A 72089-nucleotide genomic window follows, 5' to 3' on the forward strand; every position below is an offset into this window, starting at 1 on the left:
TGACCCAGTCGCTGTGGTGTTCGTCCACGAAGTGGCGGAGATAATTAGTCAGGATTTGGTTAATGCGCTCCACTTGCCCATTGGACTGAGGGTGGTAGGCAGAAGAAAAGTCCAATTCTACATCCATCATCTTGCAGACTGCTCTCCAGAACCGAGCGGTGAACTGGACCCCTCTGTCGGACACGATATGGAGAGGCAAGCCATGAAGCCGGAAGATGTGTTGGATGAAGTAGTCAGCAAGAACCGGAGCGGACGGTAGCCCGGAGAGTGGTGTGAAGTGGGCCATCTTGGAGAACCGGTCCACTACCACCCAGATGACTGTGCAGCCAGACGACTTTGGCAGGTCCGTGATGAAATCCATGCCGATATGTTGCCATGGAGCGGATGGTATCGGTAAAGGCAGCAAAGGGCCCGCCGGAGGGGTCTTCGGGACCTTGTTTCGGGCACAGGAGGAACAGGATGAACAAAAGTCCTGGACGTCTCGACGTAGCCCTGGCCACCAGTAATATCGGGATATCAATTGCAGAGATTTCTTTTGACCCACGTGACCTGCTATTCTGGAAGAGTGTCCCCACCGGAGTACGCGTTCTCTATCGACCTCAGCAACAAACGTCTTGCCGGGAGGAAGGTGATGCATGCCGACTGGAGCCGCCATTAGTTTGGAAGGTTCAATGATGTGCCGAGGTTCATCCTCCTGGTCCTCTGACAGGAATGATCGAGATAGCGCATCGGCTTTTAGGTTCTTCTCGGCTGGACGGAAATGCAGAACGAAATCAAAGCGGGCGAAGAATAATGACCATCGGGCCTGTCGAGGGTTTAGCCTGCGGGCTGTCTGAAGATATGCCAGACTCTTGTGGTCAGTATAGATGGTAACTGGATGCAATGTCCCTTCCAGCAGGTATCGCCATTCCTCCAGAGCCAGCTTGACTGCCAGCAACTCACGGTCTCCGATTGAGTAGTTTCGTTCTGCTGGGGAGAAAGCCTTAGAAAAGAAGCCACAGGTTACAGTCTTACCCTCTGACGTTTTCTGTGTAAGGACCGCACCGGCTCCGGATGAGGAGGCATCTACCTCAAGGATAAACGGCTGGGTAATGTCGGGTCTGTGTAAGGCTGGAGCAGAAGCAAAGGCACGTTTAAGGGACAGGAACGATTCATCAGCTTCCGGTGTCCATTTCTTTGGGTTCTCCCCTTTGCGAGTGAGAGAGGATATGGGGCGCACCAGAGATGAGAAATGTGGAATGAATTGCCGGTAATAGTTGGCGAATCCCAGGAATCGCTGGATAGCCTTCAACCCTTCCAGACGGGGCCATTTCAGTACGGCTGAAACCTTGTCAGGATCCATCTTCAGGCCGGTATCCGAGACTATGTGGCCAAGGAAGGGTAACGAGGTCAGCTCAAACAGGCACTTCTCGAGTTTGGCGTAAAGGCGATTCTCTCTCAATCTCCGCAGGACCAGACGGACATGTCTTCGATGGGTATGCAAGTCCGGAGAGAAGATAAGGATGTCATCTAAATACACAACTACGCAGGTGTAGAGAAGATCACGGAAGACGTCGTTCACAAACTCCTGGAAGACCGCCGGTGCGTTACTGAGCCCGAAGGGCATCACTCGGTATTCATAGTGCCCGTCACGAGTGTTGAACGCGGTCTTCCATTCGTCTCCCGACCGAATGCGAACCAGATTGTACGCACCCCGGAGATCTAATTTGGAAAAGATCTTGGCACCTCGGAAACGGTCAAATAGTTCCGGTATAAGGGGTAGTGGATACCTGTTTTTCACCGTGATCTTATTCAATCCGCGGTAGTCAATGCAGTTTCTGCTATTCCATGTATTCCCCTTCCATAGTCACTGGTGTGCATACCTTATCTCCCCATAGTGATGTTTTTTTAGGTTTTTTGCACCCAGTTCAGACATAAAATGGAGTTCCAAACGTTATTCCTTAATGTTAGTAGTTTTTCGTTTGTGAACCCTCCCCATACACACCTATTGCCAATCCACATTATACGCATATATAGCCTGGGTCTCAGCGTCCCATACACGGTAAGTTTTTTAACTGCATGAGAGGACACACACAAGCTAGGGACCCCAACGTAGAGAAATACTTTGGCGTAGTGTTGGGGCTCTTCTGCATTGATCAATTCAGTAGCTAAATTTCTCTTTATTCATATATTCATGGCAGTAATGCAGGTTCCATTTTTCACATTTCATTCTTACAAATAGCTATTGAATTTTTCATGTCAGTATTCACACAGCAGTTTCTGCTATTCCATGTATTCCCCTTCCATAGTCACTGGTGTGCATACCTTATCTCCCCATAGTGATGTTTTTTTAGGTTTTTTGCACCCAGTTCAGACATAGAATGGAGTTCCAAACGTTATTCCTTAATGTTAGTAGTTTTTCGTTTGTGAACCCTCCCCATACACACCTATTGCCAATCCACATTATACGCATATATAGCCTGGGTCTCAGCGTCCCATATACGGTAAGTTTTTTAACTGCATGAGAGGACACACACAAGCTAGGGACCCCAACGTAGAGAAATACTTTGGCGTAGTGTTGGGGCTCTTCTGCATTGATCAATTCAGTAGCTAAATTTCTCTTTATTCATATATTCATGGCAGTAATGCAGGTTCCATTTTTCACATTTCATTCTTACAAATAGCTATTGAATTTTTCATGTCAGTATTCACACAGCAGTTTCTGCTATTCCATGTATTCCCCTTCCATAGTCACTGGTGTGCATACCTTATCTCCCCATAGTGATGTTTTTTTAGGTTTTTTGCACCCAGTTCAGACATAGAATGGAGTTCCAAACGTTATTCCTTAATGTTAGTAGTTTTTCGTTTGTGAACCCTCCCCATACACACCTATTGCCAATCCACATTATACGCATATATAGCCTGGGTCTCAGCGTCCCATACACGGTAAGTTTTTTAACTGCATGAGAGGACACACACAAGCTAGGGACCCCAACGTAGAGAAATACTTTGGCGTAGTGTTGGGGCTCTTCTGCATTGATCAATTCAGTAGCTAAATTTCTCTTTATTCATATATTCATGGCAGTAATGCAGGTTCCATTTTTCACATTTCATTCTTACAAATAGCTTTTGAATTTTTCATGTCAGTATTCACACAGCAGTTTCTGCTATTCCATGTATTCCCCTTCCATAGTCACTGGTGTGCATACCTTATCTCCCCATAGTGATGTTTTTTTAGGTTTTTTGCACCCAGTTCAGACATAGAATGGAGTTCCAAACGTTATTCCTTAATGTTAGTAGTTTTTCGTTTGTGAACCCTCCCCATACACACCTATTGCCAATCCACATTATACGCATATATAGCCTGGGTCTCAGCGTCCCATACACGGTAAGTTTTTTAACTGCATGAGAGGACACACACAAGCTAGGGACCCCAACGTAGAGAAATACTTTGGCGTAGTGTTGGGGCTCTTCTGCATTGATCAATTCAGTAGCTAAATTTCTCTTTATTCATATATTCATGGCAGTAATGCAGGTTCCATTTTTCACATTTCATTCTTACAAATAGCTATTGAATTTTTCATGTCAGTATTCACACAGCAGTTTCTGCTATTCCATGTATTCCCCTTCCATAGTCACTGGTGTGCATACCTTATCTCCCCATAGTGATGTTTTTTAGGTTTTTTGCACCCAGTTCAGACATAGAATGGAGTTCCAAACGTTATTCCTTAATGTTAGTAGTTTTTCGTTTGTGAACCCTCCCCATACACACCTATTGCCAATCCACATTATACGCATATATAGCCTGGGTCTCAGCGTCCCATACACGGTAAGTTTTTTAACTGCATGAGAGGACACACACAAGCTAGGGACCCCAACGTAGAGAAATACTTTGGCGTAGTGTTGGGGCTCTTCTGCATTGATCAATTCAGTAGCTAAATTTCTCTTTATTCATATATTCATGGCAGTAATGCAGGTTCCATTTTTCACATTTCATTCTTACAAATAGCTATTGAATTTTTCATGTCAGTATTCACACAGCAGTTTCTGCTATTCCATGTATTCCCCTTCCATAGTCACTGGTGTGCATACCTTATCTCCCCATAGTGATGTTTTTTAGGTTTTTTGCACCCAGTTCAGACATAGAATGGAGTTCCAAACGTTATTCCTTAATGTTAGTAGTTTTTCGTTTGTGAACCCTCCCCATACACACCTATTGCCAATCCACATTATACGCATATATAGCCTGGGTCTCAGCGTCCCATACACGGTAAGTTTTTTAACTGCATGAGAGGACACACACAAGCTAGGGACCCCAACGTAGAGAAATACTTTGGCGTAGTGTTGGGGCTCTTCTGCATTGATCAATTCAGTAGCTAAATTTCTCTTTATTCATATATTCATGGCAGTAATGCAGGTTCCATTTTTCACATTTCATTCTTACAAATAGCTATTGAATTTTTCATGTCAGTATTCACACAGCAGTTTCTGCTATTCCATGTATTCCCCTTCCATAGTCACTGGTGTGCATACCTTATCTCCCCATAGTGATGTTTTTTTAGGTTTTTTGCACCCAGTTCAGACATAGAATGGAGTTCCAAACGTTATTCCTTAATGTTAGTAGTTTTTCGTTTGTGAACCCTCCCCATACACACCTATTGCCAATCCACATTATACGCATATATAGCCTGGGTCTCAGCGTCCCATACACGGTAAGTTTTTTAACTGCATGAGAGGACACACACAAGCTAGGGACCCCAACGTAGAGAAATACTTTGGCGTAGTGTTGGGGCTCTTCTGCATTGATCAATTCAGTAGCTAAATTTCTCTTTATTCATATATTCATGGCAGTAATGCAGGTTCCATTTTTCACATTTCATTCTTACAAATAGCTATTGAATTTTTCATGTCAGTATTCACACAGCAGTTTCTGCTATTCCATGTATTCCCCTTCCATAGTCACTGGTGTGCATACCTTATCTCCCCATAGTGATGTTTTTTTAGGTTTTTTGCACCCAGTTCAGACATAGAATGGAGTTCCAAACGTTATTCCTTAATGTTAGTAGTTTTTGGTTTGTGAACCCTCCCCATACACACCTATTGCCAATCCACATTATACGCATATATAGCCTGGGTCTCAGCGTCCCATACACGGTAAGTTTTTTAACTGCATGAGAGGACACACACAAGCTAGGGACCCCAACGTAGAGAAATACTTTGGCGTAGTGTTGGGGCTCTTCTGCATTGATCAATTCAGTAGCTAAATTTCTCTTTATTCATATATTCATGGCAGTAATGCAGGTTCCATTTTTCACATTTCATTCTTACAAATAGCTATTGAATTTTTCATGTCAGTATTCACACAGCAGTTTCTGCTATTCCATGTATTCCCCTTCCATAGTCACTGGTATGCATACCTTATCTCCCCATAATGCAGGGCCGTAGACCCCCATCCTTTTTTCCCACAAAGAAGAAGCCCGCTCCGGCGGGAGAGGAGGATTTCCGGATGAAGCCTCGTGCTAAATTCTCCTTTATGTAGTCAGACATGGCTTGGGTCTCTTCACGCGACAGTGGGTAGATGCGCCCACGAGGAGGGGTTGTACCTGGGAGCAGGTCGATGGGACAATCGTAGGGTCTGTGTGGCGGCAATGTCTCAGCTTCCTTTTTGTCAAAGACATCTATCTGCAAAGGACCAGTAGGCAGGAGGTAACCCGGGAAGGTTGACCGGTTTGACTGGTGGGTGCGGAGGATGCACTGGTGTCAGGCAGTGACTGTGGCAGGAAGCACCCCATTGCAGGATGTCTCCGGAATCCCAGTCGAGCACAGGCTTGTGTGACCGAAGCCAGGGTATTCCCAGAAGAAGAGCATGTGCCATGCCAGGGAGCACGTGGAAGGCGATTGTCTCAGAGTGTAGCATCCCCACTTGCATAGTACAGTTCTCAGTGATGAACCGGATGGGTTCGGAAAGCGGTTTTCCATCCACGGAAGACAGACTGATGGGGGTAGCAAGACATCGGACGGGAATCTGATGTAGATCCACCATGGACTGCTGGATAAAGTTCCCGGCGGAGCCTGAATCCAGGAACGCATGTACTGACAACCGGATGGAGCCGCAGGACAGGGATACAGGCACCTGGAGAAAAGGAGAGGACTTGGCATGACCTAGGGTGGTCTCTCCGATGGACCCTAGGCTCTGTAGTTTCCCGGCTTTACTGGACAGTCTTGAATCAGATGTTTGGCACTTCCGCAGTAAAAGCACTCTCCTGCCATTCTCCGATTCCTCTGTCGCAGTCTGGACTCAGTGACGCGGTCGACCTCCATGGGCTCGTGCGGAGCAGTAGGCCTGGTGGAGGAAGGTAACATCAGCCTTTGGAAGGTGGGCGCAAGGCGCGGGGTTCTTCTTGCCCGGGTGACCTCTCTGGCACGCTCTTGGAAGCGGAGATCAATACGGGTAGCCAGAGAGATCAGCTCTTCCAGGGTGGTAGGTACATCCCGGCCGGCCAGTTCATCCTTGATTTTTCCGGATAACCCTTTCCAAAAGGCAGCTACCAAGGCGTCATTGTTCCACTTGAGCTCGGAGGACAGAGTGCGGAACTCGATTGCATACTGTCCCACGGTGAGATTCCCCTGGTGGATTCTCATTAGTGAAGAGGCAGTAGATGAGAGACGGCCTGGCTCATCGAACACCTTACGGAAGGTGGTCAGAAAGACGGACAGGACTTGGACGGTCGGGTCATTCTTTTCCCAGAGCGGATTCATCCAAGCCAGAGCCTGACCAGTCAGATGAGACATGATAAATGCGATTTTCGAGCGATCGGTCGCTTGCTGCAGTGGCGACAGCTCAAAGTGCAGGGAGCACTGGTTTAAGAAACCGCGACACAAACGGGGATCCCCTCCATACATGGGTGGGGAGGCCAGGCGAGAAGGAGACATGTATGTCGATAATCCTGCAGAGTCGGGAGTTGTAGAGGAGGCCGGATTCTGCAGGGCATTTAGACGGGAATCCACGGCCGCCATATCTTCAGCCATGCGTCTCTGGGCCTCATGCTGGCGGGACAGTTCCTGCAGTAGTTCACTCAACTGGGAGCTGTCGGAGGATACGGAGGTTTGCATGGATGCCAGACGGGATTCCACAGACTTTATGTAAGCCACGAACCTTGCTTGGGTCTCACGTTGGCGGGAGAGCTCCTGTTGCAGGTCATTCAGCGGGTTAACCGTGATCCCGGCGGAGTCCATGGCCCGAGCAAACTGTTACGCTCACCGAGGAGTGGCGAACGTCCGGAGGTGGACCCACTGGACCGTGCACCGGACTCCCCTGAGAAGACGGCCAGCAGCGAACCCCTATACAGGGACTGTGCGGCGCCTCCCCAGAAGGCCTAAATGCACGGCAGCCAGGGACCGGAGGTAGGAGTCTCTGTACGGCCGGGCGTGGCTCGGGTACGATGTCCGCGGCAGGCGGAACACGGAAGTGGCACCGGAGATGTTTCACAGCAGGTGACGTCCACAGCCGGTACGGTACAGATAGTGTCCACGGCAGGTATGGCACGGTGACGTCCACGGTAGGAATGGGTGGTGACGTCCACAGCCGGTACGGTACAGATAGTGTCCACGGCAGGTATGGCAAGGTGACGTCCACGGTAGGAATGGGTGGTGACGTCCACAGCCGGAATGGTATGGATGGCACTACGGTGAGACACAGGATTAGAATCAGGAACAAATGTACGGATCATAAACAATAGCATAAACAGATTAGGACACTGGCAATGCACTAATAGAGGCGTTGCTCGGGCGCCTGCTGCCGGGGGAAGTGAACTTAAATACCTATTAGGCAGCAGGTGACCTCTGAGATCACTTCCAGGATTTGGGGCATGCCACTTTAAGAAAGGGGGCGTGGCCTCGCACGCAGCCTAGAATCACCTACAGCAATTCTGTGTGAGGAGGAAACTGCAGCAGGCCTTGGAGTGGGAGCAACGTCTGCAGAGCCCTGGGGCCGGTAAGTGGAAGGCCTTCTCTGCCTGGGAGTGGGGGCAGGAGTGCATGTGGAAGCCATGCTGGGACTGGGCAGATGTGAGGGAGAGCTCCCCCCCCGGGGTCTGGTGGGACCAGGCGTTACATTCCCTTTCTGTTATGTTTAGGATTTGGGTGGATTCCATGTATTCTGTAAATCTTTATATTTTTTTTCCATTTTCCTCCATCTTCCCTGTATGACTGTATTTACACATTGTTAGCCCTATGTCTCACCCTCTGACTGTGTGCACTTCATTTATGCTTACTGTTGTTTGGTGTTACACTTTATTTATAATTAAGGATCTTGATAAGATCACTCAGGTTCCGCTTCTGTTGACTGGGGGAGCTATTGAGTTATCTTAGTGTGCCAACTACCGTGGTCAGGCAGGGACAAATCAGGATCAGATTTAGGACTTCTTTGAGTCTGACTAAGGACCTGTTAATTACAGTGCTGCTCACCATTATTGGCACTCCTTCATTTTTTCATAGACTGTACAATATCTTCAGAAATGAATAGAAATGTAGCAAAGTTATATCCTCATGATATTTTATTAATGGTCCAAAGAAATACAACAATAAACATTGTCAACTTACGTGTTGCAATTTCAAGGAAGAAACAGAATAAACGGCATGTACAGAAATAATGGCACCCTTAATTAATACTTTGTTGCACACCCTTTGGTATTGATGAAAGCCTCCAAATACCGTTTATAAGCTTCTTGCACTTCTCCGCTGGTCTTTTCTCCCACTCTCCCTTTGCAGTTTGTTCAAGCTCTTGTATGTTTGCAGGGTTCTTTTTCACAATGGCAGATTTCAGCTCACCCCAAAGATTTTCGATGCGTTGAGGTCAGGGTTCATTCCTGGCCATTTTAAAACAGTCATTTTTTTCTTTTTTAACCATTCCTGTGTACTTTTGGATTTGTGCTTTGTGTTATTGTCTTGCTGGAGGACCCTCGACTCAAAGAAAGTTTTCTTACACAGGGTAGAATATTTCGCTTTAAAATTTCTTGTTAATTCGGTGATACGGTCAAAGTCGCCAGTACCAGATGCAGCAACTCAACCCCTCAGGATTCTGGATCCCCCACCATGCTTAACTGTTGGTAGGGTGTTCCTTTCCTTATAAGCTTAATTGTGTAGTCTGTAAACAAGCTGTTGTTTTCCATTGCCAAAAAGGTTTATTTTTGTTTCATCTGTCCATAGAACATTTTCCCAAAAGGATTGTTGTTTGTCATGGTACTCTTTGGCAAAGATCAGTCATTCCTTTCTATGTCTTTTTTTCAGCAATTGTTTCTTCCTTGACCATTGTTCAAAAAGCTCTGCTTCATTTAGTGTGCGGCATTTGGTACTTATTGAAACCATGACCCCGGTCTGTTCCAGGTCTTTGGATGGGGGGGGGGGCTTTCAGGTTTTTGGATGTTTGACATGGTGTTTTTTTTCACCATTCACACCAACCTTCAAAAGCATCCCTTGCCAATGTTGTCTAATTTATTTACGGTGTTCACAATAGGGGTTAATGTGTGTTAATGTGACAGTTTTATAGATTGTATTGTTCCAGAAGAGACAATAACAAATATGTGTACTTTTTTGTTTATTTTTGTGTTCACATAAATATTCATATTTATTGGTATATTTTTTAAAACTTCTTTATTTATTTTGTATTTTTTTTTATATTGTCACAACTTCTAATAATTTTTAAACTTTTTTTTTACTTAGTCCCTCTGGAACTTTAACTTTTATTACTCTGATCACTGATATAATGCATTGCCATGCATATTCACCTGGCCTGGTCTAAAAGGCCACCATAGGTGACAAACCCAGAGATCAGTATTTGACCTCTTGTTGCCATGGCAATGATTTTCAGCCTGCGATTACGCCTTGGGGTGGCAATGAGGTGGGAGAGAGAGCCCCCTCCTCAGCCTCCTAAATGCTGCAATCACTATTGATCACGGCATTTAGGTGCTTAAACAGCCAGGGGTGGAGGTGGCTGTGACAGCTGGAGCTCAGCTATCACTTAAGCCGAGATCCCAGCAGTGATTGTGTGGACACAGCCTATAAGCTTGCATAATCGCCATGACATACCTGTTCGTTATAGGTTGGGAACCCATTTCCAACCATAACATACAGGGAGGAAAATAAGTATTTGATACGCTGACGATTTTCCTAATTTTCTCACCTACAAAGAATGGAGGGGTCTGTAATCTTTATCGTAGGTACACTTCAACTGTGACAGACAGAATCCAAAAAAAATCCTGAAAAGCACAGTGTAAGATTTTAAATCATTAATTTGCATTTTATTGCATAAGTACTTGATACAATACAAAAACAGAACTTAATATTTAGTACAGAAATCTTTGGATGAAGAAATATGAGAGAAATAGAAGCTTATTAACTATTGCATTAGCCATACATTTGTGGGAATTAATAGAGACGGCTTGTTCTTGCTGGTGGGCACAGCATAACTGGTAGAAATTGTAATGGAAAAAGAACATCCAGCACCTCAGTTCATGAATAAAAATAGAATAACTTTATTGGAAATCCATTCAAAACAAATAAACGGATCCATGAAGAAGTGTCATGGATCCTTTTACTTACAGAAACCTTTGTTTGCAATTACAGAGTTCAGACATTTCTATTGGATTCAGATCTGGAGACTGGCTAGGCTACTTCAAGACCTTAAAATGCTTCTTACAGAGCCACTCCTTATTTGCCCTGGCTGTGTGTTTCATGTCATTATCATGCTGGAAGACCCAACCATGACTCATCTTCAATGCTCTTAGTGAGGGAAGGAGGTTGTTGGGCAAAATCTCGCGATGCATGACCCCATCCATCCTACCTTAAAAACAGGGCAGTTGTCTTATTCCTTTTACAGAAAAGTACTCCCAAGGTATAATGTTTCCATGCTCATGCTTCATGGTTGGAACAGTGTTCTTGAGGTTGTACTCATCCTTCTTCTTAATCCAAACATGGCAAGTGGAGTAGACACCAAAAAGTTCTATTTTGCTCTCATCTGACCATATGACCTTCTTCCATGCCTCCTCTGGATCATCCATATGGTCCTGGCAAACTTCAAACAGGCATGGACATGTGGTGCTTTCAGCCAGTTGAACCTTGTGGACCCTGCAGGATATTAATACATGATGACATTGTGTGTTAATAACTGTAATCTTTGAGAATGTGGTCACAGCTCTCTTCAGGTCATTGACCAGGTCCTTCCTTGTAGTTCTGTGCTGATTTTGACCTTTCTAAGAATCATCCTTACCCCACGAGGCAAGATCTTGCATGGAACCCCAGACCGAGTATGATTGACAGTCATCTTTTGTGTCTTCCAGTTTTTAGTAATTGTGCTAACAGTTGCTGCCTTCTCACGAAGCGGTTTCCGTTTTGTGCTGTAGCTCATCCCAGCTTGTGCAGAACTACAATTTTGCCCCCAGTGTCCTTAAACAGCACTTTGTTCTTGGCAACTTTGGAGAGGCTGGAGTGTATGGACAGGTGTCTTTTATACAGTTAACGGTTTCAAACAGGTGCATATAATACAGGTAATGAGTGCAAAGTAGGAGGGCTTCTTAAAGAATAAATAACAGGTCTGTGAGAGCCAGAATTCTTACAGTTTGGTAGGTAATGAAATACCGTATTTTTCGGACCATAAGACACACTTTTTTCCCCCAAATATTGGGGTAAAGTGGGGGGTGCGTCTTATGGTCTGAATATAGGTCTGGGGTGCTGCGGTAGAGCGAGTCATCGGCAGCACAAGCAGGCTGTAGCAGCACCTGCCGTGACCATGTGGGCACGCTCATTACATATGCACACCCATCCTCCCGCCCATCATTCCTCAGCACTAAAGCTGGTGCTGACAGGTGGGCAGGATGATGGGTGGGGGATGCGCGCTTACTAAACAGCCGGCCATGATCACCCCTGTCAACTACAGCCTGGAGTGATCATGTGTGGCTGTATTCACTGCTCCCTGCGTGTCATCATCAGCGCGGGGGGCAGCGAATAAGTACGGTTACTCACCGGTCACTTCCCTGCAGCTTTGCGATCTCCTCCAGTCTGCCGGTCAGCTGATCTGTGTAGAGAGCGGTGAGCACAGCGATGTCGTCATCGCTGTGCATGCCGCTAGTCACGCAGGTCAGCTGACCGGCAGACAGGAGGACGAGCGATGCTGCAGGGAAGTTACCGGTGACGGCTCCACACAGATCAGTGGCGCTGCTGCCGCCACAGACAGGGGGAGGAGCGATGCTGCATGGAGCGAGGAAAGATGAGTATAAACGTTTATTTTTTTTGTGTGATACAGGATACAAGCCATATAGCAAGATGGGGTATATATTAGGATGGGGCCATATAGCAGGATGGATGGGGTATATAGCAGGATGGATGGGGGTATATAGCAGGATGGATGGGGGTATATATGTCAAAGGTTGTAAAGGGTTAAAAGCTTATGTAGAATGTTCTCTAAATCTGCCGAGTGCAATCCAATAATACATCGGATTGCTCTCACTCTAGTGGAAAACTATAGGGCAGTGCCCATCTGCAATTGATTTCTCATGCCATACTGGCATGCGGAATAAATCACAGCATGCTGCATTTGACAGCAAATCTCAGCTCACGCACTCCCATACAGGTCTATGGCTGTGTGTGAAACATCGCACTGCACTCGCATGTCATCCGACTGCAGAGCGATGTATGCAGAGACAGGCCGCAGAGGAGATGGGGAGAAAGTGCTCCTTCCCTCTTCTCCGCATCTGTGATACGATCGCAAGTTCGCATCACAGTCACATGACGCTCGGCTGACACCCGCAGCAGAGGGTCTTTAGATTATCACTTCCGATGCTCTCGCATCAGAAGCTATGCTCAATGGAGCCGTATCAATATTGTCAGAATTCTTCAGGGTTCAGTCCTACGGCTTCTCTTCTGCCTTCACTACACACCATCCATTGAACAAAACATCAGCAAATTTGCCTTTCAGTACCATCTCTTTTTTGTACAATTTGAGTAGAATTCAGTTCCACTGTAAGGCTATGTGCGCACGCTGTGTTTTTTTTATGACCACAAAGATGCAGCGCTTTTGTGCATTTTTGGACGCAAAAAAATCCACAAAAACGCATCCGCGGTAAAAACGCTGGCAAAAACACAGAAATAATTGACATGTTGCATGTTTGTGGTCACCACAAAAACACACCTAAAACAAAACTGCACCGTGTGAACAGCAAAAATGAAAACTCATAGACTTTGCTGCGGAAGCAAAGTCATGCAGTTTTAAGACCAAAAATGCATCCGAAAAACGCCGCAAAAAAAATGCAGCATGCGCACATTGCCTAACTTATCTTGCCATCTCTATTCTTTACTAATAAGCCATTGCATTTTAATGTGCCATACTGTTTCCACTGTTTCTTCATTGACCATACTGTTTTAACCCTAGCGCTTCCACATTGCTTATTCAAGTAATAAACTTCAAACCTGGGGCCACTGTAAAAAAATGGTTAATATTTTTTCAACAGCTAAATGAAGCGAAGCCAGTGTTCAGTTCCATAACTTCAACTTTGTTGCTTTCCCAAAAAGAAATAATATGTTGCGTTTGCATATGAACTGCATATGTATAAATAATCCCCTAAAAGGGATACATTTTGGAAAAAAAAATTATTTTAAAAAAAGAAACGTAATAAGCATGACAGTGCAGTGTTTTAGTAAACATACAGTGTTGCGGGCGTGGGCCAGACCGTAGCTAAGGGGCTGCTCGGATCCGGGGCTTTACTGTTGCTCGAGTGGGAACCAGACCTGGGCTCGAGCAGCGGTCACACAAGTGAAAAAGGAGATATTTACAAGGGAGATTGTCTGTAACGCCACCCACGATGTGTGGTGAGGTGTGGCACTACCGCTGCTGTTGTGGGGCACCCGGGGAAGATGGGATGGCAGCTGGATGTTAACCCCTCCGTGGGTAGGGATGGATGCCCCGGGGCCCAGTGTCTCCTCACTGCTCAGCCTCTCTCCTACAACTGAACTCGACTCCTCCCCTCCTGCTCTCTTCACTTCCTACCCTGGGGGGGAGGGCTGCTGCTCATATGCACCATGTGGGTGTGTGTGTGGAATTACCAAGGAAGATGCACTCTTCTGTGACTACCTGGCTAGGCCAGGGCATCACATACAGTAGTTTTACCGTGGGTTACCATCCATTTGCCCAAGGCCGGCTCCAAGTTTTCTTCAGTCCCTGGCAAAGGAGTCTTAGTGGGCCCCTTTAACACATACCATGATACATGATGCAGAGATACCGCAAAGAAATATAGGTATAGTACAATGCCAAAGATTTGACTTACATTTTACATTACATGTGTGATATCAAATGTTAATTCTATAATACGATATAGCAGATTTATTAGGTTAGCAGGTTATTAAACTTGGGGTTATTTAGTTTGGAAAAACGAAGGCTTAGGGGGGATCTAATCACAATGTATAAATATATGAGGGGACAGTACAGAGACCTTTCCAAAGATCTTTTTACACCTAGGCCTGCGACTGGAACACGGGGGCATCCGCTACGTCTTGAGGAAAGAAGGTTTAATCATAATCACAGACAAGGATTCTTTACTGTACGAGCAGTGAGACTATGGAACTCTCTGCCGCATGATGTTGTAATGAGTGATTCACTACTAACATTTAAGCAGAGCTTGGACGCCTTTCTTGAAAAATTTAATATTACCAGTTATGTATATTAGATTTTATGACAGGGTATTGATCCAGGGAACTAGTCTGATTGCCGGATGTGGAGTCAGGAAGGACATTTTTCCCCATTGGAACTTGTTTGCCATATTGGGGGTTTTTTTTGCCTTCCTCTGGATCAACATGTTAGGCTACGGGTTGAACTAGATGGACTTAGAGTCTCCCTTCAACCTTAAAAACTATGATACTATGATACTATGATAGATTTATGTTATTTATGCAAGTCAACCCTTATGTGCCAATTTTTGTGATCTACCCCCTCCCTCAGTTCCAGTCAGCATTTTATTTTTAGATCTCAATTCCACTTGATGTGAGAGCAATGGAAGCGATATGTTAATGACCCTCTTGCGATTGGATCACAGCTGAGGAAAAGAGGGAGGGAACACATTCTCCATCATCTCTGTAGCCTGTTTCTGCGTATATAGAACTGCAGTCAGATGACATGTAAGTGCAGTGCGATGTTTCACACGCACACATAGACTTATATGGGTGCGTGCGAGTCGAAACTCGCTGCCAAACGCAGCATGCTGCGATTCATTTCTCATTCCGATATGGTGTGAATAATCAATCGCAGATGGACACTACCCCATATTTTATCGGTTTGCACTCGTCTGTGCAAAATGCAAGTGGAACCGAGACCATAGCTGAACTCCCTGCAATGTAAAAACTGTACATTTCAGGGAAAATGAAGAATAATGTGCAAAAGGGCATCCAGCTGTTTATCCCCTCTACCTTGTAGATAGCTGGATCCATTTTTGCACATTATCCGCCATTACCCTTGTAATGTGCAAACTATGCATCCTTCTACAGTACTTGCAAGGGGAGAGGGGGTTAAAATGTGAAAAATATTTATACAGCTATTTGCAAGGTTGTTGCAGTTTTTGCACATTATCCCCCATTTCCTCTATAATGTGCAAATTATGTCCAGATAGTTAAAAGATAGGGGGGGATAAATAGCTGGATGCACTTTTTGCAATTATGCACTCTTCCTCCTGTAATGTGCAAACTTTGCATCCATCTTACTGTGGGTCGAGCTTATTACAATGGGGGAAGGGATTGAGTTCAAAACATGTCAAATCATTTGACGTATTTAACCTATTAATATGGGCATACAGGTAATAGAAAATAATCATACCTCTATGCCTTAGGAAAAAATGATCTTTTAACCTGCTAAATAAATTAGATCTTCCAGGCAATGGGGCGGATGCTGCCAGAAAGATAGAGCTGTCTCCTTGCTTCATTGGCGTAGTTGTCACCTCCAATCAGTGCCACAGTATCCCCGTAAAGTCTAGTTGTGGGCATGAAATCCCGCGCCTGTGTACTGCAGCTGTTGACGTACCACTGTAGTGTTCTGTTGTTCTATGGGCATTGGTTTCATGATTTGTCTGCGCAGGCACCGGATAACAGGAGCAGAAGTAGCAGAGACTCTCTGGCGCCTGCGCAGAAGAAATAAAAAGCCAATGCCCATAGAAAGGCGAAACACCACAGTGCAACGTCGGCAATTGTGGTGCACAGGCGAGGGATTTCAGGAGCACAAATAGACATCACAAAGATATAGTGATGGTGATGGGAGACAGATTCCCTTTAATTTAAAAGTACCCACACCAGGCAGCTGCTAAACATCACCGGGTCTCATCAGCCTTTGGGCCCCGTAGCAGTGGCAATGCCTGCCACAATCGGTGGTAAGCCACTGGGCAAGCAGATCTGATGGTGCCTTGAAGGTGAGTTGTCCCCATCATTTGTCAAGGGCCCCGACACTTGCCCTGATGCAAGGTGTGATAATGCCAGTCCTGCACTTACCCATAGACAAATAAGTTAAGATCACCTTCACATTAATAAGGCTGTGTTTGAGCTTAAAAGGTGTTGGATACAAACCTTGAATCCAATCTGGGAAACTTTGTTGAGGCTAACAATTTCAAATTTAAAAAATCTATAAAAAAAGGCATTGCTGGTAATATTTATCTCCATCAGTATACCGTTACTACATGTTTTATACTTGGAAGAGGAACTTCATCAGGTAAATATGGATCCAATCAGTGAATACCAAACTTATGCATAACACAAGGTATCTGTGAACATGTGTACCCCCTTGATAATTCTGCTAAGCCCATGCATTTCCCCTCACTGTAATATGACTAGACAGCAGACACAATACAAGTAATGTAGGAAATGATCCGGATTAGAGTGCGAAAGTTAATGATAGGTTATTCGGTAATTGACATAGCCTTAAATAAACAAATGAAAGCTTGGTGCATGTGTCCACTTGCATTTCTACAATATGTCATGGTGAACACTGCCATTGAAATAACATTTGAGGTTTCACAGGAAAATTCAAGTACCTAAGGGATCCTCCTATCAGCTCAAGAACAATCTAAAGGAAATGGTAGCACTTAAAGTCACATGCCCAATCCCACTGATGTTAGTGTTATGGTCAAATTAGAATATTTATTTTGTGTGGGATTTAGGCTGCTTAATATATCCTAGAAAAATGACCAACTTACTTTTGATCTTAAATTAGCATTTCAAGGATAGAGCAACATTGCAGATCTTGTGGCCCCAAAATGGACTAATCATTACTCTAGTATGGAAATTAAGACAATCACAAAATGATAGAGCTGTGAAAAGCAACTGGCCCAAAACTTATTTGATTGAAAAAATAAATAAATAAAATCTTCTTATTTACTAGTTAGCTCCATGGCTCATTTCATACCAAATTAAAATGAAGTCTGTGTGTTGTTACAAAAAGGTAGCATAAAGCCAAATGTAAATTTTTTAGCTAAATTTTCCCCCAAATTTTGACAACATTTTTTTTTAATGAAATGTGTTTGTTTTTCTTAATTAAACAATGTTAGCCCATTGTAGACCAAGATCTGATAGGAAAATTGTTGAGAACACTCTAGAAGAGTTTTATGTCGACATTTCCCCTTTGAAATAAATATGACATTATCTCATGTGGCAGCCTGCTAGCTTTGAGATTATATTAGAAAAAGCTTCCTATTAGTAATGAAACTATTTTATATAATGTAACTAGAGATGAGCGAACCGGCCGTGGTTCGGCTCGAGTTCGGTTCGTCGAACGGAGGTCTCGTTTGAGTTCAGTTCGATGAACGTTCGACGAACCGAACTCGAACCGCATAGGAAACAATGGCAGGCAATCACAAACACATAAAAACACCTAGAAAACACCCTCAAAGGTGTCCAAAAGGTGACAAACAACTCACAACACAACACAAACACATGGGAAAGGGACAAGGACATATACTTATGCGAAAAGAAAAGAGCTGGACAAGGAAAAAGAGGAGGAGACACAGATATAGGCATGGCACACCCTTCTAAAATCATGTAAAACACCGCAAGGTGACTCCAAGCGGAGTCTCCCTTTTTTCCAAAAAATGGGCCACACACACACCCACCCCTTCAGTGGCAGCACTTGTGCCCCACTTGTACACTTCACAGCTAGATTTGCATCAAGCACATTCAAAAAAACGCCATGCTTAACTGTCCCCAGGATGACACCGGGGTAGGTAGCAAAGTCTTTCCTGATCCCAGCTCTGTGCATCTTGGATCATTTTTAAAAACAATGCAAGCAAGGGTTACTCCAAGCGGAGTCTCCCTTTTTTTCCAAAAATTGGGCCCCACACACACCCACCGCTTCAGTGGCAGCAGTTGTGCCCTAGTTGTACACTTCACAGCTAGATTTGCATCAAGCACATTCAAAAATACGCCATACTTAACCGTCCCCAGCATGACACCGGGGTAGGTAGCAAAGTCTTTCCTGATCCCAGCGCTGTGCATCTTGGATCATTTTTAAAAACAATGTAAGCAAGGGTTACTACAAGCGGAGTCTCCCTTTTTTCCAAAAATTGGGCCCCACACACACCCACCCCATCAGTGGCAGCACTTGTGCCCCAGTTGTACACTTCACAGCTAGATTTGCATCAAGCACATTCAAAAATATGCCATACTTAACCGTCCCCAGGATGACACCGGGGTAGGTAGCAAAGTCTTTGCTGAACCATGACTTGTTCATCTTGGCTCCTTTTTAAAAACACGGCAAGCAAGGGTTACTCCAAGCAGAGTCTCCCTTTTTTCCAAAAATTGGGCCCCACACACACCCACCCATTCAGTGGCAGCAGTTGTGCCCCAGTTGTACACTTCACAGGTAAATTTGCATCAAGCACATTCAAAAATACGCCATTCTTAACCGTCCCCAGGATGACCCTGGTTTAGGTAGCAAAGTCTTTGCTGAACCATGACTTGTTCATCTTGGCTCCTTTTAAAAAACACAGCAAGCAAGGGTTACTCCAAGCGGAGTCTCCCTTTTTTTCCAAAAATTGGGCCACACAGACACCCCATCAGTGGCAGCACTTGTGCCCTAGTTGCAAACAGGATGTTTTGATTTGCTCAAGCACATTCCAAATCCACAAGCATTTTCTCTCCCCAGGATGACACAGGGGTAGTAAATTCCTTGTGGATCCATGACTTGTTCATTTTGATGAACGTTAGTCTGTCCACATTGTCACTGGACAGACGCGTGCGCTTATCTGTCAGCACACACCCTGCAGCACTGAAGACACGTTCAGAGACAACGCTGGCAGCTGGACACGACAAAATCTCCAAGGCGTAAGTTGAGAGCTCTGGCCATTTTTCAAGATTTGAAGCCCAAAATGAGCAAGGCTCCATTTGCAAAGTCATGGCATCAATATTCATTTGGAGATACTCCTGTATCATCCTCTCCAGCCGTTGACTATGTGTCAGACTTGTTGTCTCTGGTGGCCTTGCAAAGGACGGTCTAAAAAAATTATGAAAAGATTCAATAAAATTGCAGTTACCAGCACAAGATACGGTGCTACTGGTACGGGTAGACTGTTGAAGATGACGAGACCGTTCCATGTTTGTCAAGTTACAGCTGGGAGATTCACTCCCTGCACCTGCACGGTTGTTTGGTGGAAAAGCCGAGCTAAGATCGAGTAACAGCTTCTGCTGATACTCCTGAATACGTGTGTCCCTTTCTATGGCTGGAATTATGTCACAAAATTTGGACTTGTACCGGGGATCTAATAGTGTGGCAAGCCAGTAGTCATCATCACTTCTAATTTTGACAATATGAGGGTCATGTTGGAGGTAGTGCAGCAAGAAGGCGCTCATGTGTCTTGCGCAGCCATGCGGAACAAGTCCACGCTGTGTTTGTGGCATAGAGGTGCTAACCGTTCTTTCTTCCTCTGACATCTCCCCCCAACCTCTTTAAACTGAAATTTGACCAAGGTCTCCCTCATCTGCTGAGTCTTCCATGTCCATGGACAGTTCGTCCTCCATTTCTTCATGTTCTCCTGCACCTTCCTCAACATTTAGCCTGCTACCATGTGCCCTTGTTGCTCCCTGTCCCCCATGGTCCCATGCCTACTGCGTTGGTAATGATGAACGTCTGGACCTTGGTGATGTTGTTTTGTCTTGCGCATATGAATCATCCTGTAGTTCCTCCCCTTCGTGTTGTCCCACCCTCTGACTCCGAATAGTGTTTAGCGTATGCTCCAGCATGTAAATGACTGGAAATGTCATGCTGATAATGGCATTGTCAGCGCTAAACATATTCGTCGCCATGTCGAAACTGTGCAGAAGGGTGCATAGGTCCTTGATCTGAGACCACTCCATCAGGGTGATCTGCCCCACCTCTGCATCTCGTTGGCCCAGGCTATACGTCATGACGTATTGCACCAGGGCTCGGCGGTGCTGCCACAGTCGCTGTAACATGTGGAGAGTCGAATTCCAGCGTGTTGGCACATGGCATTTCAGGCGATGAACCGGCAGGCCGAAAGATTTCTGGAGCGATGCAAGTCGCTCAGCTGCGGCGGTTGAACGGCGGAAGTGAGCAGACAGTTTTCATGCCCTGGTCAGAAGGCCATCTAGGCCGGGATAGTGTGTTAAAAATTTCTGGACAACAAGGTTCAACACGAGAGCCACACAAGGCACGTGTGTCACCTTGCCCAGGCGTAGGGCCGCACCCAGGTTTGCAGCATTGTCGCACACGGCCTTACCAGGCTGCAGGTTGAGTGGAGACAACCATTTATTAAACTCAGTTTTCAGAGCTGCCCACAACTCATCTGCTGTGTGACTCCTATTTCCAAGACATGTCAAGCTAAAAACCGCCTGATGCCATTGCGCTCTGCTGCCAGCATAGTAATGAGGGGTGCGTTTTTCTTTCTGCGCAGTGAGAACGCTGGTGACTTGACCAGGCAGGCTTGGGGAGGAGGTGGAGGACACAGATGAGGTGGAAGAGACAGAAGCAGTGGCGGAACTTGGACTGACAGAGGATTGACACACAAGTCGTGGGGACAGCAAGACTTGTGCAGCAGACCCTTCCCCATCTATCACCATAGTTACCCAGTGCCCAGTCAGCGACATGTAACGTCCCTGTCCATGCTTACTGGTCCAAGTATCGGTGGTGAAATGCACCCGTGCACACACAGAGTTTCTCAAGGAAGCAGTGATGTTGTGTGCGACATGCTGGTGTAGCGCGGGCACACCTTTCTTAGAGAAGTAGTGGCGACTGGGCATCTGGTACTGGGGCACAGCAACAGACATAAGGTCTCTAAAATCCTGTGTGTCCACCAGGCGGAAAGGCAGCATTTCGGTAGCCAAGAGCTTACAGAGGGATAAAGTCAACCTCTTAGCTTTGTCATGGGTCGCAGGAAATGGCCTTTTATTTGTCCACATCTGAGGGACAGAGATCTGGCTGCTGTGTGTAGACGGTGTTGAGTAGGGTGTCCCTGGAAAAATGCAGGTTTGTGAGGAAAGTGCAGGCATAGACATGATGTTGCCTTCATCCAACGTTGGTGCTATCGATGTCTTAGAGAGTTGTACACACGTACTTGTTTCCCCTTCCAAACCAACTGATGACCTACCAAGCAAACTGCCAGTTGCGGTTACAGTGGTGGAAGTTGTGCGTGGAAAACCAGGTGTGACAGCTGTCCCCACAGTCCTAGAAGATGAAAAGCGCGCGGATGCACTGGAAGGGGCAGGCGGTGGATGGTTCGCTTCGCTAGGCCGCATTGCAGCACGGTGAGCTTCCCACTGGGACCTATGATATTTATTCATGTGACGATTCATGGAAGAAGTTGTCAAACTGCTGAGGTTTTTCCCTCTACTAACAGAATCACGACAAATTTTACAGATCACATAATTTGGGCGATCTTTTGCTATGTCAAAAAAGGACCAGGCTAGGCAAGGCTTAGAGGGAATGCGACCTGCTGAGCCCCCCCGACTAGTGCTCAGAGGCAGAGTGGTGGCTGAGGATGCAGTTGTAGACATGCTACCAGTGCTCCGACTCTGTCCAGGAAGGCGCAAGGTAACTTCGTCGTCGGTTGCATCCTCCGCCACCGCCTCTGTTGACCTCCTCGAGTGCCTGACTGTGGGTAGACAGTAGGTGGGATCTAGAACTTCCTCATCAATTGTTGTGTTTGCACTCCCCTCACCCTCAGACCGAGCCTCTTCTTGCCCTGACCGAATATTTAAGTTATCATCCCAATCTGATATCTGCGTCTCATCGTCATCAGTATGTTCCTCATTGACTATAACAACAGGTGTTACAGTTTGTGAAAAAGCGTCAACATTATGCTCAGAAACTTGATCCTCACGGCCTGAATCTGAGTCACAAAGGTTCTGGGCATCACTGCAGACCATTTCCTGGTCTGTACTCACTGTAGCTTGGGAGCAGACTTCTGATTCCCAGGCTATAGTGTGACTGAAGAGCTCTGCAGACTCAGCCATCTCAGTTCCACCATACTGTACAGAGCGGATGGAGACTTCAGAGCTGGGAGAATGCAGGTGTGACTGGGCTGACAACTCAGAGGACTGGTGTTTTTTGGATGTGGTAGTTGAGGTGGCGGAGAGGGCACTTGTTGGACCACTTGAGATCCATTCAAGCATTTTCCTTTTTTGGCCATCATCTACCTTTGTTCCAGTTGTTTGTGTCCGTAAAAAAGGGAGCACATCGGATTGTCCACGGTAAGTAGTAGACATCTTACTTTTGCTGGAAGATGGTCTATCTTTAGCAGATGTTAATAGAGCTTTGCCACCTTCCCCACGGACAAACCTTTTTTTTACTTTTCCAACACGCCTCTTCCCCTTTCCACCAGCATCTGTCATTTTGCCACTCATTTTGATTGCGACAAGATTGTGCACTTAAAATGTGGTAGTAAAAAATGAGAGGTGGTGTAGATTGCAGCGGTGGTCTATCTTTAATAACAGCAGAATAAACAACAAAAATTATCCCTGACAATGCAACTACGGCCCTTAAACTGGCAGCATAGTTTGCTAGTATAATGGCTTAGTAACAATGAGTTTGAGTGTGCAATGCAGGCAGACGTGCTGCAAATATCTTTGCACTAGTGGGACAATACAGAAGTCCAACAGCCACGTTTGGGATTCCACTAAGTTTCCTCAGTGTTTGCTAGTATAATGGCTTAGTAACAATGAGTTTGAGTGTGCAATGCAGGCAGACGTGCTGCAAATATCTTTGCACTAGTTGGACAATACAGAATCCAACAGCCACGTTTAGGATGCCACTAAGTTTCCTCAGTGTTTGCTAGTATAATGGCTTAGTAACAATGAGTTTGAGTGTGCAATGCAGGCAGACGTGCTGCAAATATCTTTGCACTAGTGGGACAATACAGAAGTCCAACAGCCACGTTTAGGATGCCACTAAGTTTCCTCAGTGTTTGCTAGTATAATGGCTTAGTAACAATGAGTTTGAGTGTGCAATGCAGGCAGACGTGCTGCAAATATCTTTGCACTAGTGGGACAATACAGAAGTCCAACAGCCATGTTTAGGATACCACTAAGTTTCCTCAGTGTTTGCTACTATAATGGCTTAGTAACAATGAGTTTGAGTGTGCAATGCAGGCAGACGTGCTGCAAATATCTTTGCACTAGTGGGACAATACAGAAGTCCAACAGCCACGTTTAGCATGCCACTAAGTTTCCTCAGTGTTTGCTAGTATAATTGTTAGTAACAATGAGTTTGAGTGTGCAATGCAGGCAGACGTGCTGCAAATATCTTTGCACTAGTGGGAAAATACAGAAGTCCAACAGCCACGTTTAGGATGCCACTAAGTTTCCTCAGTGTTTGCTAGTATAATTGTTAGTAACAATGAGTTTGAGTGTGCAATGCAGGCAGACGTGCTGCAAATATCTTTGCACTAGTGGGATAATACAGAAGTCCAACAGCCCCGTTTAGGATGCCACTAAGTTTCCTCAGTGTTTGCTAGTATAATGGCTTAGTAACAATGAGTTTGAGTGTGCAATGCAGGCAGACGTGCTGCAAATATCTTTGCACTAGTGGGACGATACAGAAGTCCAACAGCCACGTTTAAGATGCCACTAAGTTTCCTCAGTGTTTGCTAGTATAATGGCTTAGTAACAATGCGTTTGAGTGTGCAATGCAGGCAGACGTGCTGCAAATATCTTTGCACTAGTGAGACAATACAGAAGTCCAACAGCCACTTTTAGGATGCCACTAAGTTTCCTCAGTGTTTGCTAGTATAATGGCTTAGTAACAATGAGTTTGAGTGTGCAATGCAGGCAGACGTGCTGCAAATATCTTTGCACTAGTGGGACAATTCAGAAGTCCAACAGCCATGTTTAGGATGCCACTAAGTTTCCTCAGTGTTTGCTAGTATAATGGCTTAGTAACAATGCGTTTGAGTGTGCAATGCAGGCAGACGTGCTGCAAATATCTTTGCACTAGTGGGACAATACAGAAGTCCAATAGCCACGTTTAGGATGCCACTAAGTTTCCTCAGTGTTTGCTAGTATAATGGCTTAGTAACAATGAGTTTGACTGTGCAATGCAGGCAGACGTGCTGCAAATATCTTTGCACTAGTGGGACAATACAGAAGTCCAGCAGCCACTTTTAGGATGCCACTAAGTTTCCTCAGTGTTTGCTAGTATAATGGCTTAGTAACAATGAGTTTGAGTGTGCAAAGGGCAGGAGGGTACAGTGGCAGGGTTGTGGGTCTGGTAGAGGAAAGGAAGCCTCCCTTTCTATCCCTCCTAATGGGGAAATGCAGCGAGGAAATCCCTGACCTTAGCTACACAGACGCTGTCATCTTGTTTAGCTGTTAAAATCTGTTTTCACGGCCCTGACTGTCACCTATGGCTCTGACCCTGCCGGTATTAGCCCTTACAAGGGCTGAAAGAAACTTCTATCCCTATTCTGTATAGCGCTGTGTATAGAGCGTACACAGCAGTATCGGAGACAGGAGCTACGCCAGCGGTGACTGACACCCAGACGCAGAAGAGATAATGGCGTCCGGACGGGCAGATACTCGATTTTATAATGCAGGGACATGTGACATGGACATCCTATCACACATGCCGTTGCTTCTCTGGCTAAAAGTCCACTTAGCTGTGTGTGTGTCTGGGATTGGCTGACATGCTGGCCCGCCCCACTACACGCGCGCGCTTAGGGAAGGAAGACAAGGAAAAAAAAAAAAAAATGGCGATCGCCATTATCCATACAGCAGTGATCTGAATGCGCTGTTCCCGCACACTATACACTGAAATTTCATAATAGTGTGAGTCACAGAGTGACTTACACTATTACAGCGGAAAGCCAGCTAGGAATTAGCTTGTCTTTTTGCTGCTAGAACCATTCTCGAACGTATCTAGAACTATCGAGCTTTAGCAAAAAGCTCAAGTTTTAGTTCTATCTAGAACAGCCCCCAAAATCACTCGAGCCGCGAACTGGAGAACCTCGAACCTCGAACCGCGCTCAACTCTAAATGTAACTAACAAAATACAGCTTTGGTCTCGGAAAATATGTAAAGTTGTTGGTTACGCTTGGTAAGGTTACATTTTCAGTTTCACTCTGAAGTTGATATCGTCAGCGTTTAAAATATATTTTTTCAACTCTTTTGTAAGTTTGTCATTAGCAGTTGTTTATTTTTACAAATTTGTCGTAACACAGGTGAACAACAACTACTAATGCGCGCCATCCCGACCGGCCAATTCTTGAAGTTCAGTCGGATTTGCTCTACAGACCAATCGTTTGAAAAACAAGCCGTGGAACTCAGACGCCGCTTCCAGGATCGCGGATACAGTGACCGTTGCATCAAGCGAGGTTACTTGCGTGCGAGAAAGACTCCCCGCATGGGACTGCTGCAATATAATAGTAAACAACAACATTCACAGGCTGACCTTCCCATTCGTTTTATAGGAACATTTAATAACCAATGGCAGACGATGAGGGACATCCTTAGTAGACACTGGTCTGTTCTACACACGGATCCTATCCTGGCAGATATTCTTCCTTCAGGCCCCCTCATGACCGCTCGACGTTCTAAAAATCTCCGCAACATCCTGGTAAGGAGCCACTATGTACCTCCTCTTTCCAATCCCTTCGGCTCCCGTGTTCGGACACACGGATGTTTCACCTGTGGACGATGTGTCGCGTATCCAAATGTCCTTCGTGCCACGACTTTTTCTTCATCTGATGGGACACGGACAATGAACATACGGCACTATATCACATGCACCACAACGCATGTGATTTACTACGCCACCTGTCCGTGCCCTCTGGTATATATAGGGCTCACCTCACGTGAGCTGCGTGTACGTACCAGAGAGCACATTCGTGACATCCATGCTGCTTCCGAGGTTGATGACGTGAGTCTCCTGAAGACACTACCGCGACACTTCAGGAGGCTTCACGGATGTGACCCCTCAGGATTGAAGACAAGAGGTATTGATGTTGTTCATGGGGGATCCCGGGGTGGTGACCTTAAGAAAAGGCTAGCTCAGGTTGAAGCCCGCTGGATCATCACCCTTGGAACCCTCACACCTCATGGTCTAAACGAGAACGTCAGTTTTGTCTCTTTCCTGTAGGGCTGTGATTTTTGGGTTTTCCATACATATCTTGTCCTCTCTCTATTTTATCATCTGGTCTTTTATATATGTTTTGATTTGTCTTTTTACTTTCTTTTAATTTGGTCTACCTTTAATTAACTGTTTTTACCTGGCATATATATCCTGGTCATCCGCCTATTGGATATCTCATATTGTGTTATTTATTCTCTCTATCTAGAATCGCTTTCGATTTTTCCTGACTGTTTGTTGATTTCCTGGACATGGTCTTTTCATCTTTATTGGTTCTTCGCCATTCCATCAATCAAGATTACCGGCCTTGAAAATCATGGACGCTTTCGTGATGGACTATTATACTTTCTTGGTTGACCTATACCTCCATCTACAATATGTGTCCGTCATGCTGTTTTATTATTTTCTTTGGGGAACATTGGGGGGCTCTAACTCCACTCTTTTTGCATACATGTGGTGAAATTACACGTTTGATACTCCCCATACGGGGGTACCTGCGATTATATTAAGTACCCATATATCCATAATTGGAATATACATTATAGGGACCCCCTTTGGTTCACCAATGGTCCCTTTTAATTATCTGTTGCCTGCACAGCGTCCCTTGACCTCTTGTGGCTCACTGCGGGTGCTTGTGCACGGACGGCCCCTTGGTTGCACGTACCAGGGGTAGTGTGCTTGTATCCCGTGGTGTGTCACAGTGAGTGATGAGACTGGCCTGCTAGCACCAATCACAGCTCTATTTTCACCTTTTTACATATATAATCATAGGCTCATTAAGTATTTATTGTAATGTTGAAAATATCTAACAATATCCTTTTTACCTTCATGCCTGTTACTATATGTTTGTAACTCCATGTTTTATATTTAGTCTATAGATACCATTGTTATGCGTCCCATTCATGGTCACCGGTTTTACACACTTCTACACGTGATCCGGCCTCTGTGCCCAATGATATGGCCTCACGCGGCGCGCGTCACCTTACTGCGTGTTATGATGGGCGGGATTTACGGGGGTGTTCCTGCTTGTGACGTCCTATGTCCTCTCCAGCCTAGGGCTGTGTTTGAGCGCGTGGTTGCCATGGTTACGCGTCCGTTGCGTCACGTGCTCATTCTCAGTCTGGCTGGGGGGCGGGACGTCCGGAGCATCGGAACTTCCTGGATTTCCGTGTATAACACCGCTCGGTAACTTCTTTAGCCGTGGACACTTAAACACTTTGAACAATATTACCTGCATCTGGCACCTATTTGTGGCCTCACGTTTTGGGTTATAATTATAGAAATCATAAAGATCACATGATCTTCTGGCAGTTTGTTTACCCCCTTTAGCCATATAGACGAGCTGTGCCATTAATGAACGCCCACTATGGGCTACTAGCCTGTCAGGTCATTGATGGGCTGTCCAACTAGTTTCACCATATACTTCCTGTCCAGTGATTCAACACCTGATAGCGATAACAATCAACCACTAGGTTATTTATACCCACCAGGTCCACATTGCCAGTAGGGTTTCCTCCTTGAAGAAGCAATAATACCTCGGCGAAACGCTTCTCTTTGGGTATGTGCATTATATGATTGTTACCCCATATCTGTTGCCAGTGGCTATTCTTATCAGTGGGTATTGTTTTACCTTACTTTTCACGTTATTGGGATTATTTATCTTCATGCATTTGCACTTTACGTCCTTTGATTCTATGCCTTTCAAGGCCTTTCCGGCACGTATACTATATGTCTGGGGCCAGTAATCATTAGTATTTTTTGGTACCTTATGGCCTTTAGTTATGGTGTTTTACATGTATTTCCACACACTCCGGTCGTGGCTGGACCCTTCACGCTACTACCAATTTTTTGTACGATCTTAATGAGACATTATAATAGAGTACTGGTATTGTCTACCCGCCCCGGTGTGTTGGTTATTTACCATTTAATTATATGTTTTCACCTCTCCCACGACTATAGTTTGACATCATAACCTCTACCCTTTCCTCTCCCACGGCTATTTTTTGTTTAATGTTGTTTGGATGTACTATTGTGCCATCCAAACAACCCTTGTTTTAACATGCTACCTCTTCCACGGCTACTTGGGACTGTGAATACTAGGTATTGGTCATTTGTTACCCAAATGTGCTGATTATACCATCTTATTAATCCCTTTTCAAACATCCTTCCTCTCCCACGGCTATTTGGGATTGTGAACATTGGGTCTCATTGCCACACTGTATTACTTTGGCCTTCCCAATACAATATTGTTCACTTTTTCCATGGTCACTGGCACTTAACATGTACTGTGTAATCCTTTGTCACACTCTATGCCCCCCCTTGATTCAGTGGTAGTTGTTTTTAATCTACTTCCTATTGCTGTTTTGCGTGTGTCTTTTCCTAATAAACAATTTGCATATACACTCGATTGTTCTCCTTTCTTTGCATTGTTTACTTTTTGAAATAATTTTATTAAGTATTAAAACTTACTCTCTGTTCAGAAACAAAAAATTAAGAGGGGGACAGCATAGTGCAACCCTTCACCCCCCTCCTTAGTGTAACTTATGAGTGATTAACGAGCAATGGAGTAAGATTAATTTACAGATACACGGCTGTCTACTGTAGTGCTTTTTAGTAAACAATGTTTTTTGTTTTACCTTTAGGTGCACATATGAAAACAATTTGGGGGCAAGCAACGTAGAACTGACCATGTGAAAAACATGGGTTCTCCAAATTAATGGCGACTACTTTAACTGATTGACCTTGTGCTGTGTTTACAGTCTTAACAAACACAAGTCAGATTGGGAACTGCAAAAGCTTAAAATGGCAGGGAATGTCACCTGGTAGCAAGGAAATATGTGGAATGTTAACTTTTCCTCCCTTAGGGGTACTTTAAACACTACGACATCGCAAGCCGATGCTGCGATGCCGAGTGTGATAGTCCCCGCCCCTGTCGCAGCTGTGATATGTGGTGATAGCTGGCGTAGCGAAAATTATCGCTATGGCAGCTTCACATGCACTCACCTTGCCCTGCGACGTCGCTCTGGCCGGCGACCCGCCTCCTTTGTAAGGGGGCAGGCCGTGCGGTGTCATAGCGACGGCAGGCGGCCAATAGAAGCGGAGGGGCGGAGATAAGCGGGATGTAAACATACCGCCCACCTCCGTCCTTCCGCATAGCTGACGGGAGCCGTGGTGAAGGAGGTAGGAGATGTTCCTCGCTCCTGCGACTTCACACACAGCGATGTGTGCTGCCGCAGGAACGAGGAACAACATCGGACCGTCGCAGCAAGGTAATTATGGTTTTCGCTGACGCTACACCGATGATACGATTACGACGCTTTTGCGCTCGTTAATCGTATCATCTAGGCTTTACACACTAAGATGTCGAGAGCGACGCCGGAAGTGCGTCACTTTCGACATGACCCCACCTACATCGCACCTGCGATGTCGTAGTGTGCAAAGTACCCCTTAGACTTTCCCATAAGAATAGTGGCTTTAATAACATTGGGCATGAGACTCTTAACTTACAACCTTGTGCTTACACAATTTTGGTGAGTCAAGATTCCTAAACAACATTATCTGGGCTCCTATTTTTAAGTGAGCCTATATGTTGGCTTTCCAGGAGCCTTCAAAGAATTCAGGAACTTTTATGGATACAGTACAACTTGTTCAGATGTTTCAGCTTCCCTTGATTCATCCTTCTCATCCATTTCTCCTGAAGACAAAATTTTCATTGTTCAGATGTTTCAACTGCCGTTGAGTCAGCCTGTCTCATCCATTTCTTTTCAAACCGGGATTTGCGTTGTTCACTTATCTCAGCTGTTTGAGACAGTTTTGCTTTCTTAGCTTTTGACCTTATGTGTTCAATAGTTGTTCGATTTTTGGATGGCATTTTAAAAACAGTCTTTATTAATATGACCTTTAGTAATTACCTCACACTGATCAGAGATCTAATAGGTGAATATATATATATATATATATATATATATACAGTTAGATCCAGAAATATTTGGACAGTGACACAAGTTTTGTTATTTTAGCTGTTTACAAAAACATGTTCAGAAATACAATTATATATATAATATGGGCTGAAAGTGCACACTCCCAGCTGCAATATGAGAGTTTTCACATCCAAATCGGAGAAAGGGTTTAGGAATCATAGCTCTGTAATGCATAGCCTCCTCTTTTTCAAGGGACCAAAAGTAATTGGACAAGGGACTCTAAGGGCTGCAATTAACTCTGAAGGCATCTCCCTCGTTAACCTGTAATCAATGAAGTAGTTAAAAGGTCTGAGGTTGATTACAGGTGTGTGGTTTTGCATTTGGAAGCTGTTGCTGTGACCAGACAACATGCGGTCTAAGGAACTCTCAATTGAGGTGAAGCAGAACATCCTGAGGCTGAAAAAAAAGAAAAAAACCATCAGAGAGATAGCAGACATGCTTGGAGTAGCAAAATCAACAGTCGGGTACATTCTGAGAAAAAAGGAATTGACTGGTGAGCTTAAGAACTCAAAAAGGCCTGGGCGTCCACGGATGACAACAGCGGTGGATGATCGACGCATACTTGCATACTTTCTTTGGTGAAGAAGAACCCGTTCACAACATCAACTGAAGTCCAGAACACTCTCAGTGAAGTAGGTGTATCTGTCTCTAAGTCAACAGTAAAGAGAAGACTCCATGAAAGTAAATACAAAGGGTTCACATCTAGATGCAAACCATTCATCAATTCCAAAAATAGACAGGCCAGAGTTAAATTTGCTGAAAAACACCTCATGAAGCCAGCTCAGTTCTGGAAAAGTATTCTATGGACAGATGAGACAAAGATCAACCTGTACCAGAATGATGGGAAGAAAAAAGTTTGGAGAAGAAAGGGAACGGCACATGATCCAAGGCACACCACATTCTCTGTAAAACATGGTGGAGGCAACGTGATGGCATGGGCATGCATGGCTTTCAATGGCACTGGGTCACTTGTGTTTATTGATGACATAACAGCAGACAAGAGTAGCCGGATGAATTCTGAAGTGTACCGGGATATACTTTCAGCCCAGATTCAGCCAAATGCCGCAAAGTTGATCGGACGGCGCTTCATAGTACAGATGGACAATGACCCCAAGCATACAGCCAAAGCTACCCAGGAGTTCATGAGTGCAAAAAAGTGGAACATTCTGCAATGGCCAAGTCAATCACCAGATCTTAACCCAATTGAGCATGCATTTCACTTGCTCAAATCCAGACTTAAGACGGAAAGACCCACAAACAAGCAAGACCTGAAGGCTGCGGCTGTAAATGCCTGGCAAAGCATTAAGAAGGAGGAAACCCAGCGTTTGGTGATGTCCATGGGTTCCAGACTTAAGGCAGTGATTGCCTCCAAAGGATTCGCAACAAAATATTGAAAATAAAAATATTTTGTTTGGGTTTGGTTTATTTGTCCAATTACTTTTGACCTCCTAAAATGTGGAGTGTTTGTAAAGAAATGTGTACAATTCCTACAATTTCTATCAGATATTTTTGTTCAAACCTTCAAATTAAACGTTACAATCTGCACTTGAATTCTGTTGTAGAGATTTCATTTCAAATCCAATGTGGTGGCATGCAGAGCCCAACTCGCGAAAATTTTGTCACTGTCCAAATATTTCTGGACCTAACTGTATATATATATATATATATATATATATATATATATATATATATATATATATATATATATCAGAAAATGTGTGTTCTAAAGGATCTCAATTCTCAGTTATGTAAACTGCCTTAGAATCTGACTTTTCTAGTTGTCCAGAGCAACCAATCAGAATTCAGCTTTCACTTTACCTCAGCAGCTTCAATGCTGGAAGCTGCACTCTGTTTGCTATAGGTAGCCAAAACAATCATACTGTGAGGCCATCTTCATAAATGAAGCCCCAGTTACTTCTACAGTGGCTATATGCAACCAAAAAGCTGTTATTGTGAGGCAATTCTCATACCTGACCCACAGTTACTTGTGCAGTGGTTGTTGCATGTTATCAGGTTGCACCCCCTTAGCAACCTTTAAGAGCAACACTTTGGACACCGTCACTTCAATCCTTTAAGACCCTTTGGGCTTAAACTGTAGTTTTGCATTCGACACACATACACCAATATTGTCCTTTATTTCAATGGAGCCTAAGGGGTACATTGCATGTTGCGACATCGCAAGCCGATGCTGCGATGTCACACGCGATAGTCCCCGCCCCCGTCGCAGGTACGATATATTGTGATAGCTGGCGTAGCGAAAATTATCGCTACACCAGCTTCACATGCACTTGCTCTGGCCGGCGACCTGCCTCCTTGTTAAGGGGGTGGGTCGTGCGGCGTCACTGCGACGTCACACGGCAGGCGGCCAATCGGAGCGGAGGGGCGGAGATGAGTGGGATGTAAACATCCTGCCCACCTCCTTCCTTCCGCACATCCTACAGAAGCCGTGGTGACGCCGGTAGGAGATGTTGCTCGCTCCTGCGACTTCACACACAGCGATATGTGCTGCCGCAGGAGCGAGGAACAACATCGGACCGTCGCGTCAGCGTAATTATGGATTACGCCGACGCTGCACCGATGATACGATTACGACGCTTTTGCACTCGTTAATCGTATCATCTAGGCTTTACACACTACGATGTCGCATGCGATGCCGGATGTGCATCATTTTCAATTTGACCCCACCGACATCGCACCTACGATGTCGTAGTGTGCAAAGCCCGCCTAAGGTTTTGTGGCCAAATCTCTGGTGATGGAGATTTTGAGTTTTAATGTTCACAGTGATTTTAGCCTGGCGTTAAAAACAGGCTCTGTCAAATTTCAATCTAATTGGGTGAAAACTGTGGTTTTGTATTTAACCCCTTCATGACCATGAATGTACCTATACGGCTTGGAAGAAAAGTTCCCAACCAAGGACATATAGGTACATCCTGGTGATCGCGGGGGCATCGGCGTTATGCCTACCCCATTGACATTTCCACCTCTGGAATACAAACCAGGTCAGAAATTTGAGGTCAGACTTAGGGGTACTTTACACGTTGCGACATTGCTACCGATATATCGTCGGGGTCACGGCCATATGGCACCCCAAACAAAATATAATATTTAGTGTAGGACTGCCCCATGGGATTTGCCGTGACGTTGGCGGGGTGGCTCAAAATATTGCAATGTTTTGCCAAAAATCTCTAATTTATCAACAAATACAGTATAGAAATCGTGCTGGCTCCTTCTCTTTGAATTTTTTTGGCAGGTGGTTAGCCTCCACCAGGCCGTGCACCCTTTTTTGGTTGTTTTATCTGTAAACTGGTTTAGCTATTGGTGACTGTTCACACACAGCCACCGGCCCTGTCCACAGGCTTTTTAATCTTAGCAGCACTTGCCTGGGCCTGTCCCGCCTAGAGCTGTGACTCAGTCACAGGTACGGGAATGAAAAGCACCAGGCAAGTGCTGCCTCAAGCAGTTCTGCATTTGATGTGTGAGGCCATATGGCACCCCAAACAAAATATAATATTTAGTGTAGGACTGCCCCATGGGATTTGCCGTGACGTTGGCGGGGTGGCTCAAAATATTGCAATGTTTTGCCAAAAATCTCTAATTTATCAACAAATACAGTATAGAAATCGTGCTGGCTCCTTCTCTTTGCAACGTGTAAAGCCCGCTTTAGTGTTTAATATCTTGTGTTAGAAATTATCTCCTGCACAACATAACCTGGAACTGTTACTTTGCCCCATTGATAAAGTGAATACAGCTGCACACTGAAATACTATACTAGGTAAACATTGAATATAAGAAATTTGGAAGTGCGTTCCTGCCATTGAAACTAGGTTAAAAATGAGGTACTTGGTATACAATTTAGCCAATTTCTGCTAAGCCCAACAGCCAGTAAGCCACAAGGCTGCATACCTCATTGTTGGGACCCTATACTTAAATTCCTCTACCTTGGCTGAAAGCCTACAATTTAAAGGGCAGGTATGATCCAGCTATAACTATAATTAAAATGCCCTTGGCTGGTGGGCAGAGTGCTCAGTCAGAAGTGAGTATACTATTAATATAAAAAACTGACTATCATATCCAAAAAACACACAAATGTGAACAGATAGATACTGAAGGAACTAGGCCATATAATTAAATCTAGTACATCTGCACATTGGGATTCTATACAAGGTTAATCATTGAATATAAGAAATTTGGAACAGCATTACTGCCATAGAAACTAAGGGTACCGTCTCACTAAATGACGTACCAGCGATTCTGACCACGATATGACCTGGTCAGGATCGCTGGTGCGTCGCTACATGGTTGCTGGTGAGCTGTCAATCAGGCAGATCTCACCAGCAACCAGTGACCAGCCAGCAGCGACTTGTGGAAACGATGCTGCGCTTGGTAACCAAGGTAAATATCGGGTAACTAAGCAAAATGCTTTGCTTAGTTACTTGATATTTACCCTGGTTACCAGCGCACACCGCTTAGCGCTGGCTCCCTGCACTTGTAGCCAGGATACACATCGGGTTACTAAGCAAAGCATAGTTACCCGATGTGTACTCTGGCTACGTGTGTATGGAGCCAGAACTGGCAGCCTGAGAGATAGATGTTATTATCAAATAATATAGATATGGCCATTTTCCTCATAAACTCAACATGACCAAGGAAATGATTTCATCTTTTTATTAACTCAAAAATTATGTATCATTGAAAATTAAGCTGGCAGACAAAGAGGTTCTATTGTTGTGATGGACAAGTTTTATTATATTTCAGAAATTCCTCTTAATGCTATCATGTCTATTATTAAAACAATCCATGCGATTTTGGATTGAAATCTGCAGTTAGCTACCATAGATAAAAAAAAACTATATGTTCTTTTTTATAAAGCTGACTTTATTACACCTTTCTTTTACACCCTCCCAAAAATCCAGAAGAACTTGGAAAATCCTCCTGGATGTTCCATTGTTGCATCTACTGACTCTGTTTTCTCACGAGCTCAAGGAGAACCGGGTTTTGGCCGTTACAGCCGGAAGGAAGACTTCTGAATTTTAGCCTGTCTTCTTCATTGTGTGCGTGAGTGAGCAAAGTGTGAGCAAAAGTAAGTGTGAGTAGAATTGTTTGTATTTAGTTGTTTAATTACTTAACATTTGTTTAGTGCTATCCCCATTAGAAAATGTGCTCCACTATTGCTAATGCGATCCAGTGTACATCTTGTCTCATGTATGCAGTCCTTGAAAAGCCATTCGAGAGGGCATACTGTTGTTCAAGATGTGCGCAAGTTGCACATTTGGAAGCCCAGATACTGGATCTAAATGAGCAGCTGGCAACTCTGAGATGCATTAGCAATATGGAAAGGAGTGTGCTGCTCACTGAGCAGCAGCTTGCTGGGTCAGATGTGGGGGAGGATCGTAGTAGGGAGCGGCAGGACGGTGAGGTAGGTAGCTGGGTGACAGTTAGAAAGGGGGGTAAAGGGAAAAGTGCTAGGAAGGCTAGTCCTGAACTGACACACCCCAATAGGTTTGCAAACTTGGCAGATGAGGGGGATGTCATTACAGGGGTAGCATTGCTGCAGCAAGGCATGACCTCTGAACGCCAGAGGAGTGTCTGCTCCAGTAAGGGGGGGAATAGGAGTGCAGGGCAGGCAAGACAGGTACTGGTAGTGGGGGACTCAATTATTAGGGGGACAGATAGGGCAATCTCTCACAAAGACAGGGATCGCCGAACAGTGTGTTGTCTTCCTGGCGCTCGAGTTCGGCACATCGCTGATCGGGTTGACAGATTACTGGGAGGGGCTGGGGAGGACCCAGCGGTCATTGTACACATTGGCACAAATGACAAAGTTAGAGGTAGGTGGAAGGTCTTTAAAGATGATTTCAGGGAATTAGGTTGTAAGCTTAAAGCATGGACCTCAAAGGTGGTATTTTTGGAAATACTACCTGTGCCACGAGCCACACCAGAGAGGCAAAGAGAGATCAGGGAGGTTAACAGGTGGCTCAGGAATTGGTGTAGGAAAGAGGGTTTTGGGTTCCTGGAGAATTGGGCCGACTTTTCAGTTGGCTACAGATTCTATGCTAGGGATGGGCTGCATCTTAATGGGGAAGGTGCAGCTCTGCTGGGGCAGAAAATGGCTAGAAGGTTGGAGGAGTGTTTAAACTAGGAATGGGGGGCGAGGGTATTCACTTTATAGAAGGGGAATGTAGTGCAGATAGTGACCAGGGCACAAGTAATGAAATTGGGGGTGGTACGGGGGGAAGGGTTAGAACAGTTAATACAGTAAGCAGGAATACAGGTACAGAGTCATACGTAACGTGCATGTACACTAATGCCCGAAGCCTCACAAATAAGGTGGAGGAATTAGAATTAATATTGTTGGAAGAAAATTATGATATAGTGGGGATATCAGAGACATGGCTGGAAGAGAGCTATGACTGGGCTGTTATTTACAGGGTTATAGCCTATTCAGGAATGACCGTACAAATAAGCGAGGGGGAGGTGTGTGTCTATATGTAAAATCATCCTTAAAACCCATCCTGCGTGACAACATATGTGAGGGTACTGAGAATGTAGAGTCCCTATGGGTGGAGATAAGGGGGGGAGAATGAATAATAAAATACTGATAGGGGTGTGTTATAAGACGCCGAATATTATGGAAGAGGTAGAGAATATCCTCATAAAGCAAATTGATAAAGCAGCGAGTCTCGGAGAGGTAATTATTATGGGGGACTTTAACTATCCTGATATAAATTGGGGAACAGAAACTTGCAGTTCCAGCAAAGGAAATAGATTTTTGATAACAATGAAAGATAATTACCTTTCACAAATGGTACAGGACCCCACAAGAGGGGGAGCACTACTAGACCTTGTACTAACCAATAGGCCAGACCGCATATCAAATATACAAGTTGGGGGTTACTTGGGGAATAGTGATCACAAAATAATACGTTTTCATGTATTCTTTAGTAAGATGTCTAGTAGAGGGGCTAGAAAGACACTAAACTTCAGGAAAGCAAATTTTAAACAGTTGAGAGATGATCTTAGTGCAATAAACTGGGATGATGTACTAAGTAATAAAAGTACACAAAGCAAATGGGAGACTTTTATGAGCATCCTGAATAGGGCTTGTGCAGAAAATATACCCTATGGGAACAAACATGCTAGAAATAGGAGAAAACCCCTATGGCTAAATAGAGCTGTAAGGGAAGCAATAAAAGAAAAACAGAAAGCCTTAAAAGAATTAAAGAGGGTAGGTAGTGATGAGGCATTATATAACTATAGAAAATTAAATAAAATATGTAAAAAGCAAATTAAGTTAGCTAAGTTTGAGACAGAGAGACTCATTGCGAGAGAAAGTAAAAATAATCCTAAAATATTCTTTAACTACATAAACAGTAAAAAACTGAAAAGCGATAGTGTTGGCCCCCTTAAAAATAGTCTTGGTGAAATGGTGGAAGGAGATGAGGGTAAAGCCAACCTGCTGAATGACTTTTTTTCTACGGTTTTTATACAAGAAAATGCCATGGCAGATGACATGACCAGTGATACCATAAATTCACCCTTGAATATTACCTGCTTAACCCAGCAGGAAGTACGCCGCCGCCTCGAAATCACTAAGGTTGACAAATCTCCGGGCCCGGATGGCATACACCCCAGAGTACTACAGGAATTGAGTTCTGTGATAGATAGACCATTCTTTTTAATCTTCTCAGATTCCTTAATAACAGGGTCGGTACCGCAGGACTGGCGCATAGCAAATGTGGTGCCAATATTCAAAAAGGGGACAAAAACTGAGCCGGGAAATTATAGGCCGGTAAGTTTAACCTCTACGGTTGGTAAAATCCTTGAGGGTTTCTTGAGAGATGCTATACTGGAGTATCTCAAGAAAAATAACCTTATGACAGAGTATCAACATGGGTTTATGAGGGATCGATCCTGTCAAACTAATTTGATCAGCTTCTATGAAGAGGTAAGTTCAAGCCTGGACCAGGGAAATGCAGTGGATGTTGTATATATGGACTTTTCAAAAGCTTTTGATACGGTGCCACACAAAAGGTTGGTACATAAAATGAGAATAATGGGGATAGGGGAAAATATGTGTAACTGGGTTAAAAACTGGCTCAGTGATAGGAAACAAAGGGTGGTTATTAATGGTACGTACTCGGACTGGGTCTCAGTTCATAGTGGGGTACCACAGGGGTCAGTATTGGGCCCGCTTCTTTTCAACATATTTATAAATGACCTTGTTGGGGGCATGCGGAGTAGAATTTCAATATTTGCAGATGATACTAAACTCTGCAGGGTAATCAATACAGAGGAGGATAATTTTATATTACAGGGAGATTTATGTAAATTGGAGGATTGGGCTGAGAAGTGGCAATTGAAGTTTAATGTAGATAAATGTAAGGTCATGCACTTGGGTAGAGGAAATAACATTTATGATTATGTACTTAATTGTAGAACACTGGGTAAAACAGACACAGAAAAAGACTTGGGTGTATGGGTGGATGGTAAACTTCACTTTAGTGAACAGTGTCAGGCAACTGCTGCCAGGGCTAATAAAATAATGGGATGTATTAAAAGAGGTATAAGTGTTCATGAAAAAAATATAGTTCTACCTCTGTACAAGTCACTAGTGCGACCGCACTTAGAATACTGTGTACAATTCTGGTCACCGATATATAAGAAGGACATAGCTGAACTGGAAAGGGTGCAGAGAAGAGCGACCAAGATTATTAGAGGAATGGGTGGGCTGCAATACCAAGACAGGTTATTAAACTTGGGGTTATTTAGTTTGGAAAAACGAAGGCTTAGGGGGGATCTAATCACAATGTATAAATATATGAGGGGACAGTACAGAGACCTTTCCAAAGATCTTTTTACACCTAGGCCTGCGACTGGAACACGGGGGCATCCGCTACGTCTTGAGGAAAGAAGGTTTAATCATAATCACAGACGAGGATTCTTTACTGTACGAGCAGTGAGACTATGGAACTCTCTGCCGCATGATGTTGTAATGAGTGATTCCCTACTAACATTTAAGCAGAGCCTGGATGCCTTTCTTGAAAAATTTAATATTACCAGTTATGTATATTAGATTTTATGACAGGGTATTGATCCAGGGAACTAGTCTGATTGCCGGATGTGGAGTCAGGAAGGAAATTTTTTCCCCATTGGAACTTGTTTGCCACATTGGGGTTTTTTTTTGCCTTCCTCTGGATCAACATGTTAGGCTACGGGTTGAACTAGATGGACTTAGAGTCTCCCTTCAACCTTAAAAACTATGATACTATGATACCATTAGCTATCTATTTAGAAAAAAGTTTGACTCCACTTGTCAAAACTCCTGGATCATATGTCCTTGACACTTCACATTTCTTGACAATATGGAAGTCACTTGGTAATGAAACTGCTGATAGTTTATTGATAACACTTGACGTAATAAGTTTATATATGTTTATTCATCATAACTTCGGTCTTACTGCCATTACTCTTCTATTACAATCCACCACAATGATGTCTTTACAAATTTACTTGTGTGCAGAATTGCTTTCTTTGATTTTACACGACAATTACTTTCTTTTTGTGATAACTTCTATTTTTTTAAAAAAAGGATAGCTATGAGGGCCAATGTGGCACCCCCATATGGTAATTGGTTTATGGCCAATTTAGAGGAGTATGTTTACTCTCACCCACTATTCTCACAAGCCATTACCTGGCTAAAATACATTGATGATATTTTATACACTATCAATCCTTTATTTCTATCAAACGATAATAGTGATCGGGATATAAAATTCACCCACCACATACATTTTAAATCAATTTGATTGATTTTCTGGTCAAGAAATCTTCCACTGGCATTCTATCTACTGATCTATACAGCAAGCCAACTGATGGTAATAGTCTTTTGATGTTTAACAACAATCATTCCAGGACTGCAAAATGATCATTAGCAAAGTTCCAGTTCCACAGAATTGACTTCATATATAGCTGTACTAAGCAAAAACATCTTAGTGAAATGGTTAAACAGTTCCAAAATTGAGGATACTCATAATCTTTACTAAATTCTGACCCGTCGCACATTCCTAATTGTAATAAATGTATTCAACACAACACATCTTCTTGCATACCATTTATTAAAACCTATCATCCATTAATGCCAAAGATATATAACATTTACAAAAATACTAGTCAATCCTTTCATGCGACCTTATGTACGTTGAAGAAACCACTCAGTGTATACGTGAATGGGTATTTAAACACAAATCCACTATTAGTCGAAAAATGATGGATTTACCCATTCCCCATCATTTAATTTCTAATAATCCTAGCATCAATTAATTACGCTTCCAGATACTTGAACAAACATTGCCCTTCAGAGGAGGAGGCAATTGTAACACTGAATTAAAGTCATGTGAATAGTTTTGGATTCATAGACTACAAATTTGGGTTTAGACTCAAGGTCTCGGGAATATGGTATCAGCAGTAATTAATTAATTATTCCCATATAAAATATCTTTATTTATTGAAAAATAGTAAAAAATCACACCACAGTGTAAATATATAATAAATAACCAAAAGGTCAATTCAATGTGTCACGAACAGTGCATAAAAACACAATGCATAATTTGAAAATACGGGGTTCACATGATAGGTTAACATGGCTAGCCAAACTTAGCTTAGGGACTGTAGTCAGAATGTGCCATATACTGGATAATTCATTAAACTGTGCAGTCCATAGGAAGTCCAAGTTGCCATATAGGTCCAGGCGGTTATATGCTAGAACTGCCCATGTATCTTTATTTGCAGCGTGAACCATCAATCATCATATAAAGTCTCCACCTCAACGCGTTTCCCCACGTATGCAAACGTGTTCATCAGGAGGCTACAAGGTAAATACAGTCTATCAGACATCTAATAGTGAACACAATACAGGCACATTGATCCATAGTTGGTTCTACAAATCAAGTGGCATGAAGATAGAGGAACAAAGCAATAAGGTACTTGCCCATGTAGGTATAATATCAGATATGCAGGTCCATGGCGCCGAATCATCAGAATCCGCAGCGGTACAGGCAATGCTGCAAAGATGAACACCACCACGGTCCACAGAGGCGTCATGGAGCTGCATATTATCGTGGGGTTTAAATAGCCCAGAACTCCATATTCAGGTGTGGGCCATTCAAACAATCAATCACCCCCATCAGCACCGCGGGCGCACATGCCCAGTACATCGTAGTCAGTGTGCGCGCGCGGTACGGAGGCAGAGAGGGATCAAATTGCAAGGATGTAAACAAAACTCCAGCGCATGCGCAGGGACCCAAAAGGACGCAACGCCCCCTGTCAGGCGTACAAGTCACATGACATAACAGATAGAAATAGAGGATCCCACACATGCGTTTTGTTTACATCTTTGCAATTTGATCCCTCTCTGCCTCCGTACCGTGCGCGCGCACTGACTACGATGTACTGGGCATGTGCGCCCGCGGTGCTGACGGGGGTGATTGATTGTTTGAATGGCCCACACCTGAATATGGAGTTCTGGGCTATTTAAACCCCACGATAATATGCAGCTCCATGACGCCTCTGTGGACCGTGGTGGTGTTCATCTTTGCAGCATTGCCTGTACCGCTGCGGATTCTGATGATTCGGCGCCATGGACCTGCATATCTGATGTTATACCTACATGGGCAAGTACCTTATTGCTTTGTTCCTTTATCTTCATGCCACTTGATTTGTAGATCCAACTATGGATCAATGTGCCTGTATTGTGTTCATTATTAGATGTCTGATAGACTGTATTTACCTTGTAGCCTCCTGATGAACCACGTTTGCATACGTGGGGAAACGCCTCAAGGTGGAGACTTTATATGATGATTGATGGTTCACGCTGCAAATAAAGATACATGTACAGTTCTAGCATATAACCGCCTGGACCTATATGGCAACTTGGACTTCCTATGGACTACACAGTTTAATGAATTATCCAGTATATGGCACATTCTGACTACAGTCCCTAAGCTAAGTTTCGCTAGCCATGTTAACCTGTCATCATGTGAACCCCGTATTTTCAAATTATGCATTGTGTTTTTATGCACTGTTCGTGACACATTGAATTGACCTTTTGGTTATTTATTGTATATTTACACTGGGGTGTGATTTTTTACTATTTTTCAATAAATAAAGATAATTTATATCGGAATAATGAATTAATTACTGTTCATAGACTACAAACCCTTTTACTGAAGGGTCTTAACTGTGAATTTGATCTATTTTATTAGTTTCAATTTCATGTACTCAGTAGCATTTCAAAGCTTTTTCTGTATACTCTATCCTGTAATGACATCACATCCTGTTCTATGTGTGCCCTCATAGTATTATGAATAAAGCTTGTTGAAATGTTGCAGAGCAGCCAATCAGTAAGCTTTTGCAGTGTGGGCACTTACGACCCCATCATAGTCATGTCGAGTATTGGCATGGCTGTAATTGGCCAGTGCACCACTGTAAAAAAAATGATAATTTTGATAAGCAGCATCCAGAGGCTGCAACTTTATCATGGCTGGTTATCAAAAATAAAGAAAAGACCAGGACATTTTTTAAAAATTATGAAATAATAAATAAAAAAAATGGCTTGACATTTTTGATAACCAGCCACGATAAATCTGACAGCTTAGGGCTGGTATTATCAGGGTGGGAAAGGTCATGTTCCTTGGCCAGCCCACAGATGCCCCACTATTGGCACAATCATTAGATGTGCCAATTCTAGTGCTTTACCCAGCTCATCCTGATTGCCCTGGTGTGGGGGCTATCAGGGCAATATATGGGGTTTATGTCAGCTGCGATTTGTCAAAAATAACAGCTGCCATTAAGCCCTAGGTTAGTAATGGGGAGGGGTTTCTAAGACACCCCAATTACTAACCTTGTAAGTCAAAAGAAATAAATCCACACTGTCGTTCACCCCTTTATTAATTCTCAAAACACTCCTGCAGGTATGACATAATCCATACGACATCCCACTATGATCTCGGCTCTGCTACATCCAGAGGTTGCAGGGAAGAAATCAAGACCAATCACTGCATCTTCCATCAAATCGATGATCCAATTCTGGGTGGTTGTGAGCTGCTATTTTCAGGCTGGGATGGGCCAATAACCATGGCCTTTCTCACCCTGATAATATCAGCCCCCACCTGTCTGTTTTACCTTTGCTGGTTATCAAAAATGAGTGAGACACCACGTCGGTTTTTCAAAAAATTTTTGTTTAAATAATTTAAAAAACTGTCTGGGATCCCCTCTATTTTTGATAATCAGCCAAGTTAAAGCAGAACACTGGCGTTTGCAGCCTGAAGTTTTCTGTTTTACCCCCGATGGTTATGAAAAATATTGTGGGTGCCACTTAATTATTATATTAATAATAATTATTTATTTATTTATTTTTACACTACCATACAGCAAACTGATCTCCAACCAATAACAAATTCAGACACAAAGGGTGGGGGGTGTGTATACCAGCCTGCAACAAATCACAGATGCTAGGTGGAGAAGCAGTGAATATTTATGAAGCCTGATGATCTGGCCTAGAAAAGAGTCTGACCGTAGTATTATCTTCCAGGAAACAAGGTATATATAACTGTCTTGCTCTTACCACCACTTAGCTTCTTTTTACCGCCCACTAGCCCTTACTGTGAACATTTTACAGCACAGAACTTGTATGGGATTTATTGTCCAGGGTCAAGTTGAGGTGAAGTTCAGTTCCTGAACCGAACATTTTTCTTCAGTCTGTGCAAATTCGGGAACCTGAATATCTAAGGTCCACTCATCTATACTTATTACAAAGTCTGTTCTAGGCTACGCTCCCGTTCCTTATATATCTTATAAATTAGTGTTATGTATTCTAGGGTTTATCCCTTCACCCACTAGATGGTATAGTTGTATATTTACACATATTAAGGGGGAGATGTGATGGAAACTTACATCTCTCCTATAAAATGTGGTTGTATAACACTTGTGCTTCTGTCCTCAGGATGACATTATTTTCCCTCTTACTTTTAATTCATACTAAGTTGATAATACCATCTGGCTATGAAACATACTGTAATAACAATTCATTTCATACTAATATTTTGTTTCATACCTGTTATATATGTAAATCATTTGTCGTCACATCATACCATACAGTTACTTGCATGAGCTACATGTATTTTTCTCTATAAGTGTATATGGTAACTATTATGTAGCTTTCCATGTATATTTGTTTTTCATTCATGAGTATTTTTTTTTCTCCCTCTTGTGTTTATTTCTGTCTTTTGCCCCACATCCTGTCTAGCTGTATACGTTCTTTGCTACACTTCCGGTAAGTCTACTCTGCCCCACATCCAGTTGCCACCACATTACACCTGCCCTTGTACATTGGACACTCATCCCTTTACATGGTGTCTTGTTTCTTGTGGTGAGAATGGCAAATTTCAACTCAGCTGTGCAAGCCCTAGGGCAGAGGTTCCCAACTCCAGTCCTCAAGGCACACCTACAGTGCAGGTTTTCAGGATTGCATTAGTATTGCACAGGGGTTGGAATCATCACCAGTGCAGGTGATTAAATTACCACCTGTGCAAAACTAAGAGGATCCTGAAAACCTGCACTGTTGGTGTGCCTTGAGGACTGGAGTTGGGAACCTCTTCCCTAGGGCACACATCTCCAGCACATTATCATCTGTCCCTTTGCAGGTATGTATCAGCGGTTTGCCTTATAGCTGCAATTTAGTTTATCCTTTTGCACTCATCACCTTACCACCTGACTCCTATATGCTCTATCCATTTATTTTTTTGTTAATTCCCCTTTGCTTCTATTTATGTAATTATCTGCTCATTACTTCCTGGCATCTGATATGCATGTGTGTATATATTTTTCTATCTGGATGTGATGGTATTCTCTACATACAGTGATGAGCAAAAGAGTAACAATGTTTGAAATTTTGACTTTCAGGCTCCATATCTCCCCATTCTTTACAGCTTTGAGCATGAGACTACCTTCATTTAATAGATAATTATCTTGTTTTTTTCATATATAAATTTGACATGCAGCTATTTAGCACATGATTAGTTATGCAAATTCTTGTCATGTTATGGCATTATTATGCTTTTGTTCCTGGTGTTTGAATTTCTTTTCTTCCTTTATACTACAAACTACAATCTGTTCTTACATTCCCTAATAGCTAACTCCGAAGTGAAAGGTCACTGTTTCAATCAGGGAGCAGCCATGAACAAAATTTCCAAAGAAAAAAAGAAACAGAATTATCCAGCTTATTGATAGCGGTTTCTCAGCCAAGAAAATTTCGAAAATATATCATGTGCCATGACAGTTGTAAGAATGTGAAATGATGTCCTTCTATCTATTCAAAAGCCATAAGGTGGACGTTCCAGTCAAAATACCGGAGTCAAGAAGTCTGCACATCACAAGATCTACTGTTATGGCATGACAAACATGGCAATGGAGGTGGCTCATATGTTTTGTAATAGTTAGATCACAGATATCCATGCAAGCACCATGCAACGCATGTTACACAAGTCTAGAATGGTTGGCTTAAAATAGGTGAAGAAGCCTCGACTTTAATATCATCATAAGAAACGTCTGCTCGGGTTTGCAAAAGAGGAACAAAAAGTAGACAATAGAAGATTGGAAATGGGTGATTTGGAGCGGTGATATGAAAGTCAATAGACTATAGGCTCTGAAGGATGCAAAAGGGTCTGGAAGAAACAAGGGAAAAAGGGGCTGACAGATTGAGAAAACTGAAGGAACTGTCAAGCTTGGTCGAGGAACCCTAATGATATTGGGGTGTTTTTCAGCCAAAGGCGTTGGATACTTGACCAGGATTGATGGTGGTCTTAATGCTGAGCTATATCTGAGTATCCCACAAGATGAGTTACTTTGAACACTTGAATACTATGGGTAGGAAAAGGACGACATAGTGGTCCAGCAGGACAATGGCCTGAAGCATATGTCAATATTGGCAAAGAAATGGTTTAATGACAATGAAGTAAGTGTTCTTGCTGGATTGCTCCACCCCCCTCAGTATCCAGACCTCAACCCAATCGAACACTTGTGGAAGGAGTTGAAGAAAAAGCTGTACAGGGATAGGGCATGCAGAGGGGAAGACTGGTGAGAAGAGTTGCATTGATACAAGTCATTTACTAACCAGACATGGTATTATTCCTTATGTACATACAATCTTCATAAATAACAGATATGTTTTAAAACTAATTTGTATTTAAAGATACTATTGCATTAAATAAAATCCATTTTAGAATGTGAAGGCAAAAATGATACACTAATCATCAATAATATAAACTTGGGCCAATATGCCATAATGGGAATACAATCTTTGAATGTCTTCATCAGACAACCACTAAATGATTAATAAACCATATTAATAAAATGGGTTTTTTTATAGGGTCTTTTCTTTTCCAAATGCTTATGATTATAAGAGAAAAATAGAAAAGGGTACCATTTCAAATGAGATAGAAAACAGAGCAGCCATTTATAGTTATGGTTACACATTTATAGAAATGGGTAATATGTATGTACCGTAATCCTACATTTTCATGAGCTTAGTAAATGAGGTGTTATATTCAGAATTTACTGTGATAATGAATAACCATGGGTGGTTAAATTATCTCTATCTGTGGTGACCACCTAATGACGGGTGCGACATTATTTTAAGAAGGGGAATTAAGTGGAATTATATATCAGTTTTGCAACTTAGATGCTTTGTTGTAATTACTGTGGTTATACAAAGCCAGGCTGACACTGAAAAAATGCAGTTTACCTTAGTGAAATGATGACATAAACATGTTTCAAGTGTTTCTGTGTAAGCCTGTGTTATATGATGTTATTAGATGCAAGCTACAATTAAAGTGATGAAATGTGAGATATTCATTTCCTTCTAAAGTTTTACTATGTCATCAAGTTCCAAAAAGCAGAACAATGGAGCTAAATACTGAGTACCATACTATTATTAATTTTATAAAAAAGAACACACATTACTTGAATATTATATACCTCACTCAACACGACCTCGCTATAGTTTGGAAAAGATACTGTGTAGTATGTTCTATTTCTTACCACCTGCTTTATCTCCATGCTTCCAAAGCCATTTATGTTTTTTGTGCTTTTGTTTTTTCATCCTCTTCCTCCAAGAGCCATAACTTTTTTTATTCTTGCTTCAACTTTACCATATAAAGGATTTCTTTTTGGAGAATGGGTTAAAGCTGTGAATACAATATTAATTTCATTATTTAATGTAAAAAAAATAATAGAAAAAAGAAAATTCCATGTGGGGTGAAATAGTGAAAAAGTCGAATTCCCCATCTGTTTTTACAGTGTTCATTTAGCTGTAGAAATAATCCGGCAAAATGATCTTTCTCTGTGTGTCTGTGTGTCTCATCTCTGTGTGTATTTGTGTGTCTTTGTCTCTGTGTGTGTCTCTGTCTCTTTTTGTCTCTGTTCATATCTGTCTCTGTATGTCTGAGTGTCTTTGTCTCTGTGTGTCACAGTCTCTGTGTGTCTGTATGTGTCTGTCTCTGTGTCTGTCTTTGTGCCTGTTTCAGTGTGTCTCAGTGTGTCTGTCTCTGTGTGTATTTGTGTGTGGGTCTGTCTCTGAGTGTTTGTCTCTGTGTGTCTCTGTGTGTCTCTCTCTGTCTCTCTGTCTCTGTGTGTCTCTGTCTCTGTGTCTCTGTGTCTGTGTGTCTGCCTCTGTGTGTCTCTGTGTCTCTCTGTTTTTGAGTGTGCCTGTCTCTGTTTTTCTGCTCTGTGTGTCTCTGTGTATCTCTGTCTCTCCCTGTCTCTGTGTGTATCTCTGTGTGTATGTGTCTCTACTGATATCATAATACCTCACACATAAGCATTTCATACTAAAAATGTCCTTCGTTGCCTATAATAGCAACCAGAGCTCCTATTAATGACCTATAGCTCCTAGCTCCATTGACTTTAAAGGAGGCAGGTTTTTTGGAAAATAACTAAAGCACAGGGTTAAATTTTCCCCTGAAAACATAGTCTATGATGTTCCATAAGTCACATGAGGTGTCTGTGCAAAATTTCGTGATTGTAAATGCGACGGCTCAGATTCCTTTAACAGACACACACACACACACACACACACACACACAGCTTTATATATTAGATTTAGGTGTACATATAATGCTTTAAATGTCTTTTCTTTTTTGCATTTTTTGGGGGAAGTGCTGTGACCAAAAAATAACAATTCTGGTATCTCAATTTGTTTTCTCCTTATATCAGCTTTCATACATGTTAATTTTGTTTAGATTTGGTTAGATTAGACTTTTTAGGACTGTTAGATTGGACCTTTGTTTATCAAATATATATATATATATATATATATATATATATATATATATATTATATTTTTATTCACTTTTGAAGTGAGAAAAGGAGATAACGTAAATGTTATTTTTTTATAATTTTTGAAATATTTTGTATTAATTTGTACTTCAGCTTTCATTTATATTAATTATAGGTGGAAATTATAGTTAACTAGAAATAGGCCTGATGCTATCGCATCGGGAGTGCGGTGAATAAAACATTTGTCTATGCTTAGTGGTGCTGACAGAAGCAGTGGTGAGTGGGGCTGGGGGCATGCAGATTTGGTGGGCGGCATACAGATCTGGTGGGGGAGGCTGGGGGCATTCAGATCTGGTGGCGGGCATACAGATCTGGTGGGCTGTCTGGGGGCATACAGATCTGGTGGAGGGGGCTGGGGGCATACAAATCTGGTGGGAGGTGGTCTGGGGGCATACAGATCTGGTGGGAGGTGGTCTGGGGCAAACAGATCTGGGGGGCTGGGGGCATACAGATCTGTTGGGTGGGGGCCTACAGATCTGGTGGGGGGAATAGGGGCATACAGATCTGGTGGGGGGGCTGGAGGCATACAGATCTGGTGAGGGGGCTGGAGGCATTCAGATCTGGTGGGGGGGCTGGAGGCATACAGATCTGGTGGGGGGGCTGGAGGCATACAGATCTGGTGGGGGGCTGGGGGCATACAGATCTGGTGGGGGGGCTGGAGGCATACAGATCTGGTGGAGGGGCTGGAGGCATGCAGATCTGATGGGGAGGCTGGGGGCATACATATCTGGTGAGGGGGCTGGGGGCATACAGATTTGGTGTGGGGGACTGAAGGTATACAGATCTGGTGGGGGGGCTGGGGGTATACAGATCTGGTGGGGGGCTGGGGGTATACAGATCTGATGGTGGGGGCTCAGTGGCGTAGCTACTGCTTTTGCCACCCGGGGAGGTCATCAAATTTGCCGCCCCCCTCCGTTGGCCGTCGATAATCCAGAAACGTTCAAAAATCCGGAAAGCCATTAAAATATTTATTTTCATGGAACTACAATCAAAGATCTAATTGTAGACTGCTGCTATTAGTCCTAGACTTTCACCTTTTTACACACACATATGTAGGCCTATTATACACACACACAGCTCTGCTGCATACATAGACACACACACACAGTTCTGCTGCATACATACAGACACACACACATCTCTGCTACATACACACAGACAGACACGCATACAGCTCTGCTTCATACATACAGACACACACAGCCCTACTGCATACATTCAGACACACACAGCTCTGCTACATACAGACACACAGCTCTACTGCATACATACAGACACACATACAGCTCTGATGCATACATACAGACACACACAGCTCTGCTGCATACATACAGACACACACACAGCCCTACTGCATACATTCAGACACACACAGCTCTGCTACATACAGACACACTCAGCTCTACTGCATACATACAGACACACACAGCTCTGCTGCATACATACAGACACACACACAGCTCTGCTGCATACACACAGACACACACAGCTCTGTTGCATACATACAGACACACACAGCTCTGCTGCATACATACAGACAGACACACAGCTCTGCTGCATACATACAGACACAGACACACAGCTCTGCTGAATACATACAGACACACACAGCTCTACTGCATACATAGCGACAGACATAGCTCTACTGCATACATACAGACACACACAACTCTGCTGCATACATGCAGACACACACACAACTCTGCATACATACAGACACACACAACTCTGCTGCATACATACAGACACACACAGCTCTGCTGCATACATACAGACACACACACAGCTCTGCTGCATACATACAGACAGACACACAGCTCTGCTGCATACATACAGACAGACAGACACACAGCTCTGCTGAATACATACAGACACACACAGCTCTACTGCATACATAGAGACAGACATAGGTCTACTGCATATATACAGACACACACAACTCTGCTGCATACAGACACACGCAACTCTGCTGCATACATACAGACACACAGCTCTGCTGCATACATACAGACAGACACAGCTCTGCTGCATACATACAGACACACACAGCTCTACTGTATACATACAGACAGACACACACCTCTGCTGCATACATACAGACACACACATCTCTACTGCATACATACAGACACGCACAGCTCTGCTGCATACATACAGACAGACACACACAACTCTGCTGCATACAGACAGACACAGAACTCTGCTGCATACAGACAGACACACAACTCTGCTGCATACAGACAGACACACAACTCTGCTGCATACAGACACACAACTCTGCTGCATACAGACAGACACACAACTCTGCTGCATACAGGCAGACACACAACTTTGCTGCATACAGACACACAACTCTGCTGCATACAGACAGACACACAACTCTGCTGCATACAGACAGACACACAACTCTGCTGCATACAGACAGACACACAACTCTGCTGCATACAGACAGACACACAACTCTGCTGCATACAGACAGACACACAACTCTGCTGCATACAGACAGACACACAACTCTGCTGCATACAGAAAGACACCCAACTCTGCTGCATACAGACACATAACTCTGCTGCATACAGACAGACACACAACTCTGCTGCATACAGGGGGCCAACACACGCGGCTCTGGGGGGCCAGCACATATGGCTCGGGGGGGGGCATACACCTGGGGGAGGGGAGAAGCCCATACAGCTCACTGGGGCCCATAAACCGGGTGGCTGGGAGGGAACATACAGGTCGAGGGGGGGGAGTGGGGTAGCACTTACCGCTTGGTCATGGAGGAGAGAGGGCCCACACAGTGGTCGCTGGCTCGCACTGCACCTCCTTAATCTGTGGGACTGAGAAGGCCGTGCAGTAGCTCCGCCCACAGATGAAGCTCAAACCAGGAGGACGCTGTGGTCTGCGCACCTTAAAGGGATGGCATCCACAGTTTCCTGGCGAGGACTGCGGTCTCCGGCACTCGGCCCGGGGGCAACAGAACTGTAGGTGAGTGACCAAAATGCCGCCCCCATGACACGTGCCGCCCGGGGTGGACTGCCCCATCTGCCCCCCCTTTGCTACGCCACTGGTGGGGCTGGGAGTATACAGATCTGGTGAGGTGTTATGGGGGCATACAGATCTGGTGGAGGGAGGCTGATGTCCCCTGCAGCAATGAGCACATTGTTTAGTAATGTGCTCCTGCTGGTTCCCTTCTGTCCCCCATTATGCTGTGTCTCACCTCTCCTCCGTGCCCACGGAGCCTCCAGCTGCAGCAGACAGACTCCTCTGTGATAGCGTGCGGTGTACAGAGGGGCCGCTGCAGGTTGATGTCATGGCTTTACTGCAGTTGAATTCTTTATGACTCCACAAAGCATTCAACTGCAGTAAAGGGCTGACAGCAGAATCGGCAGTGGCCCCGGACAGGTGAGTATACAGTAGTGTGTGTGGCTGTGTTGTGTGCATGTGCGCTATGTGTGTGTATGTGCTCAGTGTATCTATGTGTGTCTGCTGTATGTATATATGTGTGTATGCGTGCGTGCGTGCAGCGAGGACCCGGAAGGCGGAGCATCGTTCGAACTGCGCCTGCGCACCGGACAATGCTGCAGTGCATCACGGAATAGGGGAACAGACAAAACTGGTGATTATATAAGTAGATGGGGGCACCGTGCTGGCTTATCCATTTATGTTTTGATTGGTGTGTTGCTAACAGAATAGTAATGGTATTGAACATATTCATATTCTGGGGCACAGTGTGGGGGCTTTTTATTCAGAAGACAAGTGCATATGTTAAATATATGTTTTTAGTTGTTTTCAGGGCTGTGGCGAACAGTGCAGTAAAAGAAAAAAAAGGGATTGGAAGATGTCTACATGAATGAGACATCAGCGGTAAGTTACTGAATGGAAATATTTATTCTTTATAATGTATGACTTGGAGTATTTCTGTTTTTTTGTAACAATATCCCTTAGGCGACATTCGTACACTTGTAAAATATATCCATGTGCTGCCAGATTATTTTATTAGATGGCACATTATTAGATGGCACATAGACCAATTGAGTATGTTCTATTCTGATCCTCAAAATCAGATCAGAACATGATCTGAGTACTGCAGATATAAATCATGCATCCGACAATGAGACTCAGAGCATGTCCTATTTTGATCTCAGTTTCAGGATTAGGATAGGACATACTATATAGGTTTGTGTGGTTTTTGAGAAAAAAAAATCAGGCAGCACACCGACACTTCACATGGACACAGGAATGTAGCCTTCTTATGTACAGTACAACCCCTTAGTATAAAGTGTGCTTCCTTGTTATATATAGCGTCATCCCTTGGCATATAATGTAGTTACTTTTTGTATATTGCCTCCAGACTTTATTATATAGTTTCCTCAGCATGTGTAACACCATGCCTTATTAAGCCACTCTATTTTTGTATGGTGCCTCCCTTATTATATAGTACCCTCTGTTATGCAAAGCACCATCCAATTATCACATAGTAGCATCTCTTGTTATGTACCGTATAATGCCATTCCTTACATATCGTATTCTCACTATTTTATTTTCCACAGTGCCCTTTATTAGATATTCCTTCTTGTTAGATATAAAGTAAAATGTCTGCTGATAGAACAGCATGTGACCAGAAGGCCACCATCAGCCTCCTCAACTAGAAAAGAAGCTTTACCATATCAACAGCAGTCATTTTACATCTAATGAAAGAAAACTAATAAATACAGGGTGGTATAAATAACCAAAATAAACAGATATATAAGGAACATTGCTATACCTAAACAGAGGGGGCACTATCTAGTAAGAAACTGTGAGGAGTAAAATAATTATTATAACATAATAAGAGAGGAAAATTTGTAACAAATATTTAAATACACAGTAGATAATATCTGTAGATATTTCGCTATAAGATGGCCTCTCATCTACCACTGTTGCATTTCTCCCCTCCTTACTTCTCTTCTTTAGCTCTCTACCAGTCCCTTCTCAGACTTAAAATTGACCAGCGAATACAGTTTCAATTATTAACAATGACTTCCAAGGTTGTCCATAATCGGTCTCCCCCATACATCTAAAGACCAATCTCCTGATTTCTTGAAACATGTAATCTCAGATCTTCACAAGATCTCTTTCCTTCCTCTGCCCTCACATATAGTATCCCCTAAGCCTCTGTAAGGCTATGTGTGCAGTAGAAAGTGCCTTTTTCTTAAGGAAAATCCAGACCCTCTTAAAGAATCCCACACCCGCGGTAAAAAAAACCACAGCAAAATACGCATGTGGTTTTACCGTGGTTTGCGGCAGATTTACTGCGAATTTACTGCAGATTTACCAAGGATTTTCCGCAGGTTGGTCCCTGCGGATTTTTACCGTTATCTATGCCAAAAATTGCAGGTACCTTCAAAAAACAAATGACATGCTCATTAATTCCGCAGCAGAAAATCCGTGGGTAAATCCGCGGGTATAAAAAAACACAGTGTGCGCACAGCATTTTTTAAAACCCATAGGATTTGCTGGGGAATGACTGCAGCAATGTTAGACACATTTTCTGCAGCAAATCTGCAGCAAAATCTGCGGTAAATCTGCAGCGTGCGCACAGGGCCTAAAGGCCCTGTTACACACAGGGATAAATCTTTGGCAGATCTGTAGTTGCAGTGAAATCATGGACATATTGTTCCATTTGTACACAGCCACAAACCTGGCACTGATTGTCCACAATTTCACTACAACAACAGATCTGCCACAGATTTATCTCTATGTGTGACAGGGTCTTTAGACTTCTGCTGAGCCCCATCCAAGAAAAACCTATACCCTCAGCATATGAGACAGTCTTCCCTGATCAAAGCCTTTGAATATAACCTAAAAAACAATATTGCTAGAAAAGTCTACAATCTATTACCCTTCTGCCATCTCATTACCTCCCGAGCTGTTCCAACCCCCCTTACCCCACAGTTTCCATCCCCAAAACCTTACATATATATATATACACAGTGTGTATATATATATATATATATATATATATATATATATATATATATATACTATATACTACAGTTCAAAAGATTAGGGTCACTTAGATATTTCCTTATTTTTCATAGAAAAGCACATTTTTTTTCAATTAAGCTAACTTTAAATTAAACAGAAATACACTCTAAATTATTCATGTTAGTGAAGATTTTCAACATGAATCTTTCATTCATTGAGATCCAATGTAGGAATGCAGCCCCCATGCAGCGGTGGATACCGCGCTTCCCGCCATCCTGTGCCTCCAGCTAACTCCACTCATGTGCAACTGAGGAAGGTCCGTTGTGGACCGAAAACATTATTTTCATGCACATTAAATAAACTTGCATCACTTTCAAGTTCGGGAGTGCCTTGTTTAATTACATTGTACGGCTTTGGAACCTGAAGAGCACCCCTATTTCTTTTGACATCCCTACAAGGAAGTGCCATTTCTTCTTTCTATATAATAAAACTGACTTGGCAATATGATTACTCATAGCAGTACGATCACGCAGATACCAAACATGAATATATATTTTTTTATTTGTGTTAAAAAAAAATGTAAATTTGCAAAAAAAATAAAATAAAATTTTGCTTTTGTCACAATTTTCCGAAACCCGTAACAATTTCAATTTTCTGGATCTGGGGCTGTGTGAGGGCTTGTTTTTTGTGCCCTGAGCTGACCTTTTTACTGATACCATTTTAGTGTAGATATAATGTTTAGATCACCTTTTATTGCAATGTTGTTGGGACATAATAAACTTAATTCTGGCATTTTAATTTTTTTTTTGCTACGTCATTTACTGATCGGATTAATTTATATTATATTTTGATATATCAGAAATTCAAATGCAGTGATAGCAAATATTTGTATTTTTTTAAGTGCTTCATTTTTGATGGGGCACAAAGGGGGTGATTTGTACTTTTATATATTTTCACATTTTTAAAAACATTTCTTCACTTTTTACTATATATCTTAGACCCCTTATGGGACTTGCGATCATCCGCAAGCTAAACGTTGGCTATCACAGTAGAACCATCATCACAAGAGGTGTTTACCTTATGAAACCATCCACCTTATGGCACAGCTAAACAATTATTGTACTGGGTTGCTTATTCCATAATTACTTTACCATATTGTCTTTTTTCAACTTTGTAGAACTCTCTGAACTTCTACAGATTTTCCTGTTTACATCAAACATCCTCTTCCCACATTGTAGCTATTGTGTAACCCAGAACATCCTGTGTGGACGCTCCAGCATCCAAATCTATGGCTTTGTGCTGAGAACTGCCGGGAGAGGTTTCTCACAAGATTGTTTACACACTGATCAGCTTCACCTTTTATTTCCATGGATGCGTCTGACTCAGCCCCATCACTTCATTGATTCAATGTCCCTTCCTGAATTCTGAAGTGATAATATCTTTTAGCACTTTCCCTTCTTGAGAACGGTAATAGCAGTTCTTAACACCCCTAGGAGTTTTTATCAGATTAATAAACACTGTAGACTACATATTGAAAAGTTATATTCCATATGTGTGTCAGATCATGAGGCATAAAAATATGGTGTGGGTAAAAAAACAGTAAAAAAAGGTGAAATGCTACATTAGCACTCTGTTCCCTTTATCCTCTGGATTGGTGAGGACAGTCAATTTTAGAACAATAGTATTTCCTAATGATACATTTTTTATGAGATTAGAAAATACTAAAGAAGCCAATTTTCATGCTTGTCACCAAATGACCCATGCATGATGTATTATAATTTTCTATGGTTCATATTCAGGAAAAATGTATAAAGCATTCATGTGGGCAAAATCCATAAAATCAAAAACATCTCAGTTTCACTCTATCATTCAAAAACTTTGCAAAAAAAAAATGTTTTATTATTTTTTTAAACTTGAAACAATTTTGTTGCAAGAAAGTTGGAAAAATATTGTAAGAAGAGGAGAAAGAAATGGGGTGTTTTGGTACTACTGCAGAAAAGCCATTTTCTGACTTCTTAACCTTTATGTTTGTGGTGCCTTACTTAATTTTTTAACAGTGGCTTATTCGTTTATCTGATAAGTACAGTAAAAATTAAATTCCTTTGAGATGAATTTTAGATCAGCATTAGTGTAACCATCATTAAGAATGAGGTGCACCTACCTGCATGAAAACTAAACGTGGTTAAATACAGTTTTAGGACTCATTTATAGGTCAGTATTTTTACATCATTACTTGTATGCCAAAGATAGGAGAGAAAAGCTATAATTGAAAGATTGAAACCTGTTCCATGTTTTGGACACACTCCTGGTTTTGGCATACAAATGCTAATGTAATAGTGATCAAAAATACTGATGTGTAAATTAAGCCCTAGACTGATTTATGGTAAGTTTAGCTAAATTTTAGTTGGATATTTGATATCATACAATGTTTTGAAATTTCATAGACACATTGAATGATTTATTTTATATATTTGAGTATACAGTTAGGTCCAGAAATATTTGGACAGTGACACAATTTTCGCGAGTTGGGTTCTGCATGCCACCACATTGGATTTGAAATGAAACCTCTACAACAGAATTCAAGTGCAGATTGTAACGTTTAATTTGAAGGTTTGAACAAAAATATCTGATTGTAGGAATTGTACACATTTCTTTACAAACACTCCACATTTTAGGAGGTCAAAAGTAATTGGACAAATAAACCAAACCCAAACAAAATATTTTTATTTTCAATATTTTGTTGCGAATCCTTTGGAGGCAATCACTGCCTTAAGTCTGGAACCCATGGACATCACCAAACGCTGGGTTTCCTCCTTCTTAATGCTTTGCCAGGCCTTTACAGCCGCAGCCTTCAGGTCTTGCTTGTTTGTGGGTCTTTCCGTCTTAAGTCTGGATTTGAGCAAGTGAAATTCATGCTCAATTGGGTTAAGATCTGGTGATTGACTTGGCCATTGCAGAATGTTCCACTTTTTTGCACTCATGAACTCCTGGGTAGCTTTGGCTGTATGCTTGGGGTCATTGTCCATCTGAACTATGAAGCGTCGTCCGATCAACTTTGCGGCAATTGGCTGAATCTGGGCTGAAAGTATATCCTGGTACACTTCAGAATTCATCCGGCTACTCTTGTCTGCTGTTATGTCATCAATAAACACAAGTGACCCAGTGACACTGAAAGTCATGCATGCCCATGCCATCACATTGCCTCCACCATGTTTTACAGAGGATGTGGTGTGCCTTGGATCAAGTGCCGTTCCCTTTCTTCTCCAAACTTTTTTCTTCCCATCATTCTGGTACAGGTTGATCTTTGTCTCATCTGTCCATAGAATACTTTTCCAGAACTGAGCTGGCTTCATGAGGTGTTTTTCAGCAAATTTAACTCTGGCCTGTCTATTTTTGGAATTGATGAATGGTTTGCATCTAGATGTGAACCCTTTGTATTTACTTTCATGGAGTCTTCTCTTTACTGTTGACTTAGAGACAGATACACCTACTTCACTGAGAGTGTTCTGGACTTCAGTTGATGTTGTGAATGGGTTCTTCTTCACCAAAGAAAGTATGCGGCGATCATCCACCACTGTTGTCATCCATGGACGCCCAGGCCTTTTTGAGTTCCCAAGCTCACCAGTCAATTCCTTTTTTCTCAGAATGTACCCGACTGTTGATTTTGCTACTCCAAGCATGTCTGCTATCTCTCTGATGGAGTTTTTCTTTTTTTTCAGCCTCAGGATGTTCTGCTTCAGCTCAATTGAGAGTTCCTTAGACCGCATGTTGTCTGGTCACAGCAACAGCTTCCAAATGCAAAACCACACACCTGTAATCAACCCCAGACCTTTTAACTACTTCATTGATTACAGGTTAACGAGGGAGATGCCTTCAGAGTTAATTGCAGCCCTTAGGGTCCCTTGTCCAATTACTTTTGGTCCCTTGAAAAAGAGGAGGCTATGCATTACAGAGCTATGATTCCTAAACCCTTTCTCCGATTTGGATGTGAAAACTCTCATATTGCAGCTGGGAGTGTGCACTTTCAGCCCATATTATATATATACTTGTATTTCTGAACATGTTTTTGTAAACAGCTAAAATAACAAAACTTGTGTCACTGTCCAAATATTTCTGGACCTAACTGTACAATAAATCAAGCAAAGAATAATATTCATAGCTCACTTGATGACATGGATTGTCTAAGTTGTAGGTCTGGATGATCTATACGGAACAGAGGCAATGAAGCAGTGGAGCAGGTCTTGACAGATGTTGCATGGATCAGTGAGGAAAGAGACAGCTGGGTGAGCAGGAACGCAGACAAATATAAAGAGTAGGTAACACAGATGGTGTAAAGCCATGTATGCCAATACACATGGGAGCATTACCTATATTTCACACTTAGTTTTGCACAAATGTCACTGCCTGTAATGGCTGCATTAGACTCTGTTTAGATTGCAAATTCTGACACTCCACCCTATCGTTTCTTTGCTGTCTGGATCAACAAATGCAGACTCAGGTGTCAACCTTCTGTGTGCTAATTCATAAGCTGGCTAGCAAGAGTTAATCTCAGCTAGTCTGCTTCATCCTTTAATCACATGTTGTGGGGGGACCTATCACATCTACTCCATTCCTAGTTATACTGTTGGAATCCTTTTATGTCAACTATAGTTTATTCTGTTTTGGTCTGTGAGGTGTGGTGTCCCAGACTGTCTCTGGTGAAAGTTGTGTTTAGTGGTGCTTTTTGCTTGGTGGAGTTGTGCAGTGTACGACTGTTGTTCTGTACTTCCTTCCTGTCATTGTTTCCCTACTGCATCTCTTATTGTCTTATCATGTGTGTGTGTGTGCATGCTGTGTGACAGAGTTTTGGTATTTCCCCTGTCTGTCTTTTTCAGTAGTATCAGCACATTCCTGTAGTGGAGGAGGATTTAGATCAGGACTAGTCAGGAGCAGGGCCATGAAGAAGACTCAAGCCTCTTCAACATTAGGAGTATCCCTAAGAATACGGATAGCACAGGACCTCTAGCTATTTAATCAGACTGCTGGTGCTAAATGTATCTCAACCTTTCACAGTTCTGATGTATCTCAACCTTTTACGATGATGGCTGATGCATCAGAAATGGGGATGAGAGATGTATTGTTTGAATATCTGTCTCTTAGTAAACTGTGTTCAAGCACCTTTAGTTCTTAGAAATTATGTTCAGTCGAACATTATTATCATATTGGTAACTGGGAATTACTGGCGATTAATTTAGCATTTGAGGAATGGCGCTACTTTCTGGATGGAGCTATTCATTCTGTTACAGTAATTACTAACCATAAAAACCTTCTTTACCTTGTGTCGGCTAAACATCTTACACTGAAAAAAGATTGATGGTCTTTATTTTTTACTAGGTTTAATTTTGTTGGTTAATTTTCTCCCTGGTTCTAAATTCATTAAAGCTGTCGCTTTGTCCAGGAGTTTTCCTGTGTGGGGGAGGAAACCTGTGAGGATCTGGTCCCCATTTTTCAGAACCCGTTAAAGTGCAAAGGAACACGAAACGGCTCACTGTTGTCTGGCATCGATAGCTTTCCCTCACTCTCCGCTCCACATGTACCTGCCTTGCTTTTGAAAAATAAAAGAACCGCACTGAAGGCTGATGTGAGTGCTGCCATTCTTTCCTCCACCTGAAACATTATCCTCATCTCCCCTGGTGCTTCTGTTACTCAATTAGCTAATTTCTTGCCATTGTCTGTATGCTCAGCCTTCTGTGAAGATATCTTATCTCATATGACCCTCTAAGGGTACCGTCACACTTTAGCGATGGTCCAGCAATCCCACCAGCGATCTGACCTGGTCAGGATCACTGGTGCGTCGCAACATAGTCGCTGGTGAGCTGTCAATCAGGCAGATCTCACCAGCGACCAGTGACTAGTCCCCAGCCAGCAGCGACGCGTGGAAGCGATGCTGCACTTGGTAACTAAGGTAAATATCGGTTAACCAAGCAAAGCACTTCCCTTGGTTACCCGATATTCACCTTGGTTACCAGCGCACACCGCTTAGCGCTGGCTCCCTGCACTCCTAGCCAGAGTACACATCGGGTTAATAAGCAAACCGCTTTGCTTATTTACCCGATGTGTACTCCGGCTACGTGTGCAGGGAGCCGGCACTGGCAGCCTGAGAGCGGTGGACGCTAGTAACCAAGGTAAATATTGGGTAACCAAGCAAAGGGCTTCGCTTGGTTACCCGATATTTACCTTGGTTACAGCTTACCGCAGGCTGCCAGATGCCGGCTCCTTGCTCCTTGCACATTCAGATTGTTGCTCTCTCGCTGTCAAACACAGCAATGTGTGCTTCCCAGCGGGAGAGCAACGTCCAAAAAATGAACCAGCACTGTGTGTAACGAGCAGCAATTTCACAGCAGGGGCCAGATCGCTGCTCAGTGACACACACAGCGAGATCGCTACTGAGGTCACTGGTGCGTCACAAAAAGCGATCTCGCTATGTGAGAAGTACCCCTAAAGCCAATCACCGGCTGCTGAAGTCGCATTGTGTCATTACAGGAGACAATGCGAACAGAGGTTGGTGAACAACCAAAAACACATTCCTGTGAGAAAGCCAGAAGAAGTGAGGAAATTTACAAACACATCAGCACAAATGCATGTGCAATTCACTGCTGCAAATCACTCTCTGGATTCTTGTGGAATCGAAGTGGAAATTTTGCAAATATTTTGCTATGAGTGGATTAACATTAATATTGCAGCTCAGCCTTATTTAACTAAAATGACAGACTCAGTATATTGCAATAATTCAGTAGTTTTCAATTTTTCCCTCTAAACATTTCTAAATTAGAAACATTTTGTGCCCTTATGAAGGGAAATGCTATGTTTGTATTTAGATATATCCTTTCTTCTTCTTGGTGGGTGGATATATTTACTAAATTAGAGAAAAAATATTGGCTAAACAAAACATGAAGCCGTCATCTAGAGGCATAAAGTCCACATGGTATTGATATGTGCAAGTATTGTGGTTTTAGCATATTAACAGTATTTCATGTAAAAAAATGTGTCTCTGTCCACACCATGTCATGCAGGAGACAGAAGGACTGTGCATTTGATCTTAAATCTAATGTCCTACTTTGATGTATAATTGGTCCAACTAAATATTATTTTCCATTAGAGCTTAAAAAAAAAAACTGAAACATAAACAGGAATTTTTTTAAACTTGGCAATTTTACAATTTGTACAAATTTACAGTTGGATATTCCTGATTGTAAACATACAAATATCTATCTATATATATAATTGCCTTATTCTGTCTGTCTGTCTTGCTCCAAAATTGTGTCACCGTGACAGTGTCATTTCAGCGACAACTGTCGGATTGGCCGCTGGGCTCGGTCTGGCCCCGCCCCCCCACGGATTGGCCGCTCGCCTCAGCCTGGCCCCGCCCCCCGCATGGATTAGCCGCTCGCCCCGGCCCTCCGCACGCATCGCCCGCTCCAGCGTACACCGGCTCCCGGTACACGTGTGCAGGGAGCCGGCATACGCTGATGCCTTGCCCGCTCAACCCCGCTCCAGCGTACACCGGCTCCCGGTACACATCTACAGGGAGCCAGCACCCGGCCCTTCGCACGCATCGCCTGCTCCAACGTACATCGGCTCCCGGTACACATGTGCAGGGAGCCGGCATACGCTGACACCTAGCCCGCTCGCCCCGCCACACGTTGGCACACTCGGCCCTGCCCCCGGCGTACATAACCTTGCAATGCTGGGATCGTGACGGAGCCGGTGTACGCTGGTTACCATGATACACATCGCGTAACTATAGGAACCGCTTCCATTAGTTACCCGATGTGTATCATGGTTACCAGCGTACACCGGCTCCCGTTACACATGTGCAGGGAGCCAGCATATGCTGACGCCTCGTCCGCTCAGCCCCGCCCCCGGCACATGTTTCCACGCTCAGACCCGCATGGAGGATGGAGCACGATGGGGGGTGTGCAGCATGGAGGATAGAGCACAATGGGAGGTGCGCAGCATGGGAGATGTAGCATGATGGGGGGTGCGCAGCATTGGGGATGGAGAACGATGGGGGGTGTGCAGCATGGGAGATGGAGCACGATGGGGGGTGCGCAGCATTGGGGATGGAGAACGATGGGGGGTGTGCAGCATGGGAGATGGAGCATGATGGGGGGTGCGCAGCATGGAGGATGGAGCACGATGGGGGGTGCGCAGCATGGGGGATGGAGCACGATGGGGGGTGCACAGCATGTTGGATGGAGCACGATGAGGGATGCGCAGCATGGGGGATGGAGCACGATAGGGGGTGCACAGCATGGGGGTTGGAGTACAATAAGGGGTGCGCAGCATAGGGGATGGAGCACGATGAGGGGTGTGCAGCATGGGGGATGAAGCACGATGGGGGGTGCGCAGCATGGGGGATGGAGCACAATGGGGGTGCGCAGCATGGGGGATGGAACACGATGGGAGGTGCGCAGCATGGGGGATGGAGCACGATGAGGGGTGCGCAGCATGGGGGATGGAGCACGATGGGGGGTGCGCAGCATGGAGGATGGAGCACAATGGGGGGTGTGCAGCATGGAGGATGGAGCACGATGGGGGGTGTGCAGCATGGAGGATGGAGCACGATGGGGGGTGTGCAGCATGGAGGATGGAGCACGATGGGAGGTGTGCAGCATGGGAGATGTAGCACGATGGGAGGTGCGCAGCATGGGGGATGGAGCACAATGGGGGTGCGCAGCATGGGGGATGGAACACGATGGGAGGTGCGCAGCATGGGGGATGGAGCACGATGAGGGGTGCGCAGCATGGGGGATGGAGCACGATGGGGGGTGCTCAGCATGGAGGATGGAGCACAATGGGGGGTGTGCAGCATGGAGGATGGAGCACGATGGGGGGTGTGCAGCATAGAGGATGGAGCACGATGGGGGGTGTGCAGCATGGAGGATGGAGCACGATGGGAGGTGTGCAGCATGGGAGATGTAGCACGATGGGGAGTGCGCAGCATGGGGGATGGAGCACGATGGTGGGTGCGCAGCATGGGGCATGGAGCACGATGAGGGGTGCGCAGCATGGGGGATGGAGCATGATGTGGGGTGCGCAGCATGGAGGATGGAGCACAATGGGGGGTGTGCAGCATGGAGGATGGAGCACGATGGGGCGTGTGCAGCATGGGGGATGGAGCACGATGGGGGGTGCGCAGCATGGAGGATGGAGCACGATGGGGAGTGCGCAGCATGGGGGATGGAGCACGATGGGGGGTGCGCAGCATGGGGGATGGATCACAATGGGGGGTGCGCAGCATGTCAGATGGAGCACGATGGGGGTTGTGCAGCATGTTGGATGGAGCACGATGGGGGTGCGCAGCATGGGGGATGGAGCGTGATAGGGGGTGCGCAGCATGGGGGATGGAGCACGATGGGGGGTGCGCAGCTTGGGGGATGGAACACGATGGGAGGTGTGCAGCATGGGGGATGGAGCACGATGGGGGGTGCGCAGAATGGGGAATGGAGCACAATGCGGGGTGCGCAGCATGGGGGATGGAGCATGATGGGGGGTGCGCAGCATGGAGGATGGAGCACAATGGGGGGTGTGCAGCATGGAGGATGGAGCACGATGGGGCGTGTGCAGCATGGGGGATGGAGCACGATGGGGGGTGCGCAGCATGGAGGATGGAGCACGATGGGGAGTGCGCAGCATGGGGGATGGAGCACGATGGGGGGTGCGCAGCATGGGGGATGGATCACAATGGGGGGTGCGCAGCATGTCAGATGGAGCACGATGGGGGTTGTGCAGCATGTTGGATGGAGCACGATGTGGGTGCGCAGCATGGGGGATTTAGCATGATAGGGGGTGCGCAGCATGGGGGATGGAGCACGATGGGGGGTGCGCAGCTTGGGGGATGGAACACGATGGGAGGTGTGCAGCATGGGGGATGGAGCACGATGGGGGGTGCGCAGAATGGGGAACGGAGCACAATGCGGGGTGCGCAGCATGGGGGATGAAGCACAATGGGGGGTGCGCAGTATGGGGGATGGAGCACGATGGGGGGTGCGCAGCATGGGGGATGGAGCACGATGGGGGTGCGCAGAATAGGGGATGGAGCACGATGGGGATGCGCAGCATGGGGGAACGAGCACGATGGGGGATGCGCAGCATGGGAGATGGAGCACGATGGGGAGTGCGCAGCATGGGGGATGGAGCACGATGGGGGGTGCGCAGCATGGGGGATGGAGCACAATGGGGGGTGCGCAGCATGTCGGATGGAGCACGATGAGGGTTGTGCAGCATGTTGGATGGAGCACGATGGGGTGTGCGCAGCATGGGGGATGGAGCGTGATAGGGGGTGCTCAGCATGGGGGATGGAGCACGATTGTGGGTGCGCAGCTTGGGGGATGGAACACGATGGGAGGTGTGCAGCATGGGGGATGGAGCACGATGGGGGGTGTGCAGAATGGGGAATGGAGCACAATGGGGGGTGCGCAGCATGGGGGATGAAGCACGATGGGGGGTGCGCAGCATGTTGGATGGAGCACGATGGGGGTTGCGCAGCATGTTGGATGGAGCACGATGGGGGGTGCGCAGCATGGGGGATGGAGCACGATAGGCAGTGCACAGCATGGGGGTTGGAGTACAATAGGGGGTGCGCAGCCAGGGGGATGGAGCACGATGGGGGGTGCGCAGCATGGGGGAGGAAGCATGATGGGGGTGCGCAGCATGGGGGATGGAGCACAATGGGGGTGCACAACAGGGGGGATGGAACAAGATGGGAGGTGCGCAGCATGGGGGATGGAGCACGATGAGGGGTGCACAGCATGGGGCATGGAGCACGATGAGGGGTGCGCAGCATGGGGGATGGAGCATGATGTGGGGTGCGCAGCATGGAGGATGGAGGACAATGGGGGGTGTGCAGCATGGAGGATGGAGCACGATGGGGCGTGTGCAGCATGGGGGATGGAGCACGATGGGGGGTGCGCAGCATGGAGGATGGAGCACGATGGGGAGTGCGCAGCATGGGGGATGGAGCACGATGGGGAGTGCGCAGCATGGGGGATGGAGCACGATGGGGGGTGCGCAGCATGGGGGATGGATCACAATGGGGGGTGCGCAGCATGTCAGATGGAGCACGATGGGGGTTGTGCAGCATGTTGGATGGAGCACGATGTGGGTGCGCAGCATGGGGGATGGAGCACGATGGGGGGTGCGCAGCATGGAGGATGGAGCACGATGGGGGGTGTGCAGCATGGAGGATGGAGCACGATGGGGAGTGCGCAGCATGGGGGATGGAGCACGATGGGGGGTGCGCAGCATGGGGGATGGATCACAATGGGGGGTGCGCAGCATGTCAGATGGAGCACGATGGGGGTTGTGCAGCATGTTGGATGGAGCACGATGTGGGTGCGCAGCATGGGGGATGGAGCATGATAGGGGGTGCGCAGCATGGGGGATGGAGCACGATGGGGGGTGCGCAGCTTGGGGGATGGAACACGATGGGAGGTGTGCAGCATGGGGGATGGAGCACGATGGGGGGTGCGCAGAATGGGGAACGGAGCACAATGCGGGGTGCGCAGCATGGGGGATGAAGCACAATGGGGGGTGCGCAGCATGGGGGATGGAGCACGATGGGGGGTGCGCAGCATGGGGGATGGAGCACGATGGGGGTGCGCAGAATAGGGGATGGAGCACGATGGGGATGCGCAGCATGGGGGAACGAGCACGATGGGGGATGCGCAGCATGGGAGATGGAGCACGATGGGGAGTGCGCAGCATGGGGGATGGAGCACGATGGGGGGTGCGCAGCATGGGGGATGGAGCACAATGGGGGGTGCGCAGCATGTCGGATGGAGCACGATGAGGGTTGTGCAGCATGTTGGATGGAGCACGATGGGGTGTGCGCAGCATGGGGGATGGAGCGTGATAGGGGGTGCTCAGCATGGGGGATGGAGCACGATTGTGGGTGCGCAGCTTGGGGGATGGAACACGATGGGAGGTGTGCAGCATGGGGGATGGAGCACGATGGGGGTGTGCAGAATGGGGAATGGAGCACAATGGGGGGTGCGCAGCATGGGGGATGAAGCACGATGGGGGGTGCGCAGCATGTTGGATGGAGCACGATGGGGGTTGCGCAGCATGTTGGATGGAGCACGATGGGGGGTGCGCAGCATGGGGGATGGAGCACGATAGGCAGTGCACAGCATGGGGGTTGGAGTACAATAGGGGGTGCGCAGCAAGGGGGATGGAGCACGATGGGGGGTGCGCAGCATGGGGGAGGAAGCATGATGGGGGTGCGCAGCATGGGGGATGGAGCACAATGGGGGTGCACAGCAGGGGGGATGGAACAAGATGGGAGGTGCGCAGCATGGGGGATGGAGCACGATGAGGGGTGCACAGCATGGGGCATGGAGCACGATGAGGGGTGCGCAGCATGGGGGATGGAGCATGATGTGGGGTGCGCAGCATGGAGGATGGAGCACAATGGGGGGAGTGCAGCATGGAGGATGGAGCACGATGGGGCGTGTGCAGCATGGGGGATGGAGCACGATGGGGGGTGCGCAGCATGGAGGATGGAGCACGATGGGGAGTGCGCAGCATGGGGGATGGAGCACGATGGAGGGTGCGCAGCATGGGGGATGGATCACAATGGGGGGTGCGCAGCATGTCAGATGGAGCACGATGGGGGTTGTGCAGCATGTTGGATGGAGCACGATGGGGGTGCGCAGCATGGGGGATGGAGCGTGATAGGGGGTGCGCAGCATGGGGGATGGAGCACGATGGGGGGTGCGCAGCTTGGGGGATGGAACACGATGGGAGGTGTGCAGCATGGGGGATGGAGCACGATGGGGGGTGCGCAGAATGGGGAATGGAGCACAATGCGGGGTACGCAGCATGGGGGATGGAGCATGATGGGGGGGTGCGCAGCATGGAGGATGGAGCACAATGGGGGGTGTGCAGCATGGAGGATGGAGCACGATGGGGCGTGTGCAGCATGGGGGATGGAGCACGATGGGGGGTGCGCAGCATGGAGGATGGAGCACGATGGGGAGTGCGCAGTATGGGGGATGGAGCACGATGGGGGGTGCGCAGCATGGGGGATGGATCACAATGGGGGGTGCGCAGCATGTCAGATGGAGCACGATGGGGGTTGTGCAGCATGTTGGATGGAGCACGATGTGGGTGCGCAGCATGGGGGATGGAGCGTGATAGGGGGTGCGCAGAATGGGGGATGGAGCACGATGGGGGGTGCGCAGCTTGGAGGATGGAACACGATGGGAGGTGTGCAGCATGGGGGATGGAGCACGATGGGGGGTGCGCAGAATGGGGAATGGAGCACAATGCGGGGTGCGCAGCATGGGGGATGAAGCACAATGGGGGGTGCGCAGCATGGGGGATGGAGCACGATGGGGGGTGCGCAGCATGGGGGATGGAGCACGATGGGGGTGCGCAGAATAGGGGATGGAGCACGATGGGGATGCGCAGCATGGGGGAACGAGCACGATGGGGGATGCGCAGCATGGGAGATGGAGCACGATGGGGAGTGCGCAGCATGGGGGATGGAGCACGATGGGGGGTGCGCAGCATGGGGGATGGAGCATAATGGGGGGTGCGCAGCATGTCGGATGGAGCACGATGAGGGTTGTGCAGCATGTTGGATGGAGCACGATGGGGTGTGCGCAGCATGGGGGATGGAGCGTGATAGGGGGTGCTCAGCATGGGGGATGGAGCACGATTGGGGGTGCGCAGCTTGGGGGATGGAACACGATGGGAGGTGTGCAGCATGGGGGATGGAGCACGATGGGGGGTGTGCAGAATGGGGAATGGAGCACAATGGGGGGTGCGCAGCATGGGGGATGAAGCACGATGGGGGGTGCGCAGCATGGGGGATGGAGCACGAGGGGGGTGCACACCTCCCCCCAAAACACACACACACACACACCGCCACACGCGCACCGCACAACACACCACACACACACTGGGAACCACAAACACCGCCCTACACATATACCCACATAAACACAGACAACGCCGCACACACACAACACTCAACACACAAACATCGCGGCATACATAAATATACGCACATACCGCGCAACACACACACTGCACAAAACATACCTCCCCCCAAAACACACACACGCACTCTACACCCACACAAACCGTGCAACACACACAGCACCACACACACAGAACGCTGCAGACACACAGCGCTCCACAAACAACGCAACACACACAACGCAACACACATACAACACCGCTCTCACACTCTCCCACACCCAGACAACACCCAGAACATTTACAGCACCCTACACAAACACTTGGTAACTACACACAACAACATATATATATATATATATATATATATATATAAAACAAAAATCATACATTAACTACACAATACGTAAATTCTAGAATACCCAATGCGTTGGAATCGGGCCACCTTCTAGTACATTATAAATACCAATAGATAAAGAGAAGAGTTTGGTTTACAACTTGGTTTTTGGGCTTTTGAATATAAACCCATGTGTTTATTATAGCTGTAATGACACAAGGTTTCTCTCAAAAACATAATATATGTGTATTTATTCCAAAACCACAGGGCCAATTACTTAAATTAACAGCATCAGAAGGGTCCATAAGGACGTTAGTTTGGGTTATTAGACCCACAGCTGGGTTAGGATTAGCGGTTGTAATACAGGTATAAATGCACTTGTATTATGATTGTGCGAAACTGGCCTAAAACTGTATAAGTTTCATAATAATAATAATATTTACTCATTTATATAGCGCTATTGATTCCACAGCACTTTACATACATCGGCAACACTGTCCCCATTGGAGCTCACAATCTAAATTCCCTATCTGTATGTCTTTGGAGTGTGGGAGTAAACCAGAGTACCCGGAGGAAACCCACGCAAACACAGGGAGAACATACAAATTCCTTGAACCCAGGCTGCAGTGCTAACCTCTGAGCCACCGTGCCAGTTTTATCTGAAAGTAAGAAAATATCTATTAGTTGTCGTCTTATGTCCTGCATATCTATGCTAAGTATGGAAACCGTGGCACCGATGCACCAACACTGGTGTTTTATAAGCCAGTCTTGTCAAGGAGGCATAATGAGGTTAGATGCTCCTGATTCATTAAGAGCCTTTTAATAAATCAGGTATGTCTGAAAAGTGGTGCCCGCCTCTGTGTGTGCGTTGTAATTTAAAAAGAAAAAGAAGTATGCACAGTACAGGGGATTACCTTTAAAATATAAAGGTATGTTCGCACTAGAGATAGGCGAGCGTGCTCGGCATTGCTCTATACTCAAATGAGCATCGGGGTGCTCAGTTTCACTTGGTGCTTGGCCAAGTTTTGCGGGTACTTGGATGTGTCATTCATGAAACATCAAACACAAGGTACAAACTCACTTCAGTGAATGATACAAGCCGAAATTCCAGTGAGAGACACTTGCAGTCTCTAAATGGGTAAAAACAATGTTTTAGGATGTAGTGTCCCCCAAAAAAACCTTGCCCTCCCTTCCCCGGAAAAGTTTTTTTTATGACTGGCATTTGACCTGCTCGACTTGTGTAAAGAGCACTTGAGCATCGTAGTGTTCACTCATCATGACGAGTTCCAAGCACTATAGTGCTCGCCCATCAATAGTTAGCACCCTTGAAATTGTTTCAGAAAATGAAGTATTTCTCCCAGAAAATTATTTCAGTTACACACATTTTGTTATACAAATGTTTATTGCCCTTATGTGTACTAGAACAATATAATACACAAAAAAAATAAGACAGAAAGGGAAATTGGACATAATTCCCAGAAAACCCTAAAAAAGAGCTGGTCAGAACTTTTGGCACCCTCAACTTAATATTTGGTTGGACACCCTTTGCAATAAGTAACTGCAATCAATTGCTTTTTATATCAATGATCAAGCTTCTTACACCTCTAAAGTGAAATTTTGAACCACTTTTCTTTTGCAAACTGATCCAAGTCTCTCATGTTTGAAGGGTGCCTTCTCCCAACAGCAATTTTAAGATCTCTCCACAGGTGTTCAATGGGAATGAGACCTGGACTCATTGTTGGGTACTTCAGAACTCTCCAGCACTTTGTTTCCATGCATCTCTGGGTGCTTCAAAAAGTATTTTTGCGGTCATTGTGCTTCTGGAAGATCCATAACCTAGAATGCAAGCCCAGCTTTCTGACATTCTGCACTACTTTACCACTTAAGTCCCTTGGTAATCTTTAGATTTCATGATGCCTTGCACACAGTGAAGGCACCCAGTGCCAAAAGGCAGCAAAACAATCCTAAAGCATATTTGAACCTCCACCATATTTGACTTTAAGTACTGTTATTTTCTTTGTAGGCCTAATTCCATTTCCTGTAACCAGTAGAATGATATGCTTTACCAAAAAGCTCTATCGTGGTCCAATCTGTCCACAAGACACTTTCCACAAAGGATTTTGGCTTACTCATATACAATTTTGCAAACTGCAGTCTAGCTTTTTTTCTGTTTCTGTGTCAGCAGTGGGGTCCTCCTGAGTCACCTTCCATAGTGTTTATTTCATTCAAATGTTGACAGATAGTTCACGCTGACACTGATGCAACCTGAGCATACAGGATGTGTGCACCAAACCTTTGGTCTGTACTGTATATATATATATATATATATATATATATATATATATATACAGCTATTTTACCATGAAGGCCTGCTGCACAAAGTCTCCTCTTAACAGTTGTTCTAGAGATGAGAAGGTGTGTCCAAACTTTTGGTCTGTACTGTATACAGTTAGGTCCAGAAATATTTGGACAGTGACACAATTTTCGCGAGTTGGGCTCTGCATGCCACCACATTGGATTTGAAATGAAATCTCTATAACAGAATTCAAGTGCAGATTGTAACGTTTAATTTGAAGGTTTGAACAAAAATATCTGATAGAAATTGTAGGAATTGTACACATTTCTTTACAAACACTCCACATTTTAGGAGGTCAAAAGTAATTGGACAAATAAACCAAACCCAAACAAAATATTTTTATTTTCAATATTTTGTTGCGAATCCTTTGGAGGCAATCACTGCCTTAAGTCTGGAACCCATGGACATCACCAAACGCTGGGTTTCTTCTTTCTTAATGCTTTGCCAGGTCTTTACAGCCGCAGCCTTCAGGTCTTGCTTGTTTGTGGGTCTTTCCGTCTTAAGTCTGGATTTGAGCAA

The sequence above is a fragment of the Anomaloglossus baeobatrachus genome, chromosome 3 (assembly GCF_048569485.1).
Source record: "Anomaloglossus baeobatrachus isolate aAnoBae1 chromosome 3, aAnoBae1.hap1, whole genome shotgun sequence".
Classification (NCBI taxonomy): Eukaryota; Metazoa; Chordata; class Amphibia; order Anura; family Aromobatidae; genus Anomaloglossus; species Anomaloglossus baeobatrachus.